Source organism: Centruroides vittatus, unplaced genomic scaffold (genome assembly GCF_030686945.1).
Source record: "Centruroides vittatus isolate TY-2023 unplaced genomic scaffold, ASM3068694v2 contig_359, whole genome shotgun sequence".
In the NCBI taxonomy this organism is placed as follows: Eukaryota; Metazoa; Arthropoda; class Arachnida; order Scorpiones; family Buthidae; genus Centruroides; species Centruroides vittatus.
Genome location: NW_027122182.1, coordinates 1,302,101 through 1,358,903, shown reverse-complemented (window position 1 = coordinate 1,358,903; position 56,803 = coordinate 1,302,101). Strand labels below are relative to the sequence as shown.

The following is a 56,803-nucleotide window of genomic DNA, read 5'->3' as shown; positions in this document are numbered from 1 at the left end:
AAATGTTATTCTTCCTATTCAAACTTACAAGAAATATGATGATTCAAATTAAAATTATATTTAAAAACTCTGCATTTACTATTCTCATAAAATGTGTACATGCAGATTTCCAGAACATGTAACGTAAATAGTGAAAGCAGGAGTTTTTGAACACTGAAGGCTACGATTGATGGAAAATGGGAAACAAATGTCGTCATATTCTTTGCAGGTTGGAATAATTATATTTCGGGTTACCATCATCCGTACTGAATGTTAAAACATTATTATATACTAAACTATATACTAATATATAATGTTTGCAGTCTATATATTGCATGTTCTAGTGAATAGAAAAGAATGAATTAGCTAATCAATGTCTATTATAACTAGTCTTCAGAGTTTAGAGTACTCTAAAGATCAGTTTATACTGCAAAATAAGATATAGATTAGACACCGATTAAAGTTTTATTATTGAAGATTTTAAAGAAAAATTTCAGTATTTAATAAATTTATCAGTAATTAATACATAATCTTATCTAGAATATTGCATATATATTTCAAATTAAATATATTCCGTAAGTTACGTTTTCAAAATACGAGATCAAAAATTATATTTCACTTTTGAATCTTAGAAGATTTTCTCTTATTTAAAAATTACCAGAACTATTTTCTCTCTCTGCAGAAATGGCTATTTCTCTTCATCTCTACTTCAAATTTCTATTATAAAATCAACAATACAGCACTATATTTATAATACAGAAATAACCTATATTTTTATCTTTTTCGTACGAATTTATATTATTTCTTATATTGTTTTATTACATTATTTACTTACCTTTTCTCATTACTTATAAATTTGTTTTAAACAATTATCTTAAAATATGACGTAAACAACAAATGTCACATAAAGCATCTTAATTAGCTGTTTGCGTCATTTCATATAGATTTCCTTTTGGCTGTTAGAAAAATACCAAATGCACAGCTACATTTATTGTGCTTGGTAGTTTCAAATTACAAGAATATTTAGATCATTAATTAAGGAATGTTTGTAGCTGCCACTTATAATATGGATCAGAAAGTAGACATTTCGGCATCTAATTTAAAAAACTTTTGAAATGTACTTCCATTACTATCATTTTTGTCATGTAAAATGCTTTCTTATAAATAAACTGATAAACTTACATTCCAGCATACAAACTTTCTGGGAAAAAATAAATCATACTTTTAGAAGAAACTAGCCAATATCTTGAAAATCATCAAGTTCAAGAAAATATGACCTATTATAAAAAGGTGTTTATTTTGTTGCATGCCATCGATATAATGGCTCAAAAGCAAACCTATTTTGTTTTGTATCTCAAAAACTGCTCATTTTCAAAATCATCTGAGGTCACCAAAATTGTCCCCCTGCCTCCTCTATAAACTTGATCGTAAATCCTACCTATCTTTGTTTCCAGTAAAACTCTACTGAATGCCACCACTGAAACACCCGGTATAGCAGCGTGTACACTCAAACCTGTTTTTGTGCGGTCTTTTTTTGTGTGATTTTTTATATGTGCAATGTGTTTTGTGCAATTATTTTTGTGCAGTGTACCAATTTGATTGAAATTCATATACCGCACACAAAAAATCACAGAAAACAAATCGCACAAAAAAAGACCACACAAAAACAGGTTTGAGTGTATACAATTTATTGTTAGATTAACATTTTTAGTTAAACAAATCATAACAGATAAGGGAAATAATTTTCTGCATGAATGTAGCAACTCAAAAAATTCTTTTATCACCATGGGCAGCTTCAATAGTACACAAAATGTCCAATCTGCAATTGATTTCTTGCAAGTTTTTCAAGCATAACTTTATGAAAACATTATTTTCTCTCTCCCATTTGAGGTTTCAATTCTGCAATGTCGGCAACCTTTTTTGAATACATCCTGTTCCTTTAAATATCCCCCAGAAAATACAGAGATGAGGCCAAAGAATAGAACAACTTCAACTGTACATCAGTCGGGTATCCTATCTGAAATTTGCTCCCTTGTAATCCCAGGGTGGTGATGTTCCGTATTGCTGGAAAACACATTGGGCTACATTTCTTCCGATTCAAAAATACAAAATGACTCCAGCATGTTAAGTAACTTTTTTATCGAGGAAAAATGGTCCAAAAACTTCATCACGTGATACTGTGCACCAAGACATTTGTCTTGGACTGTCTTATTTCTGCTAACAAAATGCACTTGTATTCAGATCCCAATTATGTCAGTTAACTTTTATCAACACGTGAAAGTATTGGCAGACAATTTTCTTGCCAAAGACATTGTCTGCCAATAAATGGGCCTCTAAATGTAGTGAAGAAAGTTGTGTAAATTTCAATTAAAACAACTGTCATAACATTTATTTGCACAATCAAGTGTTTAGTGTTGTTTTGTTGATTGGACGAAACAGTAAAAAATAGGGACAAACATACCCTTATCAGACCACATCTAACAATACTTACTTATCAGAAAACATTCAAATGCTTTCATTGTCCATGTACAGAAATAATATTTTGATTTTATGGTTTACTGCCTTGCACTATTGTTCTTTATAAACATATTTTGTTTTGTTTATGGCAAAATGTTAATTTTATGTTTAATGTTTATGGTAAAAAATTAGAAAGATTTTATATTAATCACCTCATTACACATATAAAACAAATTTATATTTCACTGATTGATACATATAAATGTATTAAAAATATATACTCATTCAAAACCCCGCTCATTGTCTACGTGATTTTTACAAAATTTACATATGTACAGTACATTTATATAAAAGTCAGATTAAAATCATTATTTACATATAAAACCGTACATCTAGAATGAGCAATATTAACGCACTACAGTTCTACGATTCATTGTTCTTCTGAAGGTAAATCTTGTATCATCTCATTGTATCCAAATCATATATTGCCTGTAATCACCTCGTTACAGATAAAAAAAACATTTATATTTCACCAATAAATCCATATAAATGCATTAAATGAACTGAATGAGTATGTATTTTTGTCTACATGATTTTTACAAAATTTACATACGCACATTATATAAAAAACAGACTAAAATCATTGTTTACAGATAAAACCGAACATCTAGAACGAGCAATATTGAAACACTACAGTTCTACGATTCGTTATTCTTCTGAAGGTAAATCTCAGGGCCGCCGTAACCGGGCGTGCAAGGCGTGCACCGCACGCGGGCAGCACGTCCAAGGGGGCGGCAAATCGAGCGATCGGTCACGTAATATTCAAAGTTATTTTCATAATACTTATCCTACCTCTAGCATAAGAATTTGTCTTTCCACTTTTTTCCCGAGACTACAAATATTCGAGTACAAAGTAACCGGTTTCGACTTATTTCTACTTAAGAAGTAGTTAAATTTAAGTAGAATTAGAAGTAGAATTATTTCTTAAGAAGTAGTTAAATAATTAAGCGATTAGGGAATTGGGGACATAAACAAAACCCTGATGAAAGAGCCGAAATAGTACTTAAACAAAAGCTTAACGGAACCAATCTATAGCCGAGTACAGTGGGGACTGATTTCTTCGAAATACTGTATTAGATGTAATAAAAACAGAAATTTTTCCAGTTCGACGAGAGTGACCGAAAAGTTGTAAATTTTGGAAATTTCCGTGGACAACACCTGGTCCTAAAACGAATTAGTTAGAAAACAAATGACTATTAAGTTTAACATATTTAGAATTTTAACGCCCCACTATTAGTCTGACCACGCACATGGTTAGGGTTCTGTTGTGGCAAGATGCCATATTATTGTATATACGCGATAGTTGTAAGCTTAGTAATAACGACTCTTTCTTGTGTTGTTTGTCTTCTCGTTTCTTGATCTTTCCATTCTTCACTTCCTGTTCATTGGGGGGGGAGGCTACATCGTTACAAGAACGAGGCAAGGCAGGGAGTGTTCGCCCTGAAGCAGAGAGGGAGAAAAGAAAGGATTTCATTCTCGAGGTAGACGTGCCAGCGAACGGACGGAGACGGACTAGAGAGAGACTTGCAGAGAATAGAAGGGCGACAAGAGACATAGCCAACAACGGAAGAGGAGAGAAGGTCCCGACCTAGAAGTATATATATCATAGGACTGGAATACAGCCCCCCTCCAACAGGGCGATCAGATAATGGTATCCCGAGTACCCTTTTATTGAACATTTATATATCTTTCATTATCTACACTATCCTATCCTTCTTCCCTAGGTTAACCTTAGTTTGTAAGTTAGATTATAACCGTAGTACTTAAGTTTTTAGTGTTCCATTGTCGTGAACCTACCTCTGTCGTGCACCACCACGTGCATAAGGCTTTATTCCCGCTATATACGTGTGAGGACGAGAAGAGATTAGGTTACTTTGTTTTTTATGTTATTACCCGAGTATAGGGTGAACCCATGTAATTGCTGTTAGTTTGGGAATGAATCCTTTTTCCTCATATTTTTTGTCATTGGTCCTTTTGGGGTTCTGTGCACATTTACCTATCATAACACTGTAGTCAGTACAGACTATACAAAATTCTTAGAAGACATCTGAGCCAAAACTCGATGTATTTTAAAAATACAAAGTTAATTTTGCAGTTCATTTATATGGAATTTCTATGAACTTTTTACAAACTCAACTACATGGTTAAGTTGGTCGATTATGTGACGATCGGGGTTTATTCGCCGCCACCTAAACCGTTTCCGACGGCAGGACGGTGAGGCCTATTCAGGTGGTCAATGGATGGAAGGGTTAATCGAGTGGGGAGATCGCGGATAAGTCGATAGGGTGTCGGCGATGTACGAGTAATCACTCTCACTTAAATTATCAAATAGTTTAATAAGAACATTGACTAAATGGTTACATATTATAGCTCAAAAGAGAAATACAAAGATAGGCCGTTAGAAGGGTGATGTCGGCATTCGCGACATCTAAGGGATCTAATCCCTTTTTATCTTCCAAATTAATCTAACTAACTCTCGGTCAATTGAGGGCGGGAGAGGGAGGGAGAGGATAGATTTACCTCGCTATTCGTTGTCGTCTGTGTTGCGTAGAGTAGACGGAGTTAATGATGTTGACCAGGTGCTGTCTGTTGTTTGGACGCCCCCCCGACAATCGGGTGCTAGCCCTTTTTATACAATTTTTTTAGGAGGACGATAACTCTCATATAGTTGACGATTTATATGGACACCTGCTAGCGGTGCCGGATCTAAGTCCAGCCGGTACGGAACGTTGCCGATGTATTGTTTGGGCCGGATTGTTGACGTTAGTTTCTTGAAGATGACCTTTTGCGATATAAATTCTGACGAATTCGACAGTTCTCTCCCATTAATTATTGTATAGTTGACAATATTTTCCCAGATTTAACAACAGTCTCTAGATTGTTTATATTAAATATCGTGTTGGTCGACGAGCGAGGCAATTCATTACTAGGTTGTTTTGGCTATTGTACAGGTTTTCGCAGACACGTGCCACGTGCAGCTAAAGGAGAGGTGAGAAGCGCCGCTTGTTTTAAACTTTCCTTTAAACGTCAGTGTTCACCTTGTTGACTTTATCGTTGATCGCATTACGGTTTTTTATTGGTCTAGGGCCTAGGCTGTGACATTTAACCTGAAGAGAGAGTTTTGATCGTTGATTGTAGACTATTCCTTTTTTTTTTTTTTTTTTTTTTGTTAGGGCTAGGAAGAGATCGATACAACAAAAAAGAAAAGGGGTGACCAGAATATCACAATTATTACTCGTAAAACTAGAAAAGCGTACTTATACCTGATAGTTCTCCTTTTAAATTAGTTATGTTTGCATATTATTGTATTAAAAACTTTAAAAAATATTTACAGTTTACGAAAATTTTCAGGAACCGCAGAAAAGGAAAAAACTTTCAGGAGTGCAATTTCGACAACAAAAATGAGAAAAGGAGGTACAGAAAGAAAAACTGGCTGGTTCTATAATGAAATTTTTAAGCAAGCCAGAAAATAAGGAAACGGAATGTCAAGAAAATATTTACGTAGCTTCAACAAGCACAGCTTTAAATCCAGAAGCTATGGAGGTATCTGAAGAAAAATTTGTATGTTGTAGTCCTTCTTCAGAAGGAGACTCCAGAAAAACTAAAACAAGAGAAGGTACTACTGAAGAACCTGTAAGCAATTTAGCGTCGCCATTGATATGTAGCAGTTTAGATTGTGGTAATGATCCCGGTTTGTGGCCTGCCGGCATGACTAATGATCTTATTAATATTTTGGTTAGTCGTGGTCCCGTACAGGTGTTTAACTACAATTTTCCTGCTAATGACGCTGGAAGAAAATTTGCAAACAATTATTATTCTAGAAATCTTCCCAATGGAGAAAAAATTAACAGAGAATGGCTTGTTTACTCTATTTCAAAAGATTCAGTCTATTGTTTTTGTTGTAAAATATTTGGTAAAACTGTAAGTAGTTTGTCTGCTTTGAATGGTTTTTCTGATTGGCAGCATTTATCATTAACATTGAAAAGACACGAAACAAGCGTTTCCCACAGTGAAAATGTGAAATCGTGGGTACAATTGAATAATATGTTAAAAAATAAAACTACTGTAAATCAAATGCAACTGAGACTATTAGAATTAGAAAAAAAACAATGGTGTGATGTATTAGAAAGAATCATAGCCGTTATTAAGTTTTTATCTCATCAGTGTCTGGCTTTTCGGGGTGCATCAAAAACATTATATGAGCATGATAATGGTAATTTTCTAAAAGCAATTGAAATGATAGCATCCTTTGATTCAGTCATGCAGGAACATATTCACGGAATTCAATCCTCGAAATCTGATTCGAGTCATATGACTCATTATTTAGGAGATCAAATTCAGAATGAAGTCATTGATTTACTCGACACAACCATAAAAAATTATATACTGGACAAAGTCAGAAAAGCAAAATATTTCTCCATCATATTAGATTGCACACCAGATGCAAGTCACACAGAACAAATTACAGTTGTACTCAGGCATGTTCTTTTAAACAATGAAACTAAAAATGTTGCGATATGTGAAAATTTCGTTGGTTTCTGTCCGATCACCAGCTCCACAGGTGAAGGTCTATTAAATTTTGTTTTGGATTTATTTTCACATTTAAATCTCTACATTCAAAACTTACGCGGTCAATGTTACGATAATGGTTCTAATATGCGTGGAAAACGCAATGGATTGCAAAAAAAAATTTTGGAAATGAATAATCGCGCATTTTACGTTCCATGCTCGGCTCATAGTCTCAATTTAGTAGTCAATGATGCAGCAAATATTACGCACGAAACTGTGAATTTTTTAATATAATTCAAGAAATTTACGTTTTCTTTTCATCGTCTACAAAAAGGTGGTCGATAATTGTCAAACATTTACCAGATTTCAAATTAAAAGCTTTAAGTGCCACGCGGTGGTCAAGCAGAATCGATGCAGTCAAACCATTACGGTATCACCTCGAAAAAATATTTGATGCTTTGCTGGAAATATCTGATAATTCGTCGGAATGGGATTGTACTACATCTCACAAAGCTCATTCGCTTGCTTTGAACATCCAAAATTATAGATTTATTTGCTCGGTTGTAATTTGGTTCGATATTTTAAACGAAATTAATGCTCTGAGCAAAATGATGCAAAGTCCCATAATAAATACTCAAATTTGCATAAATTTGTTAAATAAGTTGGTTGATAAGTTCACAGAATATCGCAAGGATGAACACTTTGAAAGGGTGTTAGAAGAAGCTAGCAATGTGGCTCACGAACTCAACGTAGAAACAGATTTCCCACCAATAAACACAATTCGTCCAAGAAGAAAACCAACACAAATTCAATATGAACATAGTGATGAAGTTTTACTAGACCCCAAAATCAAATACAAAGTAGAGTTTTTTTTAGAATCCTAGATCAGACATTAACTTCTTTAAAGGATAGATTCGAAGAGTTAAAAACATTTACCGACGTATTTGGCTTTTTTAGCAATAACTTATTTAATTACTCCAATGATGAATTAATGAAACATTGTAAAGATTTAAATCTGAAGCTTAAAGACGATTCGAGTGGTGAAACAGACATTGACGGTATTGATTTATTTAATGAAATCAATGCTTTAAAGTTGCATTTTCCAGAAAACCAGTCTAATAATCCACAAACCCTATTACAATATCTTTTTACCAATGACCTAATTTCCACATTTCCAAACACAGCAATAGCTCTAAGAATATTACTTACATTGCCGGTTTCAGTTGCATTTGGTGAAAGGTCCTTTTCAAAGTTAAAAATTATAAAAAACTATTTAAGATCAACAATACACCAGCAAAGACTAAGCAATTTAGCTATAGTTTCAATTGAACATGAAATATTAAACAGCTTGGATACAAGAAAATTGATAGCAGATTTCGCAAACATGAAGGCAAGAAGACTTCAATTTCTGTAGATAAATATTTATATAGTTTTACACTTAAGTATACAAAAATAACTTGACAAAGAAAAACTATTTATTTTTATTACTAAGTATTTCTTTTTTTTTCACACCCTTATGAGACAACACTAAAGAGCCTTTCTGGCAAGCTCAGCGTAGGTAGTCGTAGTTAACCAGGGGGCAACATAATCAGTATTGCACGCAGGCGTTTAAACATTATGAAATGGTGTTGTCATTCAACACCATTTCATAAATAAATATATTTCAACTCTGATTTTGATGTTATTAAAAATGAATTTTTAATCCCAATTTAAAGATTCTTAATCTAAGAAAAATTGGGGCCCCATTGGACTTCAATAAGCCCTAGGCCTCAAAAATCCTAGATCTGCCCCTGCATATACCCTGTTCCTTTAAATAACCTTCCCAAAATAAATCCAAAGGTGTCAAGCCATGAAATAGGACTACTTCAATTATCCATCAACCAAAAAATCTAGCTAAGAATTTATTCACATTTAATCCCAGTAGGGTGATAATCTGTATTCCTGGAAAAACAGATTGGGTTGTGTTCCTTCTAAGTGAAAAATACCATGATGAGTCCAGCATATTGAGTAATTGTTTTATCTGGAAGGAAAATGGTCCAAAAACTTCCTCATGGAGTAGTGTGCCCCCACACACTTGCCTTGGGACTGTCTCGCTCCTGCTCTCAAAATTCACATCTTTTCAGATTCCAATCATGTGGGTTAATTTTGTCCAACACATCAAAATGTGGCTTTGTTGCAAAAGACATTGTCTGGCAACAGATGGGCCTCTGAATATAGTCAAGAATGTTAACTGTAAATTTCAAAAATAAATATACAGGTCTGACCACACTAACTTATAAGAACACACTTTAAACACTGCCTATCCATGTAAAAAATTAAAATATATATTTTATGACTTACTTCTTTGTAGTGTTACTCTATAAATATATGTTGTTTTGTTTTATGGTAAAAATTAGATTTTAAATTAATTATCTCATTATATATATAGAACAAATTTATATTGCACCAATCAATTCGTATAAATACATTTAAAATACATATTCATTTAACAATTCAATTCATTTGTCTAAGATTTTTACAAAATTTACATATGCATAATATATAAAAGGCAGATTAAAATAATTATTTACAGATGAAACCTTACATCTGAAATGAGAAATATTAAAACACTATAGTCCTACAATTAATTATTCTTCTAAACGTATATCTTGTATTTTTTCCAGGGAGATTGCCGATCCACAGTACGATTTTTCATCCAAACAATAAGAGATTAGTTCCCTCCAGTGTTTATCCTACCAATACAAACGAGCAATTGTTAAAGTTTAAAAACCAAATTGATAAATAAACTAAAGAAATTACTTACATTAGACAGGAGGTACGGATCTCCAACGATAATGAGCAGGGCTTGTGCTCGGGTGAGTGCGACATTAAACCTTTTTGGATTGGTCAGAAAACCTAAGTTGTGTCTGGCGTCGAAGTTCAGCTGATCTTCTGAAGTTCGAACCTACGGCATTGAAAATTAATATACACAAAAAGAACTCTCTACATTAAAATTAATCGTACAACAAGAAAATAATTACCGTAGAAATAATTATCACTAATCTCTCCTGGCCTTGAAACTCTTCTACAGAACCCACTTTGCACATTTCAATTCCATTCGTGCTCATCATAAATTTGATTTTTTCCACCTAAATAATGTGATATTAAACATTTTAAACAAATTTCTTGATACAAAACTTTTCTTTAGTTATTGTATTAATATATGTAATGACATTTATAAATACAAATTATGTCTTGATTTTAACACTATAGAAACTTTTTCCCCGTTTTGCTCCAGCAGACACAAGATCTTATTTTATAACAATTTGCATTGGTCCAAGTATGATTACCCAATAAATAATTCATGGTAATTCCATCATCAAATTAAAATTTCTAGGTAATATTTAAAAATCATCAATAAATAGAAAATTTAAATCAAATGATAGATAACATAGAATAAATAAGCCAAATACTAAAGTTGCCTTATATTTACAGGGTTTCTAATAAATATTTTAAACTAATTTACATACACTGGTGGACAAAACTTCAGGACAGATATAAAACTTATGCAAATATTTGAGTTCTGCACATGATGATGATGCGAAAACGTGGGTAAGAGATTTCAGGCAATCTGCAGCACATATGGTCAGTTTTCGTTGCATGTGAAATTTGAACAGGAACGAATGAAGTTACAATAATGAAATTCTGGACTTGTCTTCCAGTCATCATTTAGATGATTTTACTCATGAAAGAATAATTGGAAAGCTGGAAGAAGGGTGGCAAATAACAGTTGTTGTCTATGAATTTAACATTGTGCACAGTATCATTTTCTAGGCTATGGGCAGCATTTCAAACTAGTGGAATGTGCAGTGGTGTAAGAGGGGAAGTCATCCTAGCAGTATGATGCGCCAAGATCAATATATTGTTCTTTCAGCAAAAAGGAACCGACGCAGCACAGCTGGTGAGCTGGCAAGTCATTTACAGGCAGCCACAGGAACCGATCTTTGGGCGTATAGTCCTTCCTTTCGTTTGCGAAAGGAAGGACTATACGCCCAAAGATCTGTCGTAAGTGTCCCACTCTCGAGAGTTCACTGAAGCGCCCATTTGCAATGGTGCCATCACATCGCAATTGGACTAATGACAACTGGGCTACCATACTCTTCTCAGAGTCTAGAGTCAGATGAGAGTAGATTCAGTCTATCATCTGACTCTAGACGGCAACTGTTATGGCATGAGGTTAGCAATGCTTATCATCCCGAAAATATTCAGGAAAAAAGATTGATATCGGACTTGCAGTATCATGGTGTGGGCAGGCATCATGGTCAAATGGCCATACGGACTTGTATGTGCTTGATCGAGGAACCATGACTGGCCAATGGTACATTTACGGAGTTCTGCTCTCATATATTTGATTTTTCCGAGGTGCTGTCAGTGAGAAGTTTCATTTTATGGATGATAATGCATCTTGTCATTGCGCACAGACTATAGAGGAGTGTCTTGAACGCAAGGATACTCATCGCATAGCCTGGCCAGCCTGTTCTCCTGACCTGAATCCGATTGAAAATGTATGGGATGCCTTGAAGAGACATATTACTGATCGACAATATCCACCGACAAACCAGCTCCTGGATCATGTTGTTCTGAGGATGCCATGTCGTGTACAAAGTTGCATCACACTTCATGGTGACCATATCCCTTACTGTCGTGATGCTCAGGGTAGTTTGTAAGTAAGTATTTTTTGTACAACTATGACTTTGGACAATATGCACCTTTTACAAAAAACACCCTTTTTTGACATCCTGTGTACTTCCTTTGAGCATAATTATTATATTAAATCATGTTGAATATGTTGTCAATACTATTGTTCTCCTCTTGTCTACAACCACGTAGTTTTTCATATACATACCCATTTCTTCTTCGTCCTTAAGTTTTGTCCACCAGTGTATATTTAATATGACAATCGTGTCATAATATGGTTCAATTACTACTATCTATCAGAAAACAATAAAAACTTATTAGAGACAACACTGGAAATTGAAGTATATTATGATAAGATTGTCATATTAAATATATGTAAATTTATTGATAACATAAATTGAGTAATTTTTCTTATCATACCACCATAGGTTTATACCTCTTCAGATTATTTTCCAACATACCTGTTTGCGATATGGAGTGATGATACCAATGTCATCTGGTGAAATTCCCAGGATATACAAACTTTTTAAATATTTAACCACTTGCAGAACTTCGTATGGATTAAACCAAGAAGGGCTGTCACCTTCTCGAAAGTTCTCACCCTATTCATACAAAAACTTTTAGAATTCTGAATATAAAATCATTTTTAATGACAACTTTGACTTACCCTAATTCCGCAGAATATCATTGGAAACGTCCTGTTCGGTAATTCTTCCCAGTTGCAAAATGTATTCTGTAAACTTTCGGGAGCAGAACAGACGAGTTCGGAGTCGTAGAAAATTCGTGACGATAACGAAATGATGCACGAATGGGATCTATAATTATCTACAAGTTTAGTTACCTATAAAAAAAAAATTATAAAGTTATAAACCTGAGCCTTTGGTACTTTTCTAATTCAAGATGTGATTCTGAAAGTAATTATCGTACTAGTAATGGATTATAGTTTCCTTGTTCTCGATACTTTTCTGGATTTCTCCGATACAGAGGAAGAGCCATTATCCTTTCTAGAAATGAAATTGTAAGTCCATTTTCTTTAGAGTAAAAGGAGTGTACGACCGGTCCGAGCTGCTGAGGATCTCCAGCTAGGACAACCTTGAAAATTATAAAAGCATACATTTGTCATTAAGACCCAACAATATTTCTAATAAAAAAACTACGAGAAATCCTGCATTTCCTTTGCCATATCATAGAAAAGCCCGGTTACCTGTCCGTTGCCTGTTGCAACTAATTCCATCGCTAACATCGATTCTGGCTCGGTAGTCTGTCCGGCCTACAAACAAGAAAATAAACAATAAGTTTTATGCAAACAGAAAACACTTACTCTTACGTTCAGTGAAATAATCACTGTCGTTAAATAAGAAATACAAAACCCGAATTACCTCGTCTAAAAATAAATGAGTGAAATGGTCTACTCCCAATCCCAGACTATAAAATTTTCCAGCAGTTACACAAGTACAAACGATAATACGATGACTAGAAATCAAAGACAGTTTGTCTACACTTTTATAGAATGGCTTAACCAAGTCTGGCATAACCTGAAAGTAATCGTCGTCGTTAGAGAGAGATGCTACGGCATCGTCGTTATTCAAATGAAATAATAACAAACCTTGTTGGATCTATGGAAGGCATTGAGTCTAACCAGGTCGTCTTCGGTGAATAAGTTACTTTCTGCCAGACGTTGAACCTAATATTTCAAGATATAGAAATGAAATTATATAAAGATTTCGGATATAAATTTTACTTTTTGAAATTAATATTTCACTTACGATTAAATCTGCAGCACTATTTGACGGAGTGCAGGCTAAAATTCTACTAGACTTTACACGACCGAATATTTGAATAATGCACTCTACCACGGTCATCGTTTTGCCCGTTCCCGGAGGTCCAAATATAACGTAAGGCATGGGTCGGCAAGTTCCGTCCAACACTCTTTTCACTGCAACTTTCTGTCGATCGTTCAGAGACTTGTTATGCCACTTAATTGTCACAGACTTTCTGTTAATTGGTGACCTAACTTCCATCTTTACCACGGGACAGCAGAATGTGGCATTACGAGGAATGGAATTTATATTTATATATTTGTTGGGTTCTGGCTGTTCCTTCTTTTCCAATTCTCCTTTCTGTGTACAAGAAATTGAAGGCATTGATGCCACCACTTCCACAAGATGAACTTGAGGTGTTTTGTAGACTATTTTATTTGGAAAGAGAACTAAAAAAGAAAAATCAATAACAATTATATCAATATAGATCTCACAATTTCCTTCCGCAATGTAACGTATCACTCACCATTTTCGGGAAGGTTTAATGCGTCTTCAATAGCCTGATGATATCTTCTCATAATCATTCTGAAATAAAGAATAATACATTATACAACTAATATTAACACACTATTTGTTAATTCCTATTTTATTGTGAGTATCCCAACTTCAATGAAAACAATGTAAAGTCGTAACATCGACTTTTTCAACTATCTGTCAACTTTCACAACTGGGAGTATATCTTCTTTTAAGTTCTCCACGTGGATAAAGACACTTTCGTGCGACCTTGTGGCCTGCTGTCTGATTTCATCATTTCAATATAACAACTAGCTACCAACTATTGGCAGTTGTTGCTAGTTCCTCAACCAAGCCATTCGTTTTCCTTGTGCTTCAAATTTCGGATTCACTTAAATACGTCGTTTTATTATATCGTTGGATACATCATTTTAGGTATCTCTATGGGTACATAATTTTTCTCGCCTGCAACCATAATATCAACTGTTGACCTCTGAACTAAGACTATCTAAGAATAAGAACTATCATCTGGAACTTTCTTCTTTTCGACCGGCAAGCACCCAATCTCCAACTCCTCTACAAGGTATTTATCACCCCGCGTGCTCAAATGTAAACTCTCTCTCTCTTGCGATCATATCTCTATAGTTGTTCCGTTATACTGTGTATCGTATGTTTTTCTCAAATAAACGGTTATTTGTTGGTTTAATTAGAATCCGAATGCACTTCCAACCCGACGTCTCACGGTCTCCGTCCCTAATTCGATCACCCGTGCATGTGGTTGCTCGTGTGACCTACATTTAAAACAAACCTCGCCGCCGTGGCTCATGGATCGACGAGACTCAATGGTGTTAGTCCCGACGAGGCATCAAAGAGGTGCCGACTCTCCGGTCACATTATTCTTTCTGCCTAAAGGCACTAATAAGCCTCTTTTTCGTGCCCAGTATAAGTCTGACCAGACTCTTAGTGAGAAAAATATCTAGTAATGGACAGAGGCGTACGTGTCTGCATCAAATTATGAAAATCTCAGATTCTACTACACAAGCAGTTCCTTAAAATACGCGACTAACGGCATTACTACTTTAGCCACTACCATTAATACATTAACACATAATAATAATAATCTAAAACTCTTACCTGTTATAATGAAATTCTACGTCGTAACTTTCTCCTTTATATATATTATGAAAAATGCTATTGAATTTGACAAATATCTTTGTTTCATCAATCTGAAATAGACAAATCTCATATTACTTTTAAGTTTATTTATTCCGTATAGAATATATTAAAAACAAAAATTATAGTATGGTACCAAATTCTATATATAATTAATATACATTTATTTAAACATATGCTTAAAATTTATTTAAAGTGACAATCCACGTAGCTCAAAAATCTTTTAAAAATAATAATGGTAAAAAAAGCAGTCTGCTTCGGTTCCAATATCAAAATATTCATTTTTGAATTCTAATACAAAAATTCCTTATAGGTTTTTTACACCGTAGCACGTACCTTGTGAATAAATCCTTCGTATACCGGATTGGATTTCTCTACCGGGTCGCTGGCCGTAATTCTGTCGCCTATGAATAGCATGGGCCTGTTTTCTGCCAGTCCCGGTACCTCTAACGTTAAATACTCATTGCAAGGTTGAAAACAAACCTAAAGAAGCCAAAAAGTATTATTACCAAACTGAATTTTAAGATTGGTGTTACTGTTTATCAAACAATATATCATACCTGATCCATACTAAAGTCTTTCCTGTCCATATTTATTTGTATTTCTTCAAGATGAAGCAGTGTGTGAAATTTCTCTTTATAATTTGTTACAGATAACTCCTAATTTTTTAAATAAACTTAATTAATCACAAATAAATTCGTATTAAATAAAATTACGTAATGCACGGTATATTTTCGTAACGAACCTCTGCGAGAACGGACACGTTACGCACGGCGTGTTTTCCTTCCAGAACGACGCTCTGCAATTCTTCCGGAATGGGAAAGGTCCGCAGTTTTCGAGAGAATCGACTTTTAACCCTATTAAAGTTAAGTGCAAAGATTAACGTCAAATGCTAATCAAAATCTCGTGTAAAAGTTAGACAATATTACGAACCCGCGAGGTCTCTCTCCCGGTATCACACAACCCGATGCTTCTCTAAAATGTTTTGGTCTATTAACGAACAAGTGTCTAGGTATAGAAGTTGCGTCGGACAAAGGCAGATCCTGATTTGGATCTTCGACTTTCACTTTTAGAATTTTTTCTATGGTAAATCCTTCAAATTCGAAAAGCATAAGCTGTTCACTCCAACCTAGTTGACTATAGAATGAAATTTTTTATTATTAGACTTTCATCTCTAGTATTTAATAGTTCTATTAATAACATCAATAATTTGTAAATCAATTGCCATAATAAAGTTAATAAGTAAACTAACCTTGCAATGCAGGCCACATTTACGTCGAAGGGCTCGTTCGGAGAAATTAATATTGGATAATCCAGATTTTCGTCGACTTTAAACTGAGTGGTGCCGTGATAATTTTCGTTTGGCCTGCATGATAGCAATACGCAAGGCAAGCAACTCGTATTACTGTAGAAGGGAATCAATTTTTAGTGTTACTGCAATAAAATAAATATACGAAATCGAAACATTTTTCCAAATTTCAATACACGTACCTGAATAAAGCCGGTAAACATTTCTTGTCGCCCAAATTAACGGTGCCGAAATTTCCGTCGAAAGATATTTCTATTTCGTCTTCGTCGCAAAGTAACGAGTCGACGCGTTGCTCCGTCGACGGCGATATCGTGCACCTTTACAAAAATTGAAAATCGTTGATAATTTGTATTCGAGTTATAACAATAATAATTATAGTAATAAATTAATCTAATATTAAGTTTTAGAATAATCTATCCACACATTTTCTTTTAATATGCTGGAATTGAACACATATGTTTAATATATTCAGTTTTTAGGTTAAATTGCTATGAGATATAATGACTTTTAAGTTATTGCTATTCCATCTAGCTCCGGATGACCTATCGATACGGTTTAATCCCTGGTATCCAATTAACTGATCAGAAAAAAATTAATCCCCAAATGAAAAGACAGAAGAAGAATCAAAATTTATATATTTTACCTTGAACGTTCCAGTTAGAAAAGTCAAATGCACTGGGTCCTTTCTAACTTGTGTGTTAGTGCAAGTGCATTGTCAGAACAGGATTAAGTAAATGATAAAAGAAGGATTTTGCAAAATAACCAAATTCTCGTGAAGTAAAACTTCAAAGAAGACACTTGATCTCAATCGGTATTTGTTCTCTTCCCCACCAAAAATGATGATTATGAAAGAATATCTGTTTACGGAACATCTACCTAAAAGCAAACTTAGCCGAATTGGATATCTTCTACAGTTTAAACAGTCTACTGAAAGTTATTTTCCTCTAACATCACTAACCATTTATTAAAATTTTCAATTACATTCACATAATACTGCAACAAAAATTAAATACAAATGTTTTCCAGTGGGATGCAAATTCCATCACGCAACAAAATTTAAATAATTTTTCTTAATTCATCTGGAAAATTTTCCAACTAAAAGCCTGTGGTATGATGCTTTCCCAAACTATGAAACTGAATATATCAATTATCTTTTCATTTTATTACCAATTAATTTAATTAACAATACACTATGACACTGAATTCTTTACAGACAAAGCCACAAAATTAGCATCGTTAATTATTATCTTATCAATTAGCATTGTATTAATGTAAAAAATATTCAAATTTGCATGTCTTTCGGCTATAATTGAAGATACAACTCTCCAAAATCATTTTTAAAATATTCATTCATTTATTGTTTTCTACAAATCTTTCTGTATAAAGACAACGATCTATCTATAATATTTATATATAAATGATTAACATGAAAGTTTCTTACCCTTTCACTTCTACTTTCTTTACGCTAATTGCTCTCCACTTGTATTTCGTTGCGTTACTTTCTACGGCTTCTACGTCGACCAGATCTCCGCATTTTGGAATAAAATTATCCAAACAGACGCCTTTGGTAAAAAATACCTACGAAATGAAGAGTATTTACATAAATAAATAAATAAATGAATAAATCTCTTCTCGAATAATATCTCGTTTAAAATAAGTACCTTATGGTCGACGATTCCGCAACCGTTGCGTATCGGCTCTGTAATTTTACCTTCCGATATTTTCCGTTTTCTTGAAGGACGAATAATATATTTTTTGTCGTCTGTTAATTCTACTTCAACCCAATCGCCTTTCTTTGCTGAATATTCTTTTGTTATTTTCTGTGAGAAATTCAATTATATTAGTAAAACTACTAGTCAACCTTAACTGTGCAATTTCATGCAGAAAAATGGTTGTGAAAATGCACATATTTTTACAAATTTAAAGCTATTTCTCCTTAGTCACGCAATGTTTTTATGTATTTTTAGTTAGATCATTTTGTTCTTACTCTTAATCACTATTACAGACGAAATATCAAAAAATAATAACCAATTCTTTTTGATTTCTTTTATGCTTACTCGTCTTTCACTACAAAGACGTCTGCTCTGTGTTTTCTCTCTAATACAATGATTCTCAAAGCACAGTCCATAGACCGCAAGTAGGTTGCGAGCATGCACCGGGTGGCCCACAGAAAAATTATTCCATTAGAATTCTCTGCTGTTTAGCCAAAGCGAATGTTTTCGTACGCATCATACATTTCTAACATTAGTTTACCAAATAGATAAATTATTCTGACAAACGTCTAATGTGATATTTATAAACCGAAATGTGAATTGGAGCATAGATTGTGCCCGGTTCATTTATGACTTAGTTTAAGTGGTCTGCAGATCAAATAACTGCAAACCACTGCTCTAACACACTGTTCTTGTTAAACTCTTTCTATTCACAGATAAAATGTGCACTTTTACTTATACCTACCAATGACCAAGTTCATAATAAGGCGACTTAGTGATAAAGAATAGGGCCTGCCATATCCGAGTAAAATAATCAATACAAATTTCTGAACTCATAGGACTCAAATTCACGAAATACCAAGATAACATCTTAACCAACTCTCGCATCTATTTTCTTGTCATATTTGCCGCTATTTGCCTATAGGTTTCTTTGTATTTTACCAAAGAGAAGAAAGATAATTTGAAATGAGACAATGTAATACGAATAGAAAATACACTGTTAGTATGTATTCTACTCCTTCTAATCCAAATTAGCTCACATTCAGCCCAATGTCAAATAATAGTCCTACAGTATTCCATAATTGCAAGTTTATAGCCAATAAAGAAATTAAACTAAAGGAGATAAGAAAATGACAATTTTGAATATAAAATTTATTAGAATTTCAACATCTAAAGAAAGGCAAATAAAATAAAAGCATTAATTTAGTTATAACACAGTAATGTATAAATTCAATAAAATAAATGAATGACACAGTTTTAAGCAAAAAGATGATCACAAATTGAACTAAGTACCTTTATAGTACAGAAATATTTTCTTTTAAATGCAATAGCAACTAACAAATGTTCAAATATGTTAATTGATTATATTTTGAGACTGGATAGACTACGTATTCTTTCAGCTCATTGTATAGTGTAATAATACATTTACCAGTATACTTTTTATACTTAATGAACATAATAATAAATTAAGTATATCATTATCATATTCACTTCAATGTAAAATACCATCAAAACTATGCTACATCTTAATTTCTACAATTTTATCCATAGGATTTTTTTGTTTAATTTGGCAATTGTAGACAAATTTAAGTCAATAGAACCAATTGTTTTGACATAAATTGGTTTGGTGTTTATTGTACAATAAAGTAAATTATATATCATCTATAAATTATATATCATAAATTATATAATCTTCTCTGGTATCAAAGTCGCAAACGTCTTCATTTTCCTTGTTAGGTTCTAAATCGTCACTGGATTTAATGCTCGTATTTAATAAGCGATCGTCGTCGGTGCTCTTTAAAGCATCACAAATGCAAAACCTCTCGAAAGAATACTGCATAACTTTTTCTGGGATTTTCATTCAAGTATTTATAATGTCACAGTAACAGACTAACAATACAAAGCTAAGATTACCTCTTAAATATTTTCTATTAGGAATACCGTATTTTACGGACTATAAGACGCACTTTTTTCTTCGAAAAATTGCCTCCAAAATTCAGGTGCGTCTTATAGGTATTTTTTTAAAAAACTGTTTAAAAATTAAGGTGCGTCTTATAGTCTGCAAAATACGGTATTGGTCTAATGAAATCATTATAACAATACAATGGAATCAGTAAGTTCTAGTAATAGAAAAATAAGACCCATGGCATTAGAATTTCCTAATTATCATGTATCAAATCATATCTAAGACAAACAATTTCCAGAAAACTTGAAAAAAGTCTCTTACATTCAACTAGATACACTTTACTTTGGGCTGCAATTTTAAAAAATTATACGCCTATAAATTCCCATTGCTGTCCATCCATCTTTCATTAATCTCGAGAACAGAGTTATATAGACGAAATGCGAGACCTTACGGGAAAGATTTATCTACGTTAGAACTTCCGACGCAAACACGAAGTGGTGTTATTTCAATTCAAAATTTCTCCAGATAGATGACCGGCACGACTTTATTCTTAAAGGAAAAGTGTGACGTACAGTAGCAAGCCACTACTAATTTGAGGTAGGGAGCAAATTGCAACCTGGCATAATTCCTCGTTGTCTTTACCCAACCTCATACATCACAAATTTTAATTGATAAATCTTAAAGTTGATTATGTTATATATTTAATGAAATATAATATTTTTCAAATGCTATTCATACACAATACTACAAATATATAATAAAAAACTTACCTTAACAGATATTTCAAGGGTATGGTTAAATATTACTTTATATTTATTCATACGGGTAATATTAGCAGTAATAGTTTTCTTTTCTTTTAGTTCGGTTTCAAAGCACTTTATTTCAAACGTCGAACCGCTCCCCTTGCCGGTTTCCGACTCGGAACTTTTCGAAGACTCTTCTTCGTAATTTTCATCCGAGCTTTTCGAATCAAAGGATTTAATGTCCGACAATAATGCAGAGAATGTCTTATCGATCTATTTAAAAAACAAATAAAATGATATTTTTATATTGTTAGTTACAAAAGCAACAAACATTTTAAAACTTCATTAAAATTTTACTCAAAAATCAAATTTTAATTAAAGAGTTGATAGATTCTCAGAAATTTTGTTTCACTTTAATGTATATAATCAAACCTCTACTTAGCACCACTCTTTGTTTGCTTCTGAAATTAGAACTGAATTGAGTGTGACGACAAATTAAAGTATTTCAAACAATAAGAATTACAAATGGTAACAAACTCCACACACAAATTTCAAATATGATTTGATAATAACAGTTTGGTTTGATACAGTTTGAGTTATTGATAGATTGATACTATTTCCTTTCTTCGTCAACATTTCCGAAACATGTTTTAAATAGTCACAAAACTCTTCTGTTAAAATTCCAACCACAAATGTTTCAAACTTGATAATAAAGGCAGTTTTTGCTATTAATACTAAAATATCAACTGCATTATGCCAGAACACAGATATTCTTTCAATTTACAATTAATGGACCTATCACTAATTAAGAATAGACTAATCACTAATTAATTAATCATTTCATTAAAAAAGAACACTTCAGCTGTTTTCGTTGAATTCTAGAGTCAATCTAGTACGTTTCGGCACAGGAAATGTTTACCGCATTAATTCATCACAGTCATTTAATAACAATCTTACTTAACATCATCTTATCGCAGCAGCAATCTGTAACAATAAATTGTTCCACCTTGTTCATAAAATGTGCTATTTATTAATGATTACCTGACACTACATTTCTTTTAAATCACAGATAAAAGAACTGGATCCCGAACTGGATTTGAAGTGTTAGCTAACAGTGTAAAGATTATTTAAAATGAAAAAGAATTAATATTAAAACACAATTACACAAACACTTCGTGACTACAAAAGTTCCTTTATACAGTGGAATAAATTTAAATAATGAAATAAAAATCGATGGCATGTGGAAACTCATAATACACAAGCAAATTTCTGAAAACAACAGTACTGTATCCCTTTAGTGTTTAGTGTAATGTTACTTTCCCTTCAAGGTGGAGTGCTTTGCAGTGAAGTGACAGTGATGAAATGCATATTGAAAGACGACCATGAAAGAAAGTCAAAGTATTACTACGGAAGAAGTGTAGCATCGCTTTTCTTATTAAAATTCGCGGGTTTCGTTGTAGAATGTTACGGTATTACCGAAAACGTAACAAATGCAATATTTATCAAACTGTGGTTCGCGGTCACTTCGACGTCGGAAAAGGTGCGGGAAAACACGTCAGAAACGTCACGTGACCCAGATGAGCCACATTCCCGGGCAGTCACGTGAACGAGTGAGCCTTTCTACGCTTCCGCCATCGACGCGATACTCCACGACGAAAACCGGCTTAAGCAATGGCGGGCCGAACGGTGCACGGCCGATAAGTAGTCCCACGGCGTTTTTTATATGGATCGGCGTCGAATAATTCTGTGTGTTTTGCAAATATCACATAATATATCTGGTTTAGAAACCGAATTGAGAGGAAAAGCGACGCTCTACTTCTATACTGGTTACATCTTTTTAATAAAAAAACATTTGAAAAGAACTTTATATTTTAGTTAAAGATTCTTATATTTAGACCGAATGTGTTAGTTGCGTATTGTATAAAAGCTACAGCAAAAATCTTCAAATTTACAAGGCGAATATCAATTGCAAAATGTCTGTAAAAATATTAAAAGCAAAATGTTCCGTCGCTGCCGCACAGAAATAACGTAAATTTAAAAATTAATTTCATTTACAATTTGGAAATTTCAAAACAACTTTTAAACTTTTAATCGTTCTTATTATTTTTAATATTTATTAATTATAAGCGATTTCACATCCATTGAACTACCGGGCTTCTATTGTCTAATGTTATAACACGCATTTCCAGGTGCATTTATCGACACAACTTTAACAAAGAGTTAAATTGTTTCTTCCGTGTAAAAAATCTAGCAACGAGTTGCATTATTTTCCATTACTTTATAAAAACTGACTTTTATATTACAGAATTAGTCGTAATAAAATAGTGTGAAAAATTCCTAGGGTCAAATTTTATACAATTCCAATACTTTTCCTTCTTATATACACACAACAGCCGTGAGAGTAAAATACAATGCGTGTAAAGAGGGATAGGTCTATTTATAAGTGAGAACTAACGAGGGGCGTCACACCCGAAATGCATATTCTATAATATATAAAGTCAATTTTTTACTCTTTGCCTGTAAAGTTCCTTTATGATAAGCTCGTAATAAAAGCAAATTTATGTTAAATCCAGCAGATTGTTAATTTACTGGTATTTTATTACTTAGACAAATAATAATGATATTTACTACACAACATTGATAACTATAGAATTTTAACTAGAAAAAAATAAATATATGGAGATAAATATAATAATTTAAATAACATAATACAGTGGTGCCTCGCACTTCGAATTCGATTCATTCCAGGTTGCCCATTTGAACAACTTATCAAATTTTCCCATTAGAAAATAACGGTAAGCGACGGCCAGATACTAAACAATAGCCATTTCGATAAACTTACGGCAAAGACACATAAATTGAGGCAAAAATTATACAATTAGATGTCCTAATAACAAATTAATACTCGAAAATAATCGTTGTAAATACGACGAAAATTTCATTTAGACTATTGGTGGACGCGGCCACTTTCGACATCTTAAACATGGCCGCCATGTTGGCCTTTGTCGAAACGACAACCTTCTTTTCAGGCTTCCTTGTTTCTAAACACCTGGCGGATGCCATGATTAATAAGTAAAAGTTATATTGGGTCGGACGGATAGATTTTGCGTATTTTAGCAACTGTCGTAACACAGAATCTGTGAAATTTAAGATGTTATTGCTATTGTAAAATTATATTCTATGGGGCACCCAAAAGCTATCGGTGAAGTAAAACTACGTCAAGAAATTGTTTAAAATCGACGAATAACGCAATCAAACACTCCAAAAATAAAGTTAAACAGGGATTAGAAACAGGAACGTAACACTCCAGCAAGAGACGACTTGAATGCACATAGAATGGAAAATCCTGTCGTTCTTCGAGAACATTCTTTCCCCTCCAGACGAATTTTTGTGGAATTCGTCGTTCGAAGTACGATGTACCATTATATATAAAATACGGAATGCGGCCCTCAGTGGCGTAGCGAACATAACTGGCGCTCGGAGCCCGACACTTTGTTGGCGCCCCCGTCCCCTCCCCCGCCACTGGAGGCCCTATTTCTGACCGCGATACACGGTTTCATCCGAAGAAGGCTTGACCATAGTGTGTCATTTCAATAAGAACAAAAAGCAAATTCTTATTATTCATTAATAAATCCTTATGTCCGTTACAAAAGTGTTAGTTGATTGAATTTTTCCCTTGATAAATTTCACAAATTTTATAAAATATTAATAAATTGGAAGAAATACCCTTTCGTTATTCGATCAAAATTACTAAAATAAAAATTTAACCATGATAAATGACACTATTGAATGCGCGTCTGCACTTTATAGTGTTTAGGAGACAATAAATTACAACTAGTTGACGTACCGTAGCTTGCTTGACTCGACAAAGTTATATATTAAATAAAGCTATTGTTTTATCCGAAGTCAATTCTATATTCAATGTTCTTCTACGGAAATACAGACGCAAAAATGTTTATAAGAAAAAAATATACTTACCATTTCCACAACCATTTTGCAAAAAATTTATATCGTAGTAGAAGAACTTTAACAAGCTACCAACACTGACGAGTTATAGAATGCGAATAGTTGTGTTTAGCTCAAATAACAAACTAGCCAATCAAATTTCACGTTACCAGCTCTAACATCCAATCAGCGACCAGAAATTAGCCTATTGTGTTTAAATTTCACGTTCCGCTTCACAATCCATTAGCAGAAATTTTACCGGATTTTGTTTTACTGGAATTGCAGGTTCGGGGACTGAATAATGGGTATCATTTGTCTAAATACATTTTCTGTTACTTAATTTTCGTGTTATTCAAAGAAAGGGATTAGGACCGTTTAGCCTCGGGAGATTCTCGACACATTTAAACAAAAAAAAATTTTAATAAATTAATAAAAATTATTGTAAAACAGAGGAATGGATTTTTTTCTAATAATTAATGTAATATATATTAATATAATATATATATAGTATTCTATATACTGTATATATAAATATTTGCCTGAGAATAAGCAAGGCTACTGAAGTAACGTTTGCTCTTTGCCGTAACTTATAACACAGAATCTGTGAAATTTAAAATGATATTGCTATTGTAAAATTATATTCTATGGGGCACCCAAAAGCTATCGGTGAAGTAAAACTACGTCAAGAAATTGTTTAAAATCGACGAATAACGCAATCAAACACTCCAAAAATAAAGTTAAACAGGGATTAGAAACAGGAACGTAACACTCCAGCAAGAGACGACTTGAATGCACATAGAATGGAAAATCCTGTCGTTCTTCGAGAACATTCTTTCCCCTCCAGACGAATTTTTGTGGAATTCGTCGTTCGAAGTACGAGGTACCATTATATATAAAATACAGAATGCGGCCCTCAGTGACGTAGCGAACATAACTGGCGCCCGGAGCCCGACACTTTGTTGGCGCCCCCGTCCCCTCCCCCTCCACTGGAGGCCCTATTTCTGACCGCGATACACGATTTCATCGAAAGAAGGCTTGACCATACCAAATGTGTGATTTCAATAAGAACAAAAAGGAAATTCTTATTACTCATTAATAAATCGTTATGTCCGTTACAAAAGTGTTAGTTGATTGAATTTTTCCCTCGATAAATTTCACAAATTTTATTAAATATTAATAAATTGGAAGAAATACCCTTTCGTTATTCGATCAAAATTACTAAAATAAAAATTTAACCATGATAAATGACACTATTGAATGCGCGTCTGCACTTTATAGTGTTTAGGAGACAATATATTACAACTAGTTGAGGTACCGTAGCTGGCTTGACTCGACAAAGTTATATATTAAATAAAGCTATTGTTTTATCCGAAGTCAATTCTATATTCAATGTTCTTCTACGGAAATACAGACGCAAAAATGTTTATAAGAAAAAAATATACTTACCATTTCCACAACCATTTTGCAAAAAATTAATTTCGTAGTAGAAGAACGAGCAATGAACTTTGACAAGCAACACTGACGAGTTAAGGAATGAGAATACTTGTGTTTAGCTCAAATAACAAACTAGCCAATCAAATTTCACGTTACCAGCTCTAACATCCAATCAGCGACCAGAAATTAGCCTATTGTGTTTGAATTTTACGATCCGCTCCCCAACCCACTTTTCCCGGAATTTAATATTACTGGAATTCAGGTAAAACCAGCATTAGAATTACCAATAAATTACTTGTGGCATACCAATCATATATTATCAGTTCGGGGACACAATAATAAGTATCTTTTGTCTAAATACATTTACTGTTCACTTAATTTTCGTGTTAGTCAAAGAAAGGGATTAGGACCGTTTAGCCTCGGGAGATTCTCGACACATTTACACAAAAAAATTTTAATAAATTAATAAAAATTATTGTAAAACAGAGGAATGGATTTTTTTTCTAATAATTAATGTAATATATATTAATATAATATATATATAGTATTCTATATACTGTATATATAAATATTTGCCTGAGAATAAGCAAGGCTACTGAGGTAACGTTTGCTCTTTGCCGTCCGATTTTTTTAAAAAAATTCCCACGTTAGATTTTGATGATTTTGGTGTCGAAATGCTTAGTATTACCCTGGCGTGTCGATAAATTACGTTTTGAAAAATATAATTTACTCTGAGAAAAGATATATTCAAAAAACGAAAGTGTCGACTATCGCCTCTTTGACGCTTAAAACAAAAAAAGTAATTTGACATTTTTCGGTGCTGTTTTCTGAAATGTAAAGCTACACAGTTGCTTGATATTTTTTCAGAGGTTGGTTTATTTTGGTTCAACTACAAAAAAGTAATCCGAGTTCTAAGAAAAAGAACCAGATTTACGTCCCTCGTTCCCACTAGATGGCGCCATGTTACCTAGATCCTCCATTGCTTCTGCTATAACTCCACGGCCGGACCTTTGCCGATTTAATTCTAATTCAAATTCAAAATCTTTATTAGCGTATTATGGGAAATTCCCGTTACAAGGGGGAAATCATAGAAAAGCGGAACAATAATAAATATGGCTGTACAATTTTGTATTATTTCTAAGTTACAATTTATATCAATTAACTCTATGATTCGCTTTCTATGTTTTTACTTACATTCTCAGACATTTTAATATATTTATTGAAAAAGTTATATAGCCTAATTAACACTGTTGCACTTATTTGAAATAAGTTGTTATAGAATTTCGTGATTGATTTACTGTTAGACAGGACAGTAATACCAAATTGATTTCTGATCTCTGTACATTCCTTACATACACAAATTATATGATAAATCGAGATTTGTTCTTTACATAAGTTACACAAATTGTTTTTAATATTCAGATAATTCTGATTAACTATTACATAAAAACTATTCAGTCGGAGTTGCATGTAAAATCTTTTCATCGCGAATGGAATGGGAAAATGCAAATAAACAGACGAAGGAGGGAAAATTAGATTATCAATATACCAGGGATGAAATTTAGAGTTCTGTAGTTTATCCATTTCTTGCTGGATTGAGTTATTAAACATGTTTTCTATTAGAATGGAGTACCCAAAATTCCAATCTGCTTCCGTATTATTAAATAGTATAGGTGATATTCCATATTTTGCCAACATTCGACAAAATTTATTATACCAATTATTTACGTAATTTTCCTTTGTCTCAGTTAGACTCTTAAGTTTTTTTAATATAATATCTATCCAAATATTATGACTATTTGTCAATCTCTTATAGAATTTTAGAATTCTTACTACCAAATAAGACTCTAGTTGTAATCGATTTGTATCATGCCGGATCGCATATCCGGGTACAGCTCTGTCTAAGCCATATATTTTCCTTATGTATAATAATTGAATTTTTTCCAGTCGGGATATCCAGTCCATGCCCCATATTGGAAAGCCATAACATATTGAGTTTATGACTATTGTTGAAAAGAGCTGCATTTGTTTCTGTATAGAGTTTATTCTTATTTTAATTAATAAGTGAATAAGGTTATTAATTAATTTGTGTGCTTTGTTCCATATATATTGCGCATGAGCTTCAAAAGATAATGTTGAAGATAAACTAATTCCCAGGTACGAAATCTCCTCGACTACTTTTAGTTTCTCATTTAAAAGGTAAAAATTATAATCTTGTCTAGACAGTCTTCCACCCCTTCGGAATATCTGAACATACGTTTTGTTTGGATTAATTTTTAAACCTAGTTGTAAGAAGTATTTCTGCATTAAATTAATTTTTCTCTGTAGACCCATTTTAGTGTTCGAAATTAACACAATGTCGTCTGCATATTGAATTGAATGAATTAGCTGATTCTCTATCAAAATCCCATCCTCTTCTTTATTAAATTGCCCATTAATGTCGTAAATCATAAAATTGAATAAGTGAGGCGACAGTGGATCACCCTGCAGAAGACCACCATAAATATCAAATGGTGGGTATACATTTTTTCCACATTTAATTGTAACGGAGTAATGACCAAATAAAAACTTTATAGCCTTAATAAACAAAGTATCTGCACCATGATTTTTTAGTTTATCACATAATGTTCCTATTGAAACCGAGTCAAAAGCCTTTTCTAGGTCCAAATAAACTGTATATAATTTGTGTCTTTTTCTGGATAAATGGATTTGAATGATTGAGATTAATGTAAATAATGCTGTTTCTGTTCCACTCTTTTTAGTAAATGCAAATTGGGAGTCTGAAATCAGGGAATTTGCTTCCAACCATTGAATAAATCTTGTCGCCAAGATTGATGTAAAAATCTTCCTTAATGAAGAGAGAATTGCGATAGGTCTGTAGTTGCTAGGATTTAATTCATCGCCTTTTTTAAATATCATTCGGAAATATGACGAGCACCATGACTCAGGGTAAATACTGTTTTCATACATATAATTAAAACTAAGTGCTAACAATTCAGCCGTATCAAATGGTAATCTTTTTAAAAAACTATTTGGAATGGAATCAGGTCCCACAGCAGTAGTTTCTTTTAATTTTTTAATAATGTTTACTATTTCTAGAGCCTGAATTGGCGAATCCAATACACCCTCATTTCTGTTCATTGTATCCTGTCCTGATTCTAGAGTATTATTTATATTATTTGCCTTCCTTTTTCCAAAAAATTCAAACCATTTTTCAAATCCAACAAACACTTGCTTTTCCTCCTTTATCCTCGGTCGATATTTTTTAACTGTTGACCAGAAAAAATTATTGTTTTTCTCAGTAAGTAATTTTTGATTAATCGTATTAAAATATTTCTTTTTCTTCGCCTTTATAAGATTATTATATCCTTTTCTTGAATCTATATATTCCTTTAGTTGTTCTCTTAATCGATGTTTACGAAATAATACCAATGCATGTTCTTTTTTTCTCTTTGCTCTATAACACTCCATATCAAACCATTCTTGCTTAAATTTATATTTCTTCTTATTTAAGTTTTTAGTTTTATGACAATTCGGTTCTATAATATAGTCTTTAAAAATTTTTATTAAAGAATTGTATATTTCTCCAATCTGTACTCTATGGATTAGTTTGATTCTTTCTCCTATTTCACTTTCGTATTTTCTAATGTTAAATCTACATTTCATCTCTTGTAAGTTCTCTTTTATATTTTTCTTTTCGCACAATAATAGGTTAGGCAGGTCTTCTCCTATAATTAGTTGTAAAGGGAAGTGATCGGATTGGTCGTTATCTAACACCTTAAATTCAATACAATGGTCCAATATAAATTCTGAACATATTATATAATCTATGACCGATGCTCCTCTTGGAGACAAAAAGGTATGTCTGCCAGGATAATCCTCTATAGTACGACCATTTAGTATGTATAAATCGTGACTTTTGGCAAGTTTAAGTAACAAGTTTCCTTTTTTATTACTTCCTGTGTCAGAGCTACTTCTTATATTGTAAATTATTCGGTTATTTCCTTTATAATATGAATCGTTGAGATTTCCAATTCTGGCGTTAAAATCGCCTATAATTAGCCATAATGGAGTAAAATGTAACCAGTTCGATAAAATCTTTTCAATTTCTTGATAAGGACTTTGAAGCGTTTCATAAGGCGGAATATAATTGACTATTATTGCCAGATATCTTTCGGCGAAATTACTAAGTTTTTTTGTTTCCAATTTGATCAAAGAAAATATTAAATATGAACTTGTATAAGAGTAAATCAAGCTCCCCAAAGTTTTATTCATTATTAACATAATTCCACCTTTAGGCCTGCCTACACCAGGATTTTTTAAAGCAGGGACCATTATGTAATCAAAAGTCTGTAAAATATGTATGTCGTTTGTGGTTAATTTATTAAGCCAAGTTTCTTCTATACCTATTATATCATACTTCTCCATCATCTTTTTTAAATAAGTTGAAGAAAACTTATTTCTGAATCCTTGGACATTCCAAGTGAGTATTCTAATTCCAGACTCTTTCATATATTCCATTTTAGATTTATCGCACTTACTGCTATTATTATTAAAAACATTAGTATTATTGGGTAAATTTAGTAATTGAAATTTACATCTAAAAAAGTTTTAGCATCCACTAGGCAGTTATTTGTAAAACTATATGTAATTTTCATGTTTTTATAAATGATATAGTCATTTCTTAGTAAAATCTGGACACCTTTTTTCTTAGCCTCTATATAATATGGAAGAATTTTGGCTCTACGATCTCTTGTTTCCTGGGTAAAGTCAGATGACATGCGCAACTTATTATATGGCTCTTCCAATGAAACTTTTTTATAATTATAAAAATAAGATATTATTTGATTCTTCCTTTGAACATTAGTTAAAGAAATTTTTAGAATAATAGGTTTTTCCTTTTTAATTATATAAATGTCTTTAATTTCTCCTAATTTAAAGTCTGTTATTTTTAAGGTCTTCTGAATAAATTTAACTAGGCTTTCTTTTATACTTGTACTTTCTTCTATTGGGAATCCGAATAACATTAAGTTAGCTTGCTTAATTATATTTAAAGTGTTATTTACCATATATTGCTGGGCTTCCATTTTTCTGTCAAGGTCAGGAACCATCGCCTCAAGTTGATTTACTTTCTGCTCCAACAGGCCAAACTTTGTTTTGAATTCCTTTAACTCCTGGTGAATTAAACTTATTTCGGATTTAAGTTCCAAAATTTGTTCAGTTATGGATTTATGAGAAGCTTGTACAAGTTTTGACAATTGTTCTATGCTGGTTGTTATCGGATTATCATCTCTCTCCCTCACTTCACCGTAAATTTCCAACATAGACTCCTTTTCCTTTTCTCTCTCATTTTCATGTGTTATTTCCGTCCCTTCCTTCTCCTTGGATGATGTATGTTGTCTACGGAGCATTGTATCCACACAAGCTGCTTTAGACATCTTAACTGTACTTGTACTTCTAGTCAATGGCGGTCGTCCTTTCTTTGGCAGAGAATGTGATAATGGACCTGGGTTTTGCTCTATCCCAGCCATTATCAGCTTTATCCGTATAATTATTAATAAATATACCTGATTTAGCCACAAATTTAACGATAAAAGTTTCTTATTTTCATACCAAAAAAGCTCCGACTTAATTTTCACCCTCATAGTTAAACGCCCGGAGCGCCCCCCACCTTTGCCGATTTAAAGGAAGTGCCTTTTTTTATCTGTACTTTTCATCATATTTTTTTCTTTTCTCAACAATAAACCATTTATAATCGTTTATTTGTGACATACTGCTCAAACTGGTCGCCCAGGCTAACTGCATAAACATGGTCTCTAGTTTCTCCATGTCACCTATCTAATATATATATACAGTATAATATTAAACACTAAAATAGCGTGGTTTGTACCTCTAAAAAAACAAAGTAATGAACAAATAAACTGAAAACGAGATGCTCAAGTTTCCCAACAACAATTAAAATTTTGGTAGGACTAGTACAGGTGCAACAGGTGCACCCGCACAGGGCCCACTTGAAAGGGGGGCCCAAAATATGCATGTATCGTTTTATTATTTTTCCAAACCTAATTAATTAAAGGGCCTAAATGAAATTCTTGAACAGGGCACGGGAATAACTAGTTACGGCACTGGGTGGGACCATTTGTAATATTTTTTTTTTTTAATTTTTAAACTTTTAACATTATAAAATGGCAAAAGCCTTAATTCTGAGTTTAGAGATAAGTTTTATAAAAAAAACTGTAAATGCTAATAAGCAGTAAAACTGTCATTGTGTCCGATCTTACTCTTCCCTCCCCTCGGAACAGGTGTTGTTAACCGCGTCCCAATGTTGATGTCATTTATGTACACCCCATAAGGGTTCTTGGAAAATAATTGTATTGTAGATCAGCAATGAGGAAATTGCCGCGGGGTAGTTTTCGTTGCCTAATTTATTATTATACGAAGTAAAAGTAATTTTCCCCTATAAAACTGTCTAGCGAAATTATATAATCCAGAACATTATTTTCTGGTACAACTATCATATAAAATTAATTTCGATTCATAAACAGCATACTTTGGGACAGCTGTTTGAGTGCTGTCTGCGGATCAACGTATAGAGAAAGTATCAGTTCTAATGTTAGCTGTACAATTGGCTCAAAGCAATCAAAGGGAAACTCCTTTTAAGCTTTAATTGAGTATCTACTGTATTTGTTGACATTACTTTAACAAATCACAGACTTGTGAAAGCAATAAATTGCCGCGAAAAGCCCAGCCCCGCCTCCAACCGTCGAAATGAAATGTAAATAATCGCTATAAATTCGCTTCTTTAATCGTTTTCTTATCTCTGATTAACTAATTAATGTTCTTAGACAGTATTTGGGCGAGTAAACATCATTTTAGAACCATCAAGCTATAAATTTTCCGGGAAAATCAATTCCCCCCTCCCGCGTTACGTAATACTAGAAAATATGTAAATAATCGCGTAAAACATTACGTATTATAGTTGAACATTGTAAAAATAGTCGAAATACTATAAAAAATAATGTATAATACACATTATCGCGAAGAAAACTTGTGTTAATTTCGACCCTCCCACTCTCTCCCAAGAGAGTAAATAGAGTCTTAGTTGTTAGTGTAAATAATAGAAATAACTTCTCCCCCGCTGTGTACAGAAATGGAATAAAGAATTTTTTAAATGTGTTAGATTTGGTACTTCGTGCGATAAACCCTTGCCTAAGATGACCTTTGTAGTTACGTAAATCAAATACTATAATATAACAAACACTAAAACGAAAACTATATAAAGAGTTTGGTTATTTTAGCATATCATTGTTACGTTTACCGCCATACTCGGATGATACGAAATGATACAATTTCATTGGTCAAATGGACAGATTTTTTTCTAACGTCGAGCCTCTGTCTGTTTATTTCTTTAAATTTACACGTTACGAACTTCTATACAGCGAATTTCTCCATATAACAAATTTTGCATCGTACAGGTACACTGCTCTTTCAGCCAAAAAATATATGTAACATTGCTCCTAAATAACAAAGTTCCGGATTTATGTTCAATTTCAGATCTCAATCTGTAAACCCTTTGTAAAACCGCGGCCCAGGTGTGAGAACTAGTCGCTAGATTTTAAAACAATTTTGTTATCCGCTCCCTGCTGCTACCAGTTGTAAAGAAGGGATTATCTGACAACGAGAACATTTGCACTTAAACGATTTACAGTATTTATGTATTAAAATAAATAAATTTAATACAATATTTCTTAGTAATACTGTACTAAACGTTACTGTATTAAATTTATTTATTTATTTTAATACATACTTAACAAGTTGTTATTGAAAAAAAAAATTATTGTACTGTAATTTAATTTTATCTATATACATTTTAAATATATTAAACTTCATATTTATACATACATTTCATTTATAGTTGAGTACGTTTGACACTTTCATAGGCTAAACATACTTTTTATACTCTATCTTCTTTCTATCATAAATTAATGTCTAAATAATTTATAATATTTTGTTTTTCTGTTTGTTTCCAACTGTATACTTTCTTTTATTTAATTTGCTTGTTTTTCGCTTGTTTCTGTATTGTCAAATATAATAATAGTCATCTACATACCTATTATAAAATCGAATTCCTTTTTTATTTCATAAATAATTCTGCCAATCTCGGATCTATATACACGTTCCCGTGGTATTCCTTTCTATTGGTTGCAATATTCTTCATCGAACTGAAAATAATTGTTTTCTATTATTATCATACATAAATTAATTATCCATTGAGGAGCGTTTGCTCTTATTAAATTAAGCAATTTTTAATATCTTTTCTAGTCATATTTTTATATCTAAAGCAGGGTTGGCAAATTTATGTTTTTAAAAAAAATAAAACAATAATACACGTTTTATTTAGAAACCTTTGTTTTTGTTTGTTTTAAAACAGTTTTATATTACTTCATAAAATACTGTTTTAAAACAATGTTTTAAATTTAAAAAAAAATCTTTTATTATATAAATTTAGTAAATAAACTTTTTGTGACTTGTGAGCTAAACGTAAACGTGGGAATGGGAAATTTTTCTCACTGTCATGGATCATAAAAGCACGTGACACGCCGACTTTTATCACTAAGAGGAGATTTCCTGACAGCACATGCCAGCTAATACTGTTAGCAATACAGCTAATGTATTGTAATATTATTTGGTTGATAAAAGACATTATTATCATCGTTGTTACTTGTTAAGTAAAAAATGAGTGCAGGAAGAAGGCTTGATAATATCTGGAAATCCGGGAAAACCGGCATGCAGGGTGCAATGCAAAATATATAGGAAAGAAATGGCTGAATTAGTCGCTCGTATGAAAAAACGTATTGAAGATAACCACCTACAGGATGATATGCAAAAATTGCAACAGCAAATTTAAAACTGATAATGGTTCAAAATCCATTATCAGTTTTAAATTTTTCATATAGTTTTTCTATAAAAACACGTTTTTTGGGGGTATTTATTCCCCGGCAACTATTTCGGCTGTCAGATTCGCTTTTACGTGGAAATAATTATTTAATATAAAAATATCAATAGATTAAAAATTTTCCGAGCGAAATTCATTAGGCCTCGGAAACTAAAGTCGATAGTATACAATTACATTTCGTAATCATTGTGAACTGAACATACAGAAGTGTGTAAATTATTAGACTCGTGCATAAAGTGTATTATTTTTGGTTCTTATCCTAAAATGTATCATTTTATATTGCACTGGTCCGACTCGAGTCTAATAATTTTCACACGTCTGTATATAATAGTAATTTTAAAAACATACACCTAATTAGTAATTAATTTATTATTTCTATTATTTATTATTCAGATTGGCAGGAGTCAGCAAGTCAGGAGTCTGAGTTTGAGACCAGTGGGAAGCGCTCCGCCACCACTTCTGGTTCCACTATTGACACTGGCACTGCATCCCAAAGCAAAGTAAAATTGCAACGCATTGATTCGTTTATTGTGAAAACGTCAACTAATCAAAAAATGCAATTGGATCTCCCATGCGCAAAATTTATATATGCCACCAATTCGGCCTTTACTCGTGTAGAACACCCCAAATTTATAAAATTTTGTCAGATGTTGCAACCTGGATATGACCCTCCACGCAGAAAGGAAATTGTGGGACCCTTGCTGGACACTGTATACAATTCCATTAAGAATGAATCAGCTAATGAGTTAAAGGATATTAGTCTGTATGGCTATTGTTAAGTGGAATAATATCCATAATGAACCAGTGATTTGTGTCTGTGTGACTGATCCTAATGGAACAGTTCATTTGATTGACTCAGTTCATACAGTTGCAGAAAGGCACACATCCAGAGCTGTAACTAGCCATTCCTGTGCCCTGTGCAAGAATTTGAATTTAGGCCCCTTAATTTATTTGGTTTGGGAAAATAAAACAAATACATTACAATAGATTTTTAATAAGATTTATTTTAATTGAACTTTTCTGGCTTTCATTTCAGCAAATTCATTAATTACATCAATTTAGCAATTAAAAAATTCCCCGGGCAAATTTACTTCTGTTACAAAATGTTACCTTTACAGATTTCTAGCTCTGCACACTAGAAAAATCTAAAAATACGGTTTTGTATATCGTAATAATATTAGTCGTTGCCAGAGAGCGCAATAGAGAAAAATTTCTAAATTTGAAAACTATAAACATCAATTTAAATTTCTCAAAAAAATAAATTAAAAAATTTCAAAAGTCGCTACTTTTGGCTGATTTGTCTGCGGTTGCAGCAACGTCACTACGTCCCTCTAAAAGTCGCCACGGTTGGAAACACTGGGAATACTGCAGACATCTAGGGTCTAAGTAAGGCAAAATGTAATCGCCAAACCGCGCTGTAGAAAGGCGGAAAAATTTAAAATGTAAAAATATAATTTCTTGTGAACAGTAGTTTGGGCCCCCCCCCTTCCAAGTGGGCCCTGTGCGGGTGCACCTGTTGCGCCTGTCTAGTCACGGCTCTGCACACATCAAACTACTTAGAAATAATTGCAACTGCAGCAATTAAAAAAGTGCAATCAAAAGCCTGTAATGCAATCAAATCGCTGTAAAGTAAGAAGCCTGGTAAGTGACAATGCAAGCAATATGTGAAAAATGACAGAAACACTAGCAATGACAGAAAATTTAGATATTGTCACTTATGGATGCTCTGCTCGTATTTTAAACTTACTAACTCAAGATATCAATATTAAAGAGGTTAATGAACAAGTTAAAGCACATCATTGTATACTTCTGGAATCATCATTTCCCGAAAGCCAAATGCAAAGAGGCAGGTGGAAAAGGATTGATATTACCACAGGATGTATGTTGGTTAAAACAGCTTAGCTGATTGCTTAGAGTCAAACATTCAGAACTGGCCTATCCTAATGAAGTACTATCATTACTTTAAGTTGTTTTTATTTTCTTATTTCTACTGTGCAAAAAGTCACTAGTTCATAAAGCATATACTAGTTGTGTTGAAGTGTGATTACTTATAGTAATATAGTAATAATATACTTAGAGTAATAATGATGAGATGAAATATATGATTATTTTATTTTGTAAACTGACTGTTTACTCTAATGCTAGTTAACTCTACTCGTGTACTCAATGAGTATTGAATAATGAGTATCAAGTGTTCAATCCCTGAAAGCAGTTACAAATCTTATGTTAACAGGTTTGCGATGAAAACAGGTTCGTAATTCACAAGGATATTGTAGCCAAAGTTCAAAACCTTGAAATTAAGGGTGATGCTGAAGATTTGCTGACACGTTTAAAGATCGTTGCTGTTGCATCAGACAAAATGCAAAGAAATGACTGCACAATCAATGAAGGAATTGAATTATGGTTTGGGTAAGTTACATTAGCCAGAATTGTTTTTTCTAACCAATCTGATTTCAAAATTGTGTTCATTAAATTCACTAATTTTATACGTCTAATGATATTATTACTTTTATAGTGTTCAAAATGACTTGCAACAACTTGGGATCACAGGAGTCACGCAAGCAGCCAAAGATAGTCTGTGATATGGCATATCACAGATCTATCACTTTTTAGCAAATATTCTGGACCCAAGATACCAGGGTGCAAAGCTCACAGACAGTATGAAGGATGCTGCACTAACTGTGTGCCACACTCACTACCCAGATGTTATGCTTTCAGTTTTAAAATACTTGGCAAAACTAGCCCATTTCTGTAACACATGTTTGTAGAGTCTGTGCTAACTAATATCACTCCTCTTACATGGTGGTAGTCACTATGTGACTGAATTGATGAACCTCTTTTAAAATTAGTTACACAGCTGCACACATCAGTGGCTTCTTCAGTGGGAATTGAGAGAATTTTCTCTACCTATGGACTTGTTCATTCAAAACTTAGAAATCGACTTGGACAGGAAGAAGCAGCGAAGCTTCTTAAGGTTTTCAAGCACTTAAACAAACACTACTGAGCATTGTACATTTGTGTAAATAAGAAATTCTTCAAGCTGAAGAAGCCACTGCTGTCAATCCTGTTTTGGTTTTATACATGCAAATCTTAAAAATGACATTTCATAAAGAAACATTTAAAAATGCTGTATTTTATATTAAATAAAACATTCTGTACATTCTTGAGTCTTACACTGAAGTTTTTCTGATTTTTTTTTTCTATTTTACTGGATCCCAGTGTTTTATTTCCAAAAAACCATGTTTTCATAAATGTTTTAAAACATTTTTTTAAAATCATGCCAACCCTGATCTAAAGACAATAATTTCATATTACTATTAATGTTTATATTTTCATTTTTTAATCTGTTTAACAATTCATCTACATTTTTTAAACTATATCTTCGTGTATCTAAAAAATTTAACTTACTTTTTAAAATTTTTCTATCAATAAATTGTAGTATAGCCTATATAATATTTAACGTCTATTAAGGGTCTATGCTTAACTGGTTCTTTGTGTGTTTTTACTCAAATATTGAACTTAGATGTTCTATTACCTTCTGTCTTCAATGTCTTCATCTGTTATTATTTTCTGATTTTTCATTCTTTCTAATTCTGTATCCAATAATTTTGACAAAACTTTCATTGGTTTCCTTTTCAATTGCTTGTATCTTCCTTCTTTTAACACTTCTTTTATTACTCGTTTCGTCTTTATCCCCTTGTAACAATTCTAAGTTATTTTGTAATAAGAATGTTTTTACATTATTTAATTGCCGTTTATAAGTTCTTACCTTATCTATTGTTTTTTATTTAGTTTTTGATATTTTTTACTATATTTTGCACACCTGATCTTATTGTTTCTCTTTCTTCTTCTGAAATTTTCAACGACAAATGTTCTGTAAATACTGCAAAATCTTCTATTTTCATTATAGTTGGCCCATTAAACTTTATTCCTAATTCTAATGTTCTTATTGCAGTAGGTATTTCTATATCTGCTGTGTTTACTATGTTTTTTCTCTATTCTTTTTCTATAAGAGATGGATATCCTACTTGTTTTTTTAAACAAATTTTCAATATTTATCTATGAAAACTTACCAGGACTTTCTTTTCTGTTTTCTTTGTTTTCTTAAACAATTTCTTTAATTTGTACTTATTACTATTAATACACAAAGTTCATTAATAAAAACTAAAATGTATGCTTTCGTAATAAACCTTTCACGGACCCCAAGACACCCCATCGGCGGATCATAGGACCCCCAGGAGTTTTGTAGGAACCACTTTGAGAAACATTGATCTATCTAATTCCATTTTTGAGTTAAAGCGGTAGGTTAATACGACATTAATATTTAATTTGTTTTTGACAATAATGATGTCGTAAAAAACAACGTCACATAAAGAATCTAAATTAGCTGAACCCTTTTATGTTTCCTTCTGGCTGTTAAAAAATAACAAATGTACAGCTACATTTATTGTGTTTGATAGTTTAAAATTAGAAGAGTATTTAGATTATTAAGGAATATTTGTAGCTGCCAGTTAAAAAAAATCCAGCAACGAGGTTGCTTAACTTTTCCGGTAACATTTGGTGGCGCATAAGATATAAAAAAAGTCGAGATTTTTGATAATTGTTCTTGTTTGTTAGATTGGTAGAAAATCGCTGCTCTACTTTTTCTAATTAATATGGCTGGAAAAAAGAGAAAAGTGGAAGAATATCGAGAATTTAAAAGTGAATGAACTGAATCCGATGTAGCTGTTTCAAATTTAAAGGTATTTCCAGTGTGTTTAATATGTCAAGAAAAGTTTTCTGACAACAGAAAAATCAAATGTACAAAGGCACTTTTTTAAAATAAACATACAGCATTTGTAAACACTTATCGAGAGGAAGAAGAAAGAAGAAAGGCAGTAGAACTTCAGCGTAAAATGAAATTAAGTAAATGTACATTTTCAAATTGGATAAAATCAAGTAACAATACAACTACTGCTAGTTTTGTTGCCACTCTAGAAATAGTGAAATGGGGAAAGCCATTTACAGATGGGCTGTGATAAATCTTGTGATGTGAATGGTATTGCACAGGTTGTACTTGTTAACTCTGACAAACCACAGGAAGAGTTACTTGATATACTGCCACTTACAGGACAAACTCATCAATGTGACGATATAGAATCTGCTGTTATCAATGGTTTGAAAAGTAAAAATATTGATATTAATAAAATAATATCAATTGCAACCAAAAGAGCACCAAGTACGAAAGGTGAAAAGAAAGGTGTTGTTTCTATGTTTAAAGAACAGATTTTGCATGACGTTTTTCTTTTCACTGCATAATCCATCAAGACGCACTTCGTTCGCAAACTTTTACGAAGAAAATAACGTTAGTTACGGACCCGGTTGTACAAATTGCAAGCAAAACAATGGCAAAGACCACTATATCGTCAGCAATTTTGCAAACTTCTTAATGAAGTCTATAGCCAATATTCTGATCTTTATTTACACAATAAAGTAAGGTGGCTTTCCACAGCAGCAGTGTTAATTCCATTTGCTGCTGATATTGAAGAGATAAAATTATTTTTAACTGAAAAGATCTTGAATACATTGAGCTCAATAATCACGATCGGTTACAAACATTTTATTTTATGGTGGACATTTACACACACTAAACAACAAACTGCAAGGGAAGGGAAATACAGCTATTTTGCTTTTAAAAGAAGTACTTGCTTTTGAACAAAAATATGTTTATTTACTGCAGACTTAGATAAAGGCACATTGCTACATTTTCCTATGTTGAAGGAATATCGACAGGATCATATTTCGATTGGTTTAACATATTTTGCACAAATAGTGGAAAATATGAAATTCGGATTTGGTGAGAGATTAAAGAGTTTAGAAAGGAAAGGGCAACCTTTTTACTAAGACCACTTAAAATCAATTCTAACCGATTTGAATATTTCACCTCTTAGTGTTATTGATCCAGCAGTTTTTCAACTAGAACTAGCAGATTTAAAGATCAAGGAAATGGGCAGTTTCAAATTTGTAAATCTTAAAAATGAATTAGAAAAATTAGGGAGACAGAAATCTACTTTTGCTGCACAGCATAAATGGTCAGAAATAGAAAATCTTAAAAGGAAAGATTGAGTCATTTTTTTATACTTGGAACCGTCTGCCCGATACTTATATTCTATTAAAAACTTATGCATTTGTACTTCTGTCAATTTTCGGATCGACACATTCTTGTGAACAGGCATTTACAAACACAAATTTTATCAAAAATAAACTAAGAAATCAGCCGAACAATGCGACTCTGCCGTCTTGTACGAAAGTTAAAGTAATGTGGTATTTATCAAATTTTGACAAACTTTCTCGAGAAATTCGGCAACAAAAATCACATTAGAAACTACATATTATTCTTATTTTTTTATGAAGTTCTCTATTTTAATTTTTTTTATACATACAAGTTAAACATATAAAATATTTGAAATCCCAGCATGCTGTTTGACCAAAGAAAAATGTTAATTTATATGTAAGGATGTTTAAAATAATTTATTTTTTACTTTAAATTAATAATTATATTTTATAATTATCACTATTGTAACATTGATAATAAATAATTGAATTGCAATGTATTTTATTACAGTACCTTTAAGCAAAGCACAAATAAACCCATTTTAACAAAAAAGAAAGACATTTTAGGCTCAATTTTCAAGAATGTCTGGTAAGTATAATTCTTAAATGGCTCTTTAGGAAAAAAAGGTTGCCGATCCCTGCCCTACACATTCAATCACCAAAATTTAATAGCATCAATTCCTCTAATAAACAGACCTCCCTGCATAATTTCAGAAATTTCCAACCAAAAGAACAGAAGTTATTATTAAGCTTCAAACAGAGTAAACAAAATCATGCCCCCCACACACTAATACCCATAGAAAGAAAAAAACTGATTTTTTAATCTATGGATGTTAGTTTGTAAGGGGCAGGATTTTGATAACCCCGATTGAAGCTTAATAACTCCTGTGCTTTTTGTCGAAAATTTCTGAAATTATTTAAAACAACAGAGTCAGATTACTTATCTGATTCTTACTTAATTGTATTATAGAAAATTAAAAAAAAAATCAATTTTTCTTTCTTTTCTGACTTAAGGAAAGTAAATAACTTAAAAATTCTAAAACATTATATCAATAATGAAATAAAAATTAAAATTAAAAGAAATAAAAGCAAACCCAATTTGCAGAGAAAAACACTTTATTACACGGTTAAATCCCCTAAATGCATTTTGCCAAGAAAATTAGGCCTCCTCGGTAGGGTTATTAACGTACAGTTCAAACTCCGACAATATTCCGTCGCGGGTTTCCATTACGAATTTCCATCTATATATCCGACAAAACTTTCCCAGCATGCATGCAGCTGTCAACACACCTGTATTTAAATTAACTGTATTATTTTGCATAATTATGGCAAAATGTTCTTTAACTTTTCTTTTTACATTATTTTTTTACTTTTAAACAATTTTTACATTATTAATGTTAATTTCACAATTATTAATACTACAATGATGAAAGATAGGAGAATTATTAATTTTTGATCTTACAGCTGCTGAATGTTCCAACAAACTGGTCTTCGGTTTTCTCTTTGTTTCACCAATGTAGAAACTTAGAATAATACTTGTGCATTCGAGTCTGTAGGCCACGTCGTATTCTTCTAATGGATACGTCTTTTAATACTTCTTATAACCGTCAGATTGGACAACCTATTATTTTGAGTTGGAGCCAGTTTAATTAAATTTCGATTGAGAATTTTATTATATTTTTTATATAAGGAAATAATACGTACTGTTTTGTTTCCTGTTTCTCTTTCACTTTATATCTTCTTTGGATACCCGTTTAGAATATACTTCTTGTGCATTGCTTTTATTTCCTGTTCTCTTATATTCATTTTTGTTGTCTGGAAAGAAAAATATCTTTCTTATTTCCATTAAATATACAATATGTTTTTGCAATATGATTTAAAGTTAATAACATTTTTAGCACGACAATTCAAATTTACAATATTTGAGACAATCTATAAACTGTCTAATCATTATATCTAAATAATTTATTTCATTATACTTCTCAGATTCTTGGGTGAATTTAATATTTGAATTAATTTCATTGGATTTTTTCAATATTTGAATAGGTGTCGTTATAACACTATTATATATAATCAATATGTCATCAACAAACCTTTCAAAAAATATAACGCCCCTTAGGTTTGATAAAGTTTTGTTCGTATCTAACATGCAGATTTCTGCTAGTTTCGGTCCAATTACCGAACCCATGGAAATGCCACCAGTTTGGCAATAAAAGTTTTCTTTTACTGTAAAATAATTATTAGCCAGAGCAAAAAATAATTTGAAACTCCATACTTACTTAGGCTCTGCGTAATCACATCATTATTGATAGAAGGGTACACCGACATTATATCCAAACTCATTAACTTATATTCAGGCAAATTTCTTCTTTTTCTAATTTCGATATTAAATCGTCTGCATTTTTCAACTCTGTATTCTGAATTTCAAATAACCTGTAACGACTTTTTAATAAATACTTCTACATTATATAATAACGTAAACTTAAACTAAATAAGTTTACCGACCAATTATTGAATTTGTGTGTTTTAATTATAATGTTCGACTTAGGAATCCTTACATTTTCCTTAGGGAGTATTTCTTTACTTTCATGTATTGAGATGTAGCCTTCATTTACTAATTTCTTCAATTTTCTGGATACCATTCGTTGTATTTCCATAAACAGATCTCTTCCAAGTTTTTCAAAATTTCCTGTTTCCTGTCTTCTAAATCTTGTAAGTTCATTATTACTATTTGATGTGATTTGTCTGCTTTTATTAGGTAAAGGTTATATTTTAAAAAATTTTTTATTCTATTATATTTACCTATGTAATATCTTGCTTTATATAACCTTTCTTGGTATTAACCCTACTGAGGAAGTCTAATTTTCATGGCAAAATGCATTTAGGGGATTTATAAATGTAATAAAGTGTTTTTTCTCTGCAAATTGGGTTTGCTTTTACCTTTTTTAACTTTTATTTTTATTTCATTTTGATATAATGTTTTAGAATTTTGAAGTTATTTATCCTCCGTAAGTCAGAAAAGAAAGAAAAATTGATTTTTCGTGTATTACTCTACAATACAATTAAGTAAGAATTAGGTTCTGAAATTATGCATGTATGTTTGTTTATTAGAGGAATTGATGTTATTAAATTTTTGTTTCTTAATGGTGGAGGTGGAGAGATAAATGGAGGTCATGTATCGTATCTCGGATATGGTCAGTCGGTCTTAATGACGATCTTACTCATTAGCATTTACAATTTTTCATAAAACCCATCCCTACCCTCAAAATGAAGGTTTTTGCCATTTTATAATAGTTAAAAACATGATGTTTTTAATATTTTAAAAGATGGTGCATACGCAGTTTTAAATGTTGCTGAAAAAGTTAAGCAATTCATTGCTTGATTTTTCTGTCGTGTAAAGAGATTTGATAAACTGATGAACTTTGTTCCCAGCATAGCAACATTCGGAGAAGAAGAAAATCATTTTTTTTTATACAAAATTAACCGATATCTAAGCATCATTAGGTTTAAGAAAATGTGACCTATTATAAAAGGTATTTATTTTGTTGCATACCATATATCTTTTGTATCTTAAAAACTGGTCATTAGTCCTTCCTATCTCTAATTATTTCCAGTAAAAAACTACTGAATGGCACCAGTCAAACACCCTATACAGCAGTGTGTCTACAATTTATTGTCAGATTAACATTTTTAGTTAAACAAATCATAACAGATAAAGGAAATGATTTTTTGTAGCAACTCAAAAAATTGTTTTGTCACAAAGCCGTGGGCATCCAACAAAATTTAGTAAACTTTCTCATAGGCACCTTCAGAAGCACACAAACTATCCAAACTGCAATTGATTTCTTGAAAGTTTTTCAAGCATAACTTTATGAAAGCATTATTTTCTTTCTCCCATCTGTTTCATTACTGCAATGTCAGTAACCTTCTTTGCATATACCTCAGGCAGATCTACATGGGGACTAATAGGGCATAAGCCCTGGGCCCCCAAGTGTCAAGGGTCACAAAAATTGAATTGTCATAAATTTTTAATACTTTTTCATTAACAATGAGCACTTATCATATAATAAATAGTTAATATTAATAATATTACTAGAAATTATCATTATTATTATATTTGTTTTATTGTAATCAATGTAACATAATTGATCAGTAATTACTCAACGTAAATATTTCTTTATTTCTTTTGTTTTTTATATAAAATATAAAGTTTGTCATTCAACACCATTTCATAAATAAATATATTTCAACTCTGATTTTGATGTTATTAAAAATGAATTTTTAATCCCAATTTAAAGATTCTTAATCTAAGAAAAATTGGGGCCCCATTGGACTTCAATAAGCCCTAGGCCTCAAAAATCCTAGATCTGCCCCTGCATATACCCTGTTCCTTTAAATAACCTTCCCAAAATAAATCCAAAAGTGTCAAGCCATGAAATAGGACTACTTCAATTATCCATCAAGCAAAAAATCTAGCTAAGAATTTATTCACATTTAATCCCAGTAGGGTGATAATCTGTATTCCTGGAAAAACAGATTGGGTTGTGTTCCTTCTAAGTGAAAAATACCATGATGAGTCCAGCATATTGAGTAATTGTTTTATCTGGAAGGAAAATGGTCCAAAAACTTCCTCATGGAGTAGTGTGCCCCCACACACTTGCCTTGGGACTGTCTCGCTCCTGCTCTCAAAATTCACATCTTTTCAGATTCCAATCATGTGGGTTAATTTTGTCCAACACATCAAAATGTGGCTTTGTTGCAAAAGACATTGTCTGGCAACAGATGGGCCTCTGAATATAGTCAAGAATGTTAACTGTAAATTTCAAAAATAAATATACAGGTCTGACCAGACTAACTTATAAGAACACACTTTAAACACTGCCTATCCATGTAAAAAATTAAAATATATATTTTATGACTTACTTCTTTGTAGTGTTACTCTATAAATATATGTTGTTTTGTTTTATGGTAAAAATTAGATTTTAAATTAATTATCTCATTATATATATAGAACAAATTTATATTGCACCAATCAATTCGTATAAATACATTTAAAATACATATTCATTTAACAATTCAATTCATTTGTCTAAGATTTTTACAAAATTTACATATGCATAATATATAAAAGGCAGATTAAAATAATTATTTACAGATGAAACCTTACATCTGAAATGAGAAATATTAAAACACTATAGTCCTACAATTAATTATTCTTCTAAACGTATATCTTGTATTTTTTCCAGGGAGATTGCCGATCCACAGTACGATTTTTCATCCAAACAATAAGAGATTAGTTCCCTCCAGTGTTTATCCTACCAATACAAACGAGCAATTGTTAAAGTTTAAAAACCAAATTGATAAATAAACTAAAGAAATTACTTACATTAGACAGGAGGTACGGATCTCCAACGATAATGAGCAGGGCTTGTGCTCGGGTGAGTGCGACATTAAACCTTTTTGGATTGGTCAGAAAACCTAAGTTGTGTCTGGCGTCGAAGTTCAGCTGATCTTCTGAAGTTCGAACCTACGGCATTGAAAATTAATATACACAAAAAGAACTCTCTACATTAAAATTAATCGTACAACAAGAAAATAATTACCGTAGAAATAATTATCACTAATCTCTCCTGGCCTTGAAACTCTTCTACAGAACCCACTTTGCACATTTCAATTCCATTCGTGCTCATCATAAATTTGATTTTTTCCACCTAAATAATGTGATATTAAACATTTTAAACAAATTTCTTGATACAAAACTTTTCTTTAGTTATTGTATTAATATATGTAATGACATTTATAAATACAAATTATGTCTTGATTTTAACACTATAGAAACTTTTTCCCCGTTTTGCTCCAGCAGACACAAGATCTTATTTTATAACAATTTGCATTGGTCCAAGTATGATTACCCAATAAATAATTCATGGTAATTCCATCATCAAATTAAAATTTCTAGGTAATATTTAAAAATCATCAATAAATAGAAAATTTAAATCAAATGATAGATAACATAGAATAAATAAGCCAAATACTAAAGTTGCCTTATATTTACAGGGTTTCTAATAAATATTTTAAACTAATTTACATACACTGGTGGACAAAACTTCAGGACAGATGCTATTTTCAACAATTACAACTAGAAATTGAACCACAGCAGCCTGTTGAAATATACTTGAAATTGCGATGTACTCTGTTATATAAAACTTATGCAAATATTTGAGTTCTGCACATGATGATGATGCGAAAACGTGGGTAAGAGATTTCAGGCAATCTGCAGCACATATGGTCAGTTTTCGTTGCATGTGAAATTTGAACAGGAACGAATGAAGTTACAATAATGAAATTCTGGACTTGTCTTCCAGTCATCATTTAGATGATTTTACTCATGAAAGAATAATTGGAAATCTGGAAGAAGGGTGGCAAATAACAGTTGTTGTCTATGAATTTAACATTGTGCACAGTATCATTTTCTAGGCTATGGGCAGCATTTCAAACTAGTGGAATGTGCAGCGGTGTAAGAGGGGAAGTCATCCTAGCAGTATGATGCGCCAAGATCAGTATATTGTTCTTTCAGCAAAAAGGAACCGACGCAGCACAGCTGGTGAGCTGGCAAGTCATTTACAGGCAGCCACAGGAACCGATCTTTGGGCGTATAGTCCTTCCTTTCGTTTGCGAAAGGAAGGACTATACGCCCAAAGATCTGTTGTAAGTGTCCCACTCTCGAGAGTTCACTGAAGCGCCCATTTGCAATGGTGCCATCACATCGCAATTGGACTAATGACAACTGGGCTACCATACTCTTCTCAGAGTCTAGAGTCAGATGAGAGTAGATTCAGTCTATCATCTGACTCTAGACGGCAACTGTTATGGCATGAGGTTAGCAATGCTTATCATCCCGAAAATATTCAGGAAAAAAGATTGATATCGGACTTGCAGTATCATGGTGTGGGCAGGCATCATGGTCAAATGGCCATACGGACTTGTATGTGCTTGATCGAGGAACCATGACTGGCCAATGGTACATTTACGGAGTTCAGCTCTCATATATTTGATTTTTCCGAAATGCTGTCAGTGAGAAGTTTCATTTTATGGATGATAATGCATCTTGTCATTGCGCACAGACTATAGAGGAGTGTCTTGACAGCAAGGATACTCATCGCATAGCCTGGCCAGCCTGTTCTCCTGACCTGAATCCGATTGAAAATGTATGGGATGCCTTGGAGAGACATATTACTGATCGACAATATCCACCGACAAACCAAAAGATCTTCATCTGTGCAGTGAAAGAGGAGTAAGACTACTTGCCTCAACAGCTCCTGGATCATGTTGTCCTGAGGATGCCATGTCATGTACAAAGTTGCATCACACTTCATGGTGACCATATCCCTTACTGTCGTGATGCTCAGGGTTGTTTGTAAGTAAGTATTTTTTGTACAACGATGTCTTTGGACAATATGCACCTTTTACAAAAACACGCTTTTTTGACATCCTGTGTACTTCCTTTGAGCATAATTATTATATTAAATCATGTTAAATATGTTGTCAATACTATTGTTCTCCTCTTGTCTACAACCACATGTAGTTTTTCATATACATGCCCATTTCTTCTTCGTCCTTAAGTTTTGTCCACCAGTGTATATTTAATATGACAATCGTGTCATAATATGGTTCAATTACTACTATCTATCAGAAAACAATAAAAACTTATTAGAGACAACACTGGAAATTGAAGTATATTATGATAAGATTGTCATATTAAATATATGTAAATTTATTGATAACATAAATTGAGTAATTTTTCTTATCATACCACCATAGGTTTATACCTCTTCAGATTATTTTCCAACATACCTGTTTGCGATATGGAGTGATGATACCAATGTCATCTGGTGAAATTCCCAGGATATACAAACTTTTTAAATATTTAACCACTTGCAGAACTTCGTATGGATTAAACCAAGAAGGGCTGTCACCTTCTCGAAAGTTCTCACCCTATTCATACAAAAACTTTTAGAATTCTGAATATAAAATCATTTTTAATGACAACTTTGACTTACCCTAATTCCGCAGAATATCATTGGAAACGTCCTGTTCGGTAATTCTTCCCAGTTGCAAAATGTATTCTGTAAACTTTCGGGAGCAGAACAGACGAGTTCGGAGTCGTAGAAAATTCGTGACGATAACGAAATGATGCACGAATGGGATCTATAATTATCTACAAGTTTAGTTACCTATAAAAAAAAAATTATAAAGTTATAAACCTGAGCCTTTGGTACTTTTCTAATTCAAGATGTGATTCTGAAAGTAATTATCGTACTAGTAATGGATTATAGTTTCCTTGTTCTCGATACTTTTCTGGATTTCTCCGATACAGAGGAAGAGCCATTATCCTTTCTAGAAACGAAATCTCAAGTCCATTTTCTTTAGAGTAAAAGGAGTGTACGACTGGTCCGAGCTGCTGAGGATCTCCAGCTAGGACAACCTTGAAAATTATAAAAGCATACATTTGTCATTAAGACCCAACAATATTTCTAATAAAAAAACTACGAGAAATCCTGCATTTCCTTTGCCATATCATAGAAAAGCCCGGTTACCTGTCCGTTGCCTGTTGCAACTAATTCCATCGCTAACATCGATTCTGGCTCGGTAGTCTGTCCGGCCTACAAACAAGAAAATAAACAATAAGTTTTATGCAAACAGAAAACACTTACTCTTACGTTCAGTGAAATAATCACTGTCGTTAAATAAGAAATACAAAACCCGAATTACCTCGTCTAAAAATAAATGAGTGAAATGGTCTACTCCCAATCCCAGACTATAAAATTTTCCAGCAGTTACACAAGTACAAACGATAATACGATGACTAGAAATCAAAGACAGTTTGTCTACACTTTTATAGAATGGCTTAACCAAGTCTGGCATAACCTGAAAGTAATCGTCGTCGTTAGAGAGAGATGCTACGGCATCGTCGTTATTCAAATGAAATAATAACAAACCTTGTTGGATCTATGGAAGGCATTGAGTCTAACCAGGTCGTCTTCGGTGAATAAGTTACTTTCTGCCAGACGTTGAACCTAATATTTCAAGATATAGAAATGAAATTATATAAAGATTTCGGATATAAATTTTACTTTTTGAAATTAATATTTCACTTACGATTAAATCTGCAGCACTATTTGACGGAGTGCAGGCTAAAATTCTACTAGACTTTACACGACTGAATATTTGAATAATGCACTCTACCACGGTCATCGTTTTGCCCGTTCCCGGAGGTCCAAAGATAACGTAAGGCATGGGTCGGCAAGTTCCGTCCAACACTCTTTTCACTGCAACTTTCTGTCGATCGTTCAGAGACTTGTTATGCCACTTAATTGTCACAGACTTTCTGTTAATTGGTGACCTAACTTCCATCTTTACCACGGGACAGCAGAATGTGGCATTACGAGGAATGGAATTTATATTTATATATTTGTTGGGTTCTGGCTGTTCCTTCTTTTCCAATTCTCCTTTCTGTGTACAAGAAATTGAAGGCATTGATGCCACCACTTCCACAAGATGAACTTGAGGTGTTTTGTAGACTATTTTATTTGGAAAGAGAACTAAAAAAGAAAAATCAATAACAATTATATCAATATAGATCTCACAATTTCCTTCCGCAATGTAACGTATCACTCACCATTTTCGGGAAGGTTTAATGCGTCTTCAATAGCCTGATGATATCTTCTCATAATCATTCTGAAATAAAGAATAATACATTATACAACTAATATTAACACACTATTTGTTAATTCCTATTTTATTGTGAGTATCCCAACTTCAATGAAAACAATGTAAAGTCGTAACATCGACTTTTTCAACTATCTGTCAACTTTCACAACTGGGAGTATATCTTCTTTTAAGTTCTCCACGTGGATAAAGACACTTTCGTGCGACCTTGTGGCCTGCTGTCTGATTTCATCATTTCAATATAACAACTAGCTACCAACTATTGGCAGTTGTTGCTAGTTCCTCAACCAAGCCATTCGTTTTCCTTGTGCTTCAAATTTCGGATTCACTTAAATACGTCGTTTTATTATATCGTTGGATACATCATTTTAGGTATCTCTATGGGTACATAATTTTTCTCGCCTGCAACCATAATATCAACTGTTGACCTCTGAACTAATACTATCTAAGAATAAGAACTATCATCTGGAACTTTCTTCTTTTCGACCGGCAAGCACCCAATCTCCAACTCCTCTACAAGGTATTTATCACCCCGCGTGCTCAAATGTAAACTCTCTCTCTCTTGCGATCATATCTCTATAGTTGTTCCGTTATACTGTGTATCGTATGTTTTTCTCAAATAAACGGTTATTTGTTGGTTTAATTAGAATCCGAATGCACTTCCAACCCGACGTCTCACGGTCTCCGTCCCTAATTCGATCACCCGTGCATGTGGTTGCTCGTGTGACCTACATTTAAAACAAACCTCGCCGCCGTGGCTCATGGATCGACGAGACTCAATGGTGTTAGTCCCGACGAGGCATCAAAGAGGTGCCGACTCTCCGGTCACATTATTCTTTCTGCCTAAAGGCACTAATAAGCCTCTTTTTCGTGCCCAGTATAAGTCTGACCAGACTCTTAGTGAGAAAAATATCTAGTAATGGACAGAGGCGTACGTGTCTGCATCAAATTATGAAAATCTCAGATTCTACTACACAAGCAGTTCCTTAAAATACGCGACTAACGGCATTACTACTTTAGCCACTACCATTAATACATTAACACATAATAATAATAATCTAAAACTCTTACCTGTTATAATGAAATTCTACGTCGTAACTTTCTCCTTTATATATATTATGAAAAATGCTATTGAATTTGACAAATATCTTTGTTTCATCAATCTGAAATAGACAAATCTCATATTACTTTTAAGTTTATTTATTCCGTATAGAATATATTAAAAACAAAAATTATAGTATGGTACCAAATTCTATATATAATTAATATACATTTATTTAAACATATGCTTAAAATTTATTTAAAGTGACAATCCACGTAGCTCAAAAATCTTTTAAAAATAATAATGGTAAAAAAAGCAGTCTGCTTCGGTTCCAATATCAAAATATTCATTTTTGAATTCTAATACAAAAATTCCTTATAGGTTTTTTACACCGTAGCACGTACCTTGTGAATAAATCCTTCGTATACCGGATTGGATTTCTCTACCGGGTCGCTGGCCGTAATTCTGTCGCCTATGAATAGCATGGGCCTGTTTTCTGCCAGTCCCGGTACCTCTAACGTTAAATACTCATTGCAAGGTTGAAAACAAACCTAAAGAAGCCAAAAAGTATTATTACCAAACTGAATTTTAAGATTGGTGTTACTGTTTATCAAACAATATATCATACCTGATCCATACTAAAGTCTTTCCTGTCCATATTTATTTGTATTTCTTCAAGATGAAGCAGTGTGTGAAATTTCTCTTTATAATTTGTTACAGATAACTCCTAATTTTTTAAATAAACTTAATTAATCACAAATAAATTCGTATTAAATAAAATTACGTAATGCACGGTATATTTTCGTAACGAACCTCTGCGAGAACGGACACGTTACGCACGGCGTGTTTTCCTTCCAGAACGACGCTCTGCAATTCTTCCGGAATGGGAAAAGTCCGCAGTTTTCGAGAGAATCGACTTTTAACCCTATTAAAGTTAAGTGCAAAGATTAACGTCAAATGCTAATCAAAATCTCGTGTAAAAGTTAGACAATATTACGAACCCGCGAGGTCTCTCTCCCGGTATCACACAACCCGATGCTTCTCTAAAATGTTTTGGTCTATTAACGAACAAGTGTCTAGGTATAGAAGTTGCGTCGGACAAAGGCAGATCCTGATTTGGATCTTCGACTTTCACTTTTAGAATTTTTTCTATGGTAAATCCTTCAAATTCGAAAAGCATAAGCTGTTCACTCCAACCTAGTTGACTATAGAATGAAATTTTTTATTATTAGACTTTCATCTCTAGTATTTAATAGTTCTATTAATAACATCAATAATTTGTAAATCAATTGCCATAATAAAGTTAATAAGTAAACTAACCTTGCAATGCAGGCCACATTTACGTCGAAGGGCTCGTTCGGAGAAATTAATATTGGATAATCCAGATTTTCGTCGACTTTAAACTGAGTGGTGCCGTGATAATTTTCGTTTGGCCTGCATGATAGCAATACGCAAGGCAAGCAACTCGTATTACTGTAGAAGGGAATCAATTTTTAGTGTTACTGCAATAAAATAAATATACGAAATCGAAACATTTTTCCAAATTTCAATACACGTACCTGAATAAAGCCGGTAAACATTTCTTGTCGCCCAAATTAACGGTGCCGAAATTTCCGTCGAAAGATATTTCTATTTCGTCTTCGTCGCAAAGTAACGAGTCGACGCGTTGCTCCGTCGACGGCGATATCGTGCACCTTTACAAAAATTGAAAATTGTTAATAATTTGTATTCGAGTTATAACAATAATAATTATAGTAATAAATTAATCTAATATTAAGTTTTAGAATAATCTATCCACACATTTTCTTTTAATATGCTGGAATTGAACACATATGTTTAATATATTCAGTTTTTAGGTTAAATTGCTATGAGATATAATGACTTTTAAGTTATTGCTATTCCATCTAGCTCCGGATGACCTATCGATACGGTTTAATCCCTGGTATCCAATTAACTGATCAGAAAAAAATTAATCCCCAAATGAAAAGACAGAAGAAGAATCAAAATTTATATATTTTACCTTGAACGTTCCAGTTAGAAAAGTCAAATGCACTGGGTCCTTTCTAACTTGTGTGTTAGTGCAAGTGCATTGTCAGAACAGGATTAAGTAAATGATAAAAGAAGGATTTTGCAAAATAACCAAATTCTCGTGAAGTAAAACTTCAAAGAAGACACTTGATCTCAATCGGTATTTGTTCTCTTCCCCACCAAAAATGATGATTATGAAAGAATATCTGTTTACGGAACATCTACCTAAAAGCAAACTTAGCCGAATTGGATATCTTCTACAGTTTAAACAGTCTACTGAAAGTTATTTTCCTCTAACATCACTAACCATTTATTAAAATTTTCAATTACATTCACATAATACTGCAACAAAAATTAAATACAAATGTTTTCCAGTGGGATGCAAATTCCATCACGCAACAAAATTTAAATAATTTTTCTTAATTCATCTGGAAAATTTTCCAACTAAAAGCCTGTGGTATGATGCTTTCCCAAACTATGAAACTGAATATATCAATTATCTTTTCATTTTATTACCAATTAATTTAATTAACAATACACTATGACACTGAATTCTTTACAGACAAAGCCACAAAATTAGCATCGTTAATTATTATCTTATCAATTAGCATTGTATTAATGTAAAAAATATTCAAATTTGCATGTCTTTCGGCTATAATTGAAGATACAACTCTCCAAAATCATTTTTAAAATATTCATTCATTTATTGTTTTCTACAAATCTTTCTGTATAAAGACAACGATCTATCTATAATATTTATATATAAATGATTAACATGAAAGTTTCTTACCCTTTCACTTCTACTTTCTTTACGCTAATTGCTCTCCACTTGTATTTCGTTGCGTTACTTTCTACGGCTTCTACGTCGACCAGATCTCCGCATTTTGGAATAAAATTATCCAAACAGACGCCTTTGGTAAAAAATACCTACGAAATGAAGAGTATTTACATAAATAAATAAATAAATGAATAAATCTCTTCTCGAATAATATCTCGTTTAAAATAAGTACCTTATGGTCGACGATTCCGCAACCGTTGCGTATCGGCTCTGTAATTTTACCTTCCGATATTTTCCGTTTTCTTGAAGGACGAATAATATATTTTTTGTCGTCTGTTAATTCTACTTCAACCCAATCGCCTTTCTTTGCTGAATATTCTTTTGTTATTTTCTGTGAGAAATTCAATTATATTAGTAAAACTACTAGTCAACCTTAACTGTGCAATTTCATGCAGAAAAATGGTTGTGAAAATGCACATATTTTTACAAATTTAAAGCTATTTCTCCTTAGTCACGCAATGTTTTTATGTATTTTTAGTTAGATCATTTTGTTCTTACTCTTAATCACTATTACAGACGAAATATCAAAAAATAATAACCAATTCTTTTTGATTTCTTTTATGCTTACTCGTCTTTCACTACAAAGACGTCTGCTCCGTGTTTTCTCTCTAATACAATGATTCTCAAAGCACAGTCCATAGACCGCAAGTAGGTTGCGAGCATGCACCGGGTGGCCCACAGAAAAATTATTCCATTAGAATTCTCTGCTGTTTAGCCAAAGCGAATGTTTTCGTACGCATCATACATTTCTAACATTAGTTTACCAAATAGATAAATTATTCTGACAAACGTCTAATGTGATATTTATAAACCGAAATGTGAATTGGAGCATAGATTGTGCCCGGTTCATTTATGACTTAGTTTAAGTGGTCTGCAGATCAAATAACTGCAAACCACTGCTCTAACACACTGTTCTTGTTAAACTCTTTCTATTCACAGATAAAATGTGCACTTTTACTTATACCTACCAATGACCAAGTTCATAATAAGGCGACTTAGTGATAAAGAATAGGGCCTGCCATATCCGAGTAAAATAATCAATACAAATTTCTGAACTCATAGGACTCAAATTCACGAAATACCAAGATAACATCTTAACCAACTCTCGCATCTATTTTCTTGTCATATTTGCCGCTATTTGCCTATAGGTTTCTTTGTATTTTACCAAAGAGAAGAAAGATAATTTGAAATGAGACAATGTAATACGAATAGAAAATACACTGTTAGTATGTATTCTACTCCTTCTAATCCAAATTAGCTCACATTCAGCCCAATGTCAAATAATAGTCCTACAGTATTCCATAATTGCAAGTTTATAGCCAATAAAGAAATTAAACTAAAGGAGATAAGAAAATGACAATTTTGAATATAAAATTTATTAGAATTTCAACATCTAAAGAAAGGCAAATAAAATAAAAGCATTAATTTAGTTATAACACAGTAATGTATAAATTCAATAAAATAAATGAATGACACAGTTTTAAGCAAAAAGATGATCACAAATTGAACTAAGTACCTTTATAGTACAGAAATATTTTCTTTTAAATGCAATAGCAACTAACAAATGTTCAAATATCTTAATTGATTATATTTTGAGACTGGATAGACTACGTATTCTTTCAGCTCATTGTATAGTGTAATAATACATTTACCAGTATACTTTTTATACTTAATGAACATAATAATAAATTAAGTATATCATTATCATATTCACTTCAATGTAAAATACCATCAAAACTATGCTACATCTTAATTTCTACAATTTTATCCATAGGATTTTTTTGTTTAATTTGGCAATTGTAGACAAATTTAAGTCAATAGAACCAATTGTTTTGACATAAATTGGTTTGGTGTTTATTGTACAATAAAGTAAATTATATATCATCTATAAATTATATATCATAAATTATATAATCTTCTCTGGTATCAAAGTCGCAAAC

The 56,803-nt window shown here is 32.5% G+C and overlaps 3 protein-coding genes and 2 long non-coding RNA genes across 5 annotated transcripts in view; 2 read left to right on the top strand and 3 right to left on the bottom strand.

The window, feature by feature from the left end:
- Nucleotides 1–3,312: 3,312 nt before the first annotated feature.
- LOC136974923 (uncharacterized) lies at nt 3,313–3,674 on the top strand. Its single transcript, XR_010880716.1, has 2 exons — nt 3,313–3,356; nt 3,406–3,674. It is a non-coding gene; the product is annotated as an uncharacterized lncRNA (long non-coding RNA).
- A 2,266-nt stretch (nt 3,675–5,940) lies between these two features.
- Nucleotides 5,941–7,299, top strand: LOC136974953 (zinc finger MYM-type protein 1-like). Its single transcript, XM_067269950.1, has one exon. It carries the CDS (start codon nt 5,941–5,943, stop codon nt 7,297–7,299), a length of 1,359 nt encoding a protein of 452 aa, XP_067126051.1.
- A 2,070-nt stretch (nt 7,300–9,369) lies between these two features.
- On the bottom strand, nt 9,370–31,708 carry LOC136974952 (RNA helicase Mov10l1-like). The gene is made up of 23 exons (XM_067269948.1): nt 31,244–31,708; nt 29,268–30,527; nt 20,826–21,071; nt 18,099–18,257; nt 17,879–18,015; nt 16,620–16,754; nt 16,381–16,533; nt 16,062–16,265; nt 15,874–15,985; nt 15,689–15,787; nt 15,465–15,611; nt 15,090–15,181; nt 13,969–14,027; nt 13,449–13,891; nt 13,289–13,366; nt 13,062–13,217; nt 12,887–12,952; nt 12,610–12,774; nt 12,350–12,523; nt 12,144–12,284; nt 10,026–10,133; nt 9,809–9,949; nt 9,370–9,737 (listed from the first exon to the last, which is right to left on the bottom strand). The coding sequence occupies exons 1-23, from the start codon at nt 31,706–31,708 to the stop codon at nt 9,633–9,635; spliced, it is 4,845 nt and encodes a 1,614-aa protein (XP_067126049.1). The 3' UTR covers nt 9,370–9,632.
- A 10,616-nt stretch (nt 31,709–42,324) lies between these two features.
- LOC136974983 (uncharacterized) lies at nt 42,325–42,738 on the bottom strand. The gene is made up of 2 exons (XR_010880727.1): nt 42,689–42,738; nt 42,325–42,516 (listed from the first exon to the last, which is right to left on the bottom strand). It is a non-coding gene; the product is annotated as an uncharacterized lncRNA (long non-coding RNA).
- Nucleotides 42,739–46,170: 3,432 nt separating this feature from the next.
- The window catches only part of LOC136974951 (RNA helicase Mov10l1-like), a 15,559-nt gene continuing 4,926 nt past the window's right edge, over nt 46,171–56,803 (bottom strand). The window contains exons 3-22 of the mRNA XM_067269947.1: nt 55,036–55,194; nt 54,816–54,952; nt 53,557–53,691; nt 53,318–53,470; nt 52,999–53,202; nt 52,811–52,922; nt 52,626–52,724; nt 52,402–52,548; nt 52,027–52,118; nt 50,906–50,964; nt 50,386–50,828; nt 50,226–50,303; nt 49,999–50,154; nt 49,824–49,889; nt 49,547–49,711; nt 49,287–49,460; nt 49,081–49,221; nt 46,830–46,937; nt 46,613–46,753; nt 46,171–46,541 (exon numbers count right to left, since the gene is read on the bottom strand). Of these exons, the coding sequence (XP_067126048.1) occupies nt 46,437–46,541; nt 46,613–46,753; nt 46,830–46,937; nt 49,081–49,221; nt 49,287–49,460; nt 49,547–49,711; nt 49,824–49,889; nt 49,999–50,154; nt 50,226–50,303; nt 50,386–50,828; nt 50,906–50,964; nt 52,027–52,118; nt 52,402–52,548; nt 52,626–52,724; nt 52,811–52,922; nt 52,999–53,202; nt 53,318–53,470; nt 53,557–53,691; nt 54,816–54,952; nt 55,036–55,194 (2,874 nt within the window). The 3' untranslated portion in view covers nt 46,171–46,436. The remainder of the gene's footprint in view (nt 46,542–46,612; nt 46,754–46,829; nt 46,938–49,080; nt 49,222–49,286; nt 49,461–49,546; nt 49,712–49,823; nt 49,890–49,998; nt 50,155–50,225; nt 50,304–50,385; nt 50,829–50,905; nt 50,965–52,026; nt 52,119–52,401; nt 52,549–52,625; nt 52,725–52,810; nt 52,923–52,998; nt 53,203–53,317; nt 53,471–53,556; nt 53,692–54,815; nt 54,953–55,035; nt 55,195–56,803) is intronic.

What these genes read in the sequence shown, in the direction of transcription:
- LOC136974953 (XM_067269950.1), top strand. Translation starts at nt 5,941, where the DNA reads ATGAAATTTTTAAGCAAGCCAGAAAATAAGGAAACGGAATGTCAAGAA.
- LOC136974952 (XM_067269948.1), bottom strand. Translation starts at nt 31,708, where the DNA reads ATGGCTGGGATAGAGCAAAACCCAGGTCCATTATCACATTCTCTGCCA. An exon ending in AATGTGGCCTGCATTGCAAG is followed by an intron (nt 16,266 to 16,380) that starts GTTAGTTTACTT and finishes TTCATTCTATAG; the next exon opens with TCAACTAGGTTGGAGTGAAC. An exon ending in TAGTGATAATTATTTCTACG is followed by an intron (nt 9,950 to 10,025) that starts GTAATTATTTTC and finishes TCAATGCCGTAG; the next exon opens with GTTCGAACTTCAGAAGATCA.